The sequence below is a fragment of the Oncorhynchus mykiss genome, chromosome 5, assembly GCF_057628025.1.
Source record: "Oncorhynchus mykiss isolate SJ-2025 chromosome 5, ASM5762802v1, whole genome shotgun sequence".
NCBI classification, from domain to species: domain Eukaryota; kingdom Metazoa; phylum Chordata; class Actinopteri; order Salmoniformes; family Salmonidae; genus Oncorhynchus; species Oncorhynchus mykiss.
Genome location: NC_143026.1, coordinates 39,973,983 through 40,043,771, shown reverse-complemented (window position 1 = coordinate 40,043,771; position 69,789 = coordinate 39,973,983). Strand labels below are relative to the sequence as shown.

Sequence of the window (69,789 nt, the reverse complement as noted above, 5' to 3'; positions counted from 1 at the left end):
CACTTGGTTTTAATTAGTGTTTAGGAATGGCTGCTTTCGACCCATTTAATAGGGAAAACAGTGGACTACATTTGTTTTTGGACAACTATGATTCATTTTTTTTTTTTTTTTTTAAAGGAGGCTTCTTCATGAAAATAAAGAGCTAAGATTGTTACCTTGATTAGCAAGGAGGAGTCTCCTTTTATGAATTGATGGTACAATTTCTGATACTATACATTGGAATGTATCCAAAGTGCACTGCACACTTGGAAGATGTCCCTCCGAATCCAGTATGAAATTATTCCATTTTGATTTCTGAGCTGAAAATAAAATGCACTGACATTGCTGTCTATGGATAAACCAATAATGCGTCAAAAGGCTTATAGTTCCATCACACATTTCACTTTTACGTGTGTTCTGTGCAGAATACATGTGGGAACAATCAAACTGTGTATGGGAATCCTTTCCTTATTTACGACTTGGCCAACACCAGCTAGTGCATACAAATGCATTTTCTTACACTGTATAGTACATCCACTCCCAATCAGGCCGTGGTAGACATGTAATGTTGCTCTTTTCATTTAGAAAATGGTTGATACCTTTAACCCTGACTCTCATCTCTTATCACCTGTCAATAATTGACCACGTTTCTTTAGAATAAAGTGGCATTCAATAACCCCATATATCTAGTCTCTATGGGGGCATTTTCACAATTCACTAACTGAAATATTCAATGATGGTCAAATATGAACATATCTGACCTTTGCGGAAGGGCTCAAGGACGACATCTGATTTAATGCAGAGTCTTTTCAGCACAGCTACTCCCTCTGGGCTCTTCAGGTTGATCGCCACCGAGCGCTTGCCTCGAGCCTGCGTGTCCATTGCCATTGCAACCTTGGTCCGGTCCACTCGGATCACCTTGGCGCCAAAGTCAGCCAGAATCATGCCGCAAAAGGGCGCTGGGGCCAGGCCCGCAAGTTCGATGACACGCACACCAGCAAGCGCCATGAATGGAACCACTGTTGAAAGATGGGTGTTCTAATGTATTTTATGTGATGTAATGAACATGGTATTCAGTGTGCGGTTAGCCTATCATAACAATTAAATCATTTGAACACCTTTATTAACTATATATATTATTTACATTTTGTTACATGCTACTGTGCAGTCAATATAGATTGATAAAGGGTTTTGTACAATATACATCTATTCAATGACTGCCGCGGGCAACTTACAATGAATATGGGTCATAGTTCACTTGGCAGGGTTGCTTCCATCACTATCTAAGCTAAGTTCTCTTTTGGCATGCTATGTAGATAAATAGCGAACACGCAGTACATGTGCCAATGTTTGAAATATTAAATTCTAGTGTTTGGGCATAACTCTATTTCATAGAAACTCAGAAACACCTACCTTTACTGGACGACAACAACAAAACTCAACCAAATATTTCTGACTACGGATACTTCCTGGTGACGTCCAACTCCTGGTGGTGCATGGGAATTGACGTCTTTAAATAATCACTAAGCGTGGAGAACTCGTATTGGACAGTCATTGGTGGAGAATAGAAGGCATTGCATCAGCGTCTTTTTGTAGGTACTAACTGAGGCCATAGTCTGATTAATCCAGCTGTAATACACAATTAATTGGTATACAACATGAAACGAATGCTTGCAAAATCGTGTAAATGTTCCTTACAAACCAGAACGTTGAATACAATTACATTTGAACTTACTTTACTGGTATGCTGTGCGGTATGTCCTTCAGCTGAAATTTGGGACAAAATATCTACAAGAATGTATTGTTTATCCAAAGAGGAAGAGGCGAAGTGAGAGGTTGTACTCCGCCAAAAATCTGTCCAAGAAAATAAGTTTTTGTATGGAGGTCAATGAGTGTCGAATTTGGTCAACAACATTTTTTATTGCTCAATCGCTATTTGGGGCTTATTTGACGTTTTGTAATAATTAGGTTATTACAAATCCACTGATATAAGTGGACGAAATTGGCAGTAAAATGTTACTGTTTTAAAGCTAATTTCCTGCCATTCTATGTATTTTGACATAGACCAAATACATAAGACAAATATTAGTTAAACAAAATTTGGATCAGTAAATTAACATTTTCAATATACACTGAGTATATAAAACATTAAGAACACCTGCTCTTTCCAGGACATAGAATGATCAGGTGAATCCAGGTGAAAGCTAGGGTGGGGAAGGTGTTCCTAATGTTTGGTATACTCAGCAAAGGTGTCAGCTAGAGATGGCTGGGACTTGCATGGATTTGTAGTCTTGCATGAAGTCTACTTTGTTGCTGATTAGCATGTTCGAATCTAAGAGTAAATAGAGCTGAATATATTGATAAAAGTCACTTTGTCCGAGAGAGATTTACACGGTTATGAAAATGTAACCCCAGGGTAAGCCTACACAAAACACAGCCCTTATTTGAAGTGTTTCTCAAATCCAGAGTGAATAACATGAATGTTGGAAAAAGGATTGGAACCATTTCCTTGTTTGACCGCTAGGTTTTATGGGTATTATGATGTGTCCACTGTTTGGCTCAATTATAGCATCTGTGACAGCTTAGGCAGCAACATTGAAACTATCTCCATTTTAAAGTAGTCCATTTTCTTCTTCATTGGCTGATTGCTACCAACAGGAATCCTCACCCAGTTGACTACTTTAAAATGGTGGACGCCCTCAACAGAGCTGCCAACTCTCATGCATTGGCCATGAGACATTTGATTCTCTTCTGACGCTCACACGCCACACCTCTTATATCTAGTCCATTGTATAGCCAGTGCGTTACATTTTCAACTGTGCTCCAAATCGTTTTGAAATCGGAGCATCTGAACCTGCAATTTAACATCACGAGCGGAAACCTCTATCATTGACCTGTCCTGCCACAGCACTGTGAACCGCGATACATTGAAGCATAAGACGTTTTAAAGAAACACCCCTCAAGATTAGAGTGGAGCTGAATGGAGAGAGAGAACTCTGCTGAGTTATAAAACTGTAAAAAGTGCAGCATGGTAGCGCTGTATTATGTACAATGTTGCCAACAAAATTAGGTTGATGTTACTCCCGTCCCTATTGCAGAATACAGGCTTTTGACAGCATGTACACCAGTCGATTTAATCCACACTTGCATTAGTCCCCTCGTTTGGTGATTGGCATTTAGGCTGTGACAATGAAAAGGCAACAGACAGACCTACAGTATGTTTTATCAGGGAAGTTTGGTAGGGTAACCTGACGAGTAATCGCAAAAATAATTTTGTCAAACAGATTGTGAACCCAAAAGTGTACATTTGATTCTAGAGGGGTGTACGGACCGATGCCGGAGATGAGAAACAGGTACAGGGAGTCAAACATTTAATCAGGAACAGACATGAAACAAGACAGGAACAGTGTCAGCACACGATGTATGACAATCAATGCTGAAGTATGGAACATAGCGGGGAACCAGACAGATATAGGGGAGATAATGACAGAGGTGATTGAGTCCGGGTGAGTCCAATAATCACTGATGCGCGTGACAGGGGGAAGGCAGGTGTGAGTAATGATGGTGGCAGGAGTGTGTAATGCTGGGGAGGCTTGTGCCTTCGAGCGCCAGGGAGGGGGAGCGGGGAAGATAAATATTAAAATAATTTGGTTATGGTGTAGGGGAAAATGTATGTCAACTTGTCTTAGGGAGATTTTATTATCTATTTACTTTATTTAGCCTGATCAGTGGAACAATTCTCATTCTTAACAGTGGGCTAAAATATAGGGTAATTACTGTGCTTATACCAAGAACACTACTGTTATTCCCCACACTTCTATTATTCCACTTCTTCCCAATTTTGCCAGTGTAATCACATATTTTAAATCTGATATGCCCATTTGTGTCTTTGAAAATTAATTAAATGAGGCCATGTATTGTTGAAGCCACCCATGGACAGTTTTAAATAACTCATACAAATAAGCATTGGATATTTAACGTCCGTCGTTAAACGTTAAATGTTCCACCAAAAAACAATAAACAACTCAACGAACGTAAAGCTAGGAGTGCAACACACAAAGACAAGATCCCACAACAGAAGGTGGGAAAAAAGGCTGCCTAAGTATGATCCCCAATCAGAGACAACGATAGACAGCTGCCTCTGATTGGGAACCATACTCGGCCAACAAAGAAATATAAACATAGATTTTCCACCCTAGTCACACCCTGACCTACCAAATAGAGATTTTAAAGGATCTCTAAGGTCAGGGCGGGACAGTACCCCCCCCCCCCCCCCCCCCCCAAAGTTGCGGACTCCCGGCCGCAAACCTGAACCTATAGGGGAGGGTCCGGGTGGGCATCTACCCTCGGTGGCGGCTCCGGTTCGGGACGTAGCCCCCGCTCCCTAAGCTGATCCCTCCGCTTCTGTGGAACTGGACTGTGGATTGTCGCCGGAGGCTCTGAACTGGGAACCACTGCCGGAGGCTCCGGACTGCAGATCATCGCCGGAGGCTTGGGACTGGAAACCCCCGCTGGAGGCTCCGGACTGCAGCTCATCGCTGAAGACTCCGGACTGCGGAACGTCGCTGGAGGCTCCGGACTGCGGACCATCGCTGGAGGCTCCGCACTGAAGACCATCGCTGGAGGCTCCGGACTGGAGACCGTCGCTGGATGCTCCGGACTGGGAACCATCACTGCAGGCTACGGACTGGGGACCGTCGCTGCAGGCTCCTTACCATGGATCATCAATACAGGCTCCGGGCCATGGATCATCACTGGTGGCTTCGTGCCATGGATTACCACTACAGGCTCCGGGCCATGGATCGTCACTGGAGGCTTCATGCCATGGATCCTCACTGGAGGCTCCGGGCCATGGATTATCACTGGAGGCTTCATGCCATGGATCATCACTACAGGCTCCGGGCCATGGATCATCACTGGAGGCTTTGTACGTGGAGCCGGAACAGGTCTCACAGGACTGAGGAGACGTATTGGAAGCCTGGTGCATGGAGCTGCCACAACGCGTCCTGGCTGGATACCCACTTTACCTCGGTGAGTGTGGAGAGCTGGCACTGGACGCACTGGGCTATGAAGGCGTACTGGAGTCAGAGTGCGTAGTTCCGGCACAGGATATGCTGGGCCGTCGGAGGTGCACTGGAGGTCTGGAGTGTAGAGCTGGCACAACGTGTCCTGGCTGAATCACCCCTGTAGCACGGCAAGTGCGGGGAGCTGGCACAGGCCGCACTGGGTTGGCGAGTGCTGGCGAACTGTGGGATACCGTGCATAGAGCTGGCGCAGGATATCCTGGGCCGAAGAGACGCACCGGAGGCCAGGAGTGCTGAGCCAGTGTAACGGATGTGAAACGGCTAGCTAGTCAGCGGTGGTGCGCGCTAAATAGCGTTTCAATCGGTGACGTCACTTGCTCTGAGACCTTGAAGTAGTGGTTCCCCTTGTTCTGCAAGGGCCGTGGCTTTTGTCGAGCGAAGCACACAGCCAAGATAACGCAGGAGTGGCATCGGGAATAGTCTCTGAATGTCCTTGAGTGGCCCAGCCAGAGCCCGGACTTGAACCCAATCGAGCATCGCTGGAGAGACCTGAAAATATCTGTGCAGCAACACTCCCCATCCAACCTGACAGAGCTTGAGAGGATCTGCAGAGAAGAATGGGAGAAACTCCCCAAATACAGGTGTGCCAAGCTTGTAGCGTCATACCCAAGAAGACTCGAGGCTGTAATAGCTGCCTACGGTGCTTCAACCAAGTACTGAGTAAAGGGTCTGAATACTTATGTAAATGTTATATTTTCAGGATTTTTATTTTTAATAAATTAGCAAACATTTCTAAAAACCTACTTTTGCTTTGTCATTATGGGGCTTTGTATGTAGATTTATGAGGGGGAAAAAACAGATCAGGGCTTTACATAAGGACAATTCAGAGTATGCTATTCTGTTCTTCTGAAATAGATTCTTCTGAGCAACATTTTCTTCATATCGTGTGTCTTTAGACCTGTCTCAAATAAATAATGGATTTATTTGGACTTAAATGGATTTATCAGACTTTTTAAACTGTAGATGTTCCAAAAGTCTGCATCAGTGGCTTGTAGGGTATGCATGGAAGCCAGGAGATGCTAAATGTTTTTATGTTAATTAATGGTCAATTACCATGAGACCGGCAGATATTTGCTTGACAATCACATGCTGACCATTTCATGACCGCCACAGCCCTATGCGTGGTACAGTTTACTTATACGTTTTAAACTACATTCTTTGTCCTCCATCCACTTTCATGGGATTTACCTCAACTTTCTAAAGGACCCATTGTGACATGACTTCCAACATTCTATTCTATTAGCTGTAAACAACAATGTTTTACATAAATCAGCTACAATGACCACTTTCCCAACAAGTTAGACAAAAAGTATGACATCTTGGTGCCTCCTTTGCCCTGGGCTAACGGAGATTTTAGCCCAGGGCTAAGCGAGTGTTTACACTTGCACATTAGAAAGTGGGCTAGCACCAACCTTAGCCCAGGGCGACTCTGCTCCAGAGCAGGATTAGCACTGACTTTTTAGCCCCAGAACACGGTGCCAAAATAGCCAATGAGAAACGGGTCAAGAACAACAACTAGAATGTTCTATGTCCAATCACAAAAGTTGCACGGTCAATTAATTTACATACACTCATGATGCCTGTAACGTGTTCTGCATGTTAGTAACACTTTCATCCTTCCATCTGAGGACAAAAAACATACTTTCATCTGTGCAAAAAACAAAAATGACTGCTATGCAGACTGGATAAAGTCTTCTCACTTAGCCAACTAAAGGTACAAACTACACAGCTTGAAGAGCAGAATAGTCTCCATTTTCATCTGTTTTCATAGCTTTTCTATTGACATTTAATTGGATATATCCATAATAATATTGATGCATTATTTACCTGGATCAGAAAAGTTGTTTGTGCACAGCATTCTCTGTAGGGGCAAGATAGAATTTCAAAAGTGGAACACTGTTTCAAAGGCCAGACAGGCAGACAGTAAGGTTTGTACAAGCCATCACTATTGGAAATCAAATGCTCGGCTAGAAGCAAGATTAAATAATGTGTTAATATATGTAAATAAGGTATTTACGTTTTTATTTGTAATACATTTGCAAAAATGTCTAAACACCTGTTTTCACTTTGTCATTATGGGGTGTTGTGTGTGCATTGATGAGGAAAACATGTAATTGAATCAATTCTGGAATAAGGCTGTAACGTAACAAAATGTGGAAAAAGTGAAGGGGTCTGAATACTTTCTGAATACACTATAAATAAGCATCTCTAAAACAGTGTACAAGAATAATTTTCAAAAGACACTCAATTGAATGATCTAGGCAGGATGTCCTTGAATTAAGCATTCTGTTGATGGTTATGAAGGGCTTCTAAAGCCTCAGAGAGAGACCACAATGTTTTGTATTTCTGTATTAAAAAAAATCAGTTATCAGCATAGTTGCAGAGATAAACATCCTGACGAGTGTGTTGGGTTTTCATGGAGCAACTCTGTGCTCATCTGAGAACCTGCAGCTGTGAGCCATTAAAATCAAACGGGGGCTTATACGTAGCAGGCTTAATTTGGCTGGCTTTTTTCTTTAGGTCTTGGTTTGAAAAAGAAACAGATGAAAAGAAACGGCCAGGGCTGTCATTTCCCTAATGATGTAATGAGAGCAGGAGGGAGTGAAACGGAACTTCAGGGTCACTAAAGACATGCACTACTGCAGGGATGTAACTTCATTCAAAGACTAACCCAATGTCATTACTTTGCGAAATGTATGCATGCTGTGTATAGACGTGACAGCTTCCCAATATGTTTCCATGTGTTATATACACTGAGTGTACAAAACATCATCATAATATTGAGTTGCACCCACTTTTTGCCCCCAGAACAGCCTCAATTCGTCTGGGCATGTACTCTACCAGGTTTCAAAGCATTCCACAGGGATTCTGGCCAATGTTGACTCCAATGCTTCCCACAGTTGTGTCAAGTCGGCTGGATGTTCTTTGTGTGGTGGACTTTTCTTGATACACGGGAAACTGTTAAGGTTGAAAAACCCAGCAACGTTGTCGTTCTTGACCCAAACCGGTGCTCCTGGCACCCGTTCAAAGGCATTTAAATATTTTGTCTTGCACTTTCACCCTCTGAATGGCACACACACACAATCCATGTCTCAATTGTCTCCTCGCCTTTATCTACACTGCTTGAAGTGGATTTAACAGGTGAATAATAAGGGGTGGCATTTCCCAAAATAATAAACACCCTGTCACGCCCTGACCTTAGAGATCCTTTATTCTCTATTTTTGGTTAGGTCGGGTTGTGACTAGGGTGGGCATTCTAGTTTTGTTATTTCTATGTTGACCTGGTATGGTTCCCAATCAGAGGCAGCTGTCTATCCTTGTCTCTGATTGGAGATCATATTTAGGCAGCCTTTTCCCACCTGTTTGTTGTGGGATCTTGTTTATGTATTGTTGCATGTGAGCAGTGCATAGCTTCACATTCGTTTCTTTCTTCTGTATTGTGTTGGTGAGTTTCATAAATTAAACACGTGGAATTCTACGCACGCTGCGCCTTGGTCCGTTTATTACAACAACAATCGTGACGGAAGATCCCACCACCCCAGGACCAAGCAGCGTGCCCAGGAGGAGCAGGTATCCTGGGCTTGGGAGGAGATTCAGGAGTTAAGGACATCCTGGACTTGAGAGGAAGTAAAGGCAGAAGACGAAAGCCTGTCATGGAAGCGGCCACGATGTAGGCCCAAGAAACAGCCTAAAAAAAAAATTGTGAGGGGTACAAGGGGTGGTCAGCGGAGTCGGGGTGTGAACCAGAGCCAGTCTGGGAAAGGAAGGTGAACTTGGAGGGGAGTGAAGGGAGTGAATCAGAGACAGTGAGCTGATGGGGAAATTGGAGGAGAGAGTTATGAGAGAGCTGTTGTGTTGGTGCATGAGGCACGACATCCGCCCTAAGGAGCATGTCCTCAGTTTAATGCCACCTGAGTCAGCTCTCCGTACTCGTCCTGAGGAGCGTGCTAGCCGTCTGGTGAAGACTGTACCGGCTCCACGCACCAGGTCTCCAGTACGCCTCCCCAGCCCTGCACGTCCTGTGCCAGCTCTCCGCACTTGCTTTGAGGAGCGTGTTATCGTTCCAGTACAATGTATGCCGGTTCTACGCACCGTGTCTCCAGTGCGCCTCCACATCCCGGTACGTCCTGTGCCAGCTCCCAGCACTTGCGTGTGAAAGTTGTCATCTGTCCAGGACACGTTGTGCCAGCTTTACGCTCCAGACCTCCAGTGCGCCTCCACAGCCCGGTACGTCCTGTGCCGGCTCTACGCTCCAGGCCTCCTGTGCGTCTCCCCAGCCTGGTACGTCCTGTGCTGGCTCCACGCACCCGGCCTCCAGTGCCTCTCCCCAGCCCGGTACGTCCTGTGCCAGCTCCACGCACCAGGCCTCCAGTGACGGTCTGCAGTCCAGAGCCACCAGCGACAGTCTGCAGTCCAAAGCCTCCAGCGACGGTTCCCAGTCCGGAGCCTCCAGCGACGGTTCCCAGTCTGGAGCCTCCAGCGACGGTCGGCAGTCCGGAGCCTCCAGCGACGGTCGGCAGTCCAGAGCCTCCAGCGACGGTCGGCAGTCCAGAGCCTCCAGCGACGGTCTGCAGTCCGGAGCCTCCAGCGACGGTTCCCAGTCCGGAGCCTCCAGCGACGGTTCCCAGTCTGGAGCCTCCAGTGATAATCCATGGCCCGGAGCCTCCAGTGATGATCCATGGCCCGGAGCCTCCAATGATGATTCATGACCCGGAGCCTCCAGTGATGATCCATGGCCCAGAATCTCCTGCGAGGGTTCCTAGTCCAGAGCCTCCTGCGAGGGTTCCCAGTCCGGAGCCTCCTGCGAGGGTTCCCAGTCCTGAGCCTCCTGCGAGGGTTCCCAGTCCAGAGCCTCTTGCGAGGGTTCCCAGTCCAGCGGCTTCAGCGAGGGTTCCCGGTCCAGAGTCCCAGGCGATGATCCACGGTCCAGAGCTTCCGGCGACGATCCATGATCCGGTTCCTCCGGCGACGATCCATGGTCCGGAGCTTCAGGCGACGATCCCCGCACCAGAGTCGCCACCGTAGCGGGCGGATCCGCTAGATGTCCACCCGGACCCTACCCTATAGAGTCAGGTTTTGCGGCCGGAGTCCGCACCTTTTGGGGGGTTACTGTCACGCCCTGATCTTAGAGATCCTTTATTCTCTATTTTTGGTTAGGCCGGGGTGTGACTAGGGTGGGTATTCTAGTTTTGTTATTTCTATGTTGGCCTGGTATGGTTCCCAATCAGGGGCAGCTGTCTATAGTTGTTTCTGATTGGGGATCATATTTAGGCAGCCTTTTTTTCCCACCTGTTTTTTGTGGGATCTTGTTTATGTATTGTTGCTTGTGAGCAGTGCATAGCTTCACGTTCGTTTCTTTCTTCTGTATTGTTTTGGTGAGTTTCGTAAATTAAACAGGTGAAATTCTACGCACGCTGCGCCTTGGTCCGTTTATTACAACAACGATTGTGACACACCCTCTCTATCTCTGGTTGATAAAATCTGACATTTTAGTCGATAGGTATATTTGCTCCAGAACTCGATAAGCATACAGTAGCTGTCAAATGCAATACTCTTTGATTGGTTATGAGACAATGACCAGCCACTGGCATTAAACAAACCATGTGTGTCCATGTATGCTGATGATTCAACCATATACACATCAACAACCACAGCTTATGAAGCCACTGAAACCCTTAACAAAGAGTTGCAGTCTGTTTTGCAATGGGTGGCCAGTAATAACTGGTCCTGAACATCTCTAAAAGTAAGAGCATTGTATTTGGTACAAATCATTCCCTAAGGTCTAGACCTCAGCTGAATCTGGTAATGAATGGTGTGGCTGTTGAACAAGTTGAGGAGACTAACTTGGCGTTACCTTAGATTGTTAACTGTCATGGTCAAAACATATAGATTCAATGGTTGTGAAGATGGGGAGAGGTCTAGCTGTAATAAAGAGATGGTCTGCTTTTTTGACACCACACTCCAAAAAGCAAGTTCTTCAGGCTCTAGTTTTGTCTAATCCTGATTATTGTCCAGTCGTGTGGTCCAGTGCTGCAAGGAAATACCTAGTAAAGCTGTAGCTGGCCCAGAACAGAGCATCACATTTAGCTCTTAATTGTAATCAGAGGGCTGATATAAACACTATGCATGCCGGTCTCTCTTGGCTAAGAGTTGAGGAGAGACTGACTGCATCACTTCTTCTTTTTATGAGAAACGTGTTGAAAATCCCAAATTGTTTGCATAGTCAACTTACACACAGCTCTGACACACACACTTCTCCCACCAGACATGCCGACAGGGGTCTTTTCATAGTCCTCAAATCCAGAACAAATTCAGTGTTATATAGAGCCCTTATTGCATGGAACAAGCAACATCTCGCGGCACAACGCCTCTCCCCTATTTGACCTAGATAGTTTGTGTGTGTATTGATATGTAGGCTACGTGTGCCTTCTTAAAAATGAATTGTAGTTTTATCCTTGAGCTGTTTGTTCTTGTCTAATGATGTTCTGTATTATGTCATTCTGTATTATGTTTCATGTTTTGTGTGGACCCCAGGAAGAGTAGCTGCTGCTTCTGCAACAGCTAATGGGGATCCTAATAAAATACCAATACCAAAAATACATCAGGACCCATTTACCCAGAGCAACAAAATAGTGTCTGAAAACAGCTTGTGAATTTAACAGACTTGGTGTTGTTACTAGACCACCAGTTAAAATAATATAGCTAGAATTCAATCAAAAGCACAGTATTGGCATTCTTTTTACCAGGTAAGTTGACTGAGAACACATTTTCATTTACAGCAACAACCTGGGGAACAGTTACAGGAATGAGCCAATTGTAAGCTGGGGATGATTAGGTAACCATGATGGTATGAGGGCCAGATTGGGAATTTAGCCAGGTCACCATGGTTAACACCACTACAATAAAGTGCCATGGGATCTGATCTTTAGTGACCACAGGGAGTCAAGACACCCATTTAAAGTCCCATCCAAAAGACAGCATCTTACATAGGGAAATGTCACCAATCACTGCCCTGAGGCATTGGGATGTAATTTTAGACCGGAGGAAAAGGTGCTTCCTACTGGCCCTCCAACACCACTTCCAGCAGCATCTGGTCTCCATTCTAGGGACCAACCAGGACCAAACCTGCTTAGCTTCAGAAGCAAGACAGCAGTGGGATGCAAGGTGGTATGCTGCTGGCCACACACAAATTTGATTGAATACAAAGTCCTGGTTTGTTGGATTGATATAGGCAAATCTTTCACTTGCATACATAGAATGGGATTTCTATCAGATTGGCTACTTGAGGAGAGCACAGGACTTTGAACTTTGAACAAATCACATATTGTATTACAGAATGGAGTCTGAAGTAGTGTCCAGTGATGCATTCTGATTATGGTAAGGTTTACAGAGATTGTCCTGGGCTTTGCTAAACGAGTGGTGATTCTGGTCCGTTTCTGTAGAGATCTGAGGCACACTCAGATGCATAAACAGTAGAGCGCATCCCCACTTTGAGGTTATTTTTAGGCCTACAATGTTAACAAACTCCTCATTGGGCCAGTAACCGAAAGATAGAAAACATGAAACATCTACCGATGTGCCCTTGATCAAGGCACTTAACTCTAGTAGCTCCTGTAAATCACTCTGGACAAGAGTGTCTGCTAAATGACTAAAATGTACTTATTAAATTGGTAAAGAGAAACTGGCACATAATTTTTGGGTCAGTGGCAAGTAGCCTAGCACATAAAAGTGATGGGCCAGTAACCGGAAGGTTGCTGGTTTGAATCCCTGAGCCAAATACATGAAGAATCTGTTGATTGATAAGTGTCTGCTAAATAACATGTTCAAAATTAAAAAGTGTCTGCTAAATAGCTAAAATGTAGATGTAAACTCCTCCAGTAAGCTGATAAGCATATCACTGCACCTGCTAAACTGTGTGTGTGACCAATAGCATTGGCCAGCGTTAGGAAGAGTGTTGGTGGTTCCAAACTTCTTCCATTTATGAATGATGGAGGCCACTGTGTTCTTGGGGACCTTCAATGCTGCAGAAATGTGTTGGTCCCCTTCCCCAGATCTGTGCCTTGACACAATCCTGTCTCGGAGCGCTACGGACAATTTCTTCGACCTCATGGCTTGGTATTTGCTCTGACATGCACTGTCAGTGTGGTACCTTATTGTAGACAGGTGTGTGTCTTTCCAAATCATATCCAATCAGTTGAATTTATCATAGGTGGTCTCCAATCAAGTTGTAGAAACAGCTCAAGGATGATCAATGGAAATAGGATGCACCTGAGCTCAATTTCGAGTTGCATAGCAAATGGTCTGAATACTAGATTTATGAGGATTATATTTTCTTCTCCATTTTCTAAAAAGGCTGTAACATTACAAAATGTGGAAAAAGTCAAGGAGTCTGAATACTTTCTGAGTGCACTGTATATAGGGCAGCAGCCTCGAAGGTGCAGGGTTAAGTAACCGGGTGGTAGCCGGCTAGTGATGGCTATTTAACAGTCTGATGGCCTTGAGATAGAATGTGTTTTTCAGTCTCTTGGTCCCAGCTTTGATGCACCTGTACTGACCTCGCCTTCTGGATGACAGCGGGGTGAACAGGCAGTGGCTCGGGTGGTTGGTGTCCTTGATGATCTTTTTGACCTTCCTGTGACATCGGGTGCTGTAGGTGTCCCGGTGATGCACTGTCAGCTGTGGGATACAGCCCGATAGGATGCTCTCAGTTGTGCATCTGTAAAAGTTTGTGAGTGTCTTAGGGACCAAGCCGAATTAGAATACAATATTTGACAAACGTTCTTGTTTTTTCGAAGCACCGCTACACTTGTGAACCCTGTGATTTACTTTGCTCAAAGTTTACAAGAAATAAAGCAAGAGGATAACAAGTTATGCACAGAAAAGACTGAGGTCATGGAAAGAAACAAAGAAAGACAAGAGGTACATTGAGGCGATGCAGACAGTACAGTTTGTGTGAGCGTTCAATAACCATGAGAACTGCAGGGATGCATTGCTATGGATTAATTGAGGATCACCCCTGCTGTTCAATGTCCACTAGCTCTATATGGCTGAAGAGTTTTTCCCATAAAAAAAGGTGTTCAGAGATCAATTGTCTGCCTGTCCCTCTCTGCACTATCTTTGTCATTGTTCAAGTTAGCAGGCATGCTATGAACCAGATCAATGGTGAGCATCCGGGGTCGAAGGACAAGGATAAAATACTAGAGGCATTGATGGAGGAAGAAGTTAAACATGATTTACAATCATTTATGTGCATTAGGTAAATCTGTTCTGAAGATTCAGCACATTATCTTGTTTTATAAAATATCACTTGAGTGTTTGTGGGGTACGTCCTCTAATACTTGTTCATCAACTCAGGCGCAACTCGAATGTGTTCTAAATTATACATAGTCTGATGTGATGATAGATGTACATTGTTAATACTTCCAATCTAAACTTTAGTTTCACAAGGGAGTAACTGCACAATAGTTCCAGCAGACTTCTTTAATGAACTACCCCAGGTTAATGTCAAATGAACAGGTGGATGTACTACCGTTACCAGTCCATGGCCACTGACCCTGATGAGAAAGACCCAGTGTACTCTCTATTGCTGAAAGAACAACCTGTTCCTAAGGCAGGATTTACACGTGGTCCATAGCTAGGGGTAAAACTGTCTCTCTGTGAAGACTTAAGGATGGATCTGAAGTGTCGACCTTGAACAATGTATTTGAAGTGAATAATGTATTTTGTCATTTTGGAGTCATTTTCTTATTGTAAATAAGAATCTAATATGTTTCGGAACACTTAATGTGGATGCAACCATGATTATGGATGAGCATGAATGAATCGTGAATAATGATGAGTGAGAAAGTTACAGATGCACAAAGATCATGCCCCCAAAACATGCTAACCTCTCACCATTACCAATAACAGGGGAGATTAGGATTTTCTTGTTGGTATGGTATTTATATGACAAGAAAATAGAAGTCTTTGGCCACACACACCAGCTGTGGGTTTGGCCTTCGAAAGAACAATGCATATGCAGAAAAACCCAGTTGCCAAAAACCTGGATACCTCTGCCAGGAGGCTGAAACTTGGCCGCAAGTGAATCTTTCAGGAAGACAATAACCACAACGCACGCATCAAAATCACAAATGTCAAATCACAAATCATTGCCATATGAATCCAAAAAACTGTGAAAGTTGTGCCCTTGGAACAAAAAAAAGAACTGCTAACTGGGAAAAGGACAGACATTGGTGCCAGTAACAACAAGCCATTTTCACAGGATGAACCATCCCTGACCCACTGAGGCAAGATATGCAGGTCATAGATCAGCCTGTTCAGCCATCTCTGGACCCATGGCCAGCGAGACCCACACCACAACCAAGACCTGTGACACCTGGAGGGAAATCATACTGTGTGTGTGTTTGTGTGTGTGCGTCTGTGTGTGTGTGTGTGTGTGTGTGTGTGTGTGTGTGTGTGTGTGTGTGTACAGTGCCTTGCGAAAGTATTCGGCCCCCTTGAACTTTGCGACCTTTTGCCACATTTCAGGCTTCAAACATAAAGATATAAAACTGTATTTTTTTGTGAAGAATCAACAACAAGTGGGACACAATCATGAAGTGGAACGACATTTATTGGATATTTCAAACTTTTTTAACAATTCAAAAACTGAAAAATTGGGCGTGCAAAATTATTCAGCCCCTTTACTTTCAGTGCAGCAAACTCTCTCCAGAAGTTCAGTGAGGATCTCTGAATGATCCAATGTTGACCTAAATGACTAATGATGATAAATACAATCCACCTGTGTGTAATCAAGTCTCCGTATAAATGCATCTGCACTGTGATAGTCTCAGAGGTCTGTTAAAAGCGCAGAGAGCATCATGAAGAACAAGGAACACACCAGGCAGGTCTGAGATACTGTTGTGAAGAAGTTTAAAGCCGGATTTGGATACAAAAGGATTTCCCAAGCTTTAAACATCCCAAGGAGCACTGTGCAAGCGATTATATTGAAATGGAAGGAGTATCAGACCACTGCAAATCTACCAAGACCTGGCCGTCCCTCTAAACTTTCAGCTCATACAAGGAGAAGACTGATCAGAGATGCAGCCAAGAGGCCCATGATCACTCTGGATGAACTGCAGAGATCTACAGCTGAGGTGGGAGACTCTGTCCATAGGACAACAATCAGTCGTATATTGCACAAATCTGGCCTTTATGGAAGAGTGGCAAGAAGAAAGCCATTTCTTAAAGATATCCATAAAAAGTGTTGTTTAAAGTTTGCACCAAGCCACCTGGGAGACACACCAAACATGTGGAAGAAGGTGCTCTGGTCAGATGAAACCAAAATTGAACTTTTTGGCAACAATGCAAAACGTTATGTTTGGCGTAAAAGCAACACAGCTGAACACACCATCCCCACTGTCAAACATGGTGGTGGCAGCATCATGGTTTGGGCCTGCTTTTCTTCAGCAGGGACAGGGAAGATGGTTAAAATTGATGGGAAGATGGATGGAGCCAAATACAGGACCATTCTGGAAGAAAACCTGATGGAGTCTGCAAAAGACCTGAGACTGGGACGGAGATTTGTCTTCCAACAAGACAATGATCCAAAACATAAAGCAAAATCTACAATGGAATGGTTCAAAAATAAACATATCCAGGTGTTAGAATGGCCAAGTCAAAGTCCAGACCTGAATCCAATCGAGAATCTGTGGAAATAACTGAAAACTGCTGTTCACAAATGCTCTCCATCCAACCAACTGAGCTCGAGCTGTTTTGCAAGGAGGAATGGGAAAACATTTCAGTCTCTCGATGTGCAAAGCTGATAGAGACATACCCCAAGCGACTTACAGCTGTAATCGCAGCAAAAGGTGGCGCTACAAAGTATTAACTTAAGGGGGCTGAATAATTTTGCACTGCCAATTTTTCAGTTTTTGATTTGTTAAAAAAGTTTGAAATATCCAATAAATGTCGTTCCACTTCATGATTGTGTCCCACTTGTTGTTGATTCTTCACAAAAAAATACAGTTTTATATCTTTATGTTTGAAGCCTGAAATGTGGCAAAAGGTCGCAAAGTTCAAGGGGGCCGAATACTTTCGCAAGGCACTGTATGTGTGTGTGTGTGTGTGTGTGTCTGTGTGTGTGTGTGTGTGAAATAGAAATAGACGTGGCGTAGGCTGCTGAGGGTCTGCCGAGGAAACCTAGGAAATGTGTGCGACGGGACCTTCTCAAATATACTGAACACAAATATAAACGCAACATGCAACAAATTTACAGTTCATAGATGGAAAACAGTCAATTGAAATAAATTCATTAGGCCTTAAACTATGGATTTCACATGACTGGGCAGGGGTGCAGCCAAGGGTGGGTCTGGGAGGGCATAGCCCCACCCACTTGTGAGCCAGGCCTACCCACTGGGGAGCCAGGCCCAGCCAATCAGAATGAGTTTTTCAACCAAAAAAGGCTTTATTCAGACGATCACTCAGGTGAAAAAGCCGTATATGGAGGTCCTGGGCTGGAGTGGTTACACGTGGTCTGCATTTGTGAGGCTGGTTGGACGTACGTTGGAGGCGGCTTATGGTAGAGAAATTAACATTAAAATCTCTGTTAACAGCTCTGTTGGACATTCCTGCAGTCTGCATGCCAAATGCACGCTCCCTCAAAACTTGAGACATCTGTGGCATTGTATTGTGTGACAAAACTGCACATTTATTGTCCCCAGCACAAGGTGCACCTCTGAAATGATCATGCTGTTTCATCAGCTTCTTGATATGCCACACCTGTCAGGTGGATGGATTATCATGGCAAAGGAGAAATGCTCACTAACAGGGATGTAAATACATTTGTTCACAACATTTGAGAGAAATAAGCTTTTTGTGTGTCTGGAACATTTCTGGGATCTTTTATATCAGCTCATGAAACATGGGACCGACACTTGACACGTTGGGTTTCTATTTTTCTTCAGTATACTATTTAAGTATGGCTTATCCACTGACATCATGGTTCAATACATAATGTACTCAGACTATTGATTTTATCCTGGCTAGTGGCTTCATTGATTGTGCTTGTTTTCTGTGACATTGCAATAATTGGCCAATGTTAAGGCACACTGAGGATCTTGCACAGGAGGCAATGATATGCTGCGCCCCTGTGGAAAATAAGAGGACTACACGACACCGATACAGTGTGCTCATTGTTCACAAAAGTATTTTCTTAAAGTCACATTTGAGACGTCTGGCCACCAGAGGGCACTCATGTACAGTCATTGCTCATGAGTCCTGATTAAAAGAGTGTCCTAATGGAGTGTGTGTAATAGTCTCACAAGGTTGTGCAAATGGAGTGTCACAAGGTAGTGTAGTGCAAGTCATTAAAATGGATCAGGCCTCTCCCGGGATGCATCTTTAAAAGGACATAAAACACAGTAAAGACAACACAATCCCATTTCAAAGCAAAGTGGCACTCCTGGGACATGCATTTACGTGCACAAAGTGCATTCATTAATCCAAACCTGAGACAAGGACGGAGGAGCAGGGAGAACTGGTAATGACATGAGTCTTGAAACAGGTAAACACCACCAACCATATGCCAGTTATTTAACTCCCCATTACACCGTCAAAAGAGTCGTTGAAAACCGCAGAGGAAATGATTATACATATTAGCTACATTTCTTTAAATGTAACCACATTGTTTGATGGGGATTGCTCATCATTTTGTATGTAAACGAGTCGAGCTTCCGCCAGCATCAGGTTTAAAACCCCAGCCAGCTGGACGTAAAACCACTGGATGAGAAGGCAGCAGTAGCAAATCATGCCATTCCATCTAAGAGACGGTGCCAGGTGATCACAGGAAAGGGACATCCTGAGCTCCATCTGCCAGACATGGACTACCACGTCTTCTGTGACAGATGCAGCCCTTTGAAGTTGCTGTCAACAGATGGAAGGTGCACTGGACTGGAGACTTATAAATGGAGAGGAATTACGCACATCCAGGCATAAAGCTAATATATATTACATGGCACAGTCATGCAATGAGAGGAAATGTTTTGAGTTTATTTTATTTTTACAGGGACAGTGCACATTAATCAACGTTTCAGTAAAAGTGCCGGTTTTAGCCAGCCGGCAAATTTTCAACCGCAGTCCCTGGGTCTGCTTACTATTTGCTGCTACTGACTAACAAGACTCATAAATAATACATCTCTAGTCTATATAATGGTATGGGGTATTCAGCTCCTACCCTACGAGTTCTGGAGTCTACTGGTTTTCTGTCCTACCTGATTGGCCCGTGTAGCTCAGTTGGTAGAGCATAGCCAGGGTTGTGATTTCAATTCCCATGGGGGACCAGTACAATATAAGTATTAAAATGTATGTACTCACTACTGTAAGTCACTCTGGATAAGAGCATCTCCTAAATGACTGGTGTCCCAGATCTATGTCATTTTCAGCAAAAAATTGAAAAAAGGGTACGACCTTTCAGTATATAGTCATTAAACAATACTGCCTGCACATGAATTACATGAATGAAGATAGAAAGTGTAAGGAGCACCGAGAACACTGATATCCGTTTCTCAGCAGATGTCTTCAAAACCTTGTAATGCAGTGTCATGTTAGTACACTAGATGGCAGTATGTAGTATTGGAAATGTAAAAGAGTTGCAAAGTTCTGAATATACAGTTGATGTCGGAAGTTTACATACACCTCAGCCAACTACATTTAAACTCAGTTTTTCACAATTCCTAGTAATTCATTTCATTTAATCCTAGTAAAAATTCCCTGTCTTAGGTCAGTTAGGATCACCACTTTATTTTAAGAATGTGAAATGTCAGAATAATAGTAGAGAGAATTATTTATTTCAGCTTTGATTTCTTTCATCACGTTCCCAGTGGGTCAGAAGTTTACATACACTCAATTAGTATTTGGTAGCATTGCCTTTAAATTGTTTAACTTGAGTCAAACGTTTCAGGTAGCCTTCCACAAGCTTCCCACAAAAAGTTGGGTGAATTTTGGCCCATTCCTTCTGACAAAGCTGGTGTAATTAAGTCAAGTTTGTAAGCCTCCTTGCTCGCACACGCTTTTTCAGTTCTGCCCATACATTTTCTATATGTTTGAGGTCAGGACTTTGTGATGGCCACTCTAATACCTTGACTTTGTAAGCCTTAACTATTTTGCCACAACTTTGGAAGTATGCTTGGGGTCATTTGGAAGACCCATTTGTGACCAGGCTTTAACTTCCTGACTGATGTCTTGAGATGTTGCTTCAATATATCCACATAATTTTCCATCCTCATGATGCTGATCTATTTTGTGAAGTGCACCAGTCCCTCCTGCAGCAAAGCACCCCCACAACATGATGTTGCCACCCCCGTGCTTCACGGTTGGGATGGTATTCTTCGGCTTGCAAGCCTCCCCCTTTTTCCTCCAAATATAACGATGGTCATTATGGCCAAACAGTTCTATTTTTGTTTCATCAGACCAAAGGACATTTCTCCAAAAAGTACGATCTTTGTCCCCATGTGCAGTCGCAAAACCGTAGTCTGGCTTTTTTATGGCGGTTTTGGAGCAGTGGCTTCTTCCTTGCTGAGCGGCCTTTCAGGTTATGTCGATTTTGAACTCGTTTTACAGTGGATATAGATACTTTTGTACCTTATACTTTGCTGTTGTTCTGGGATTGATTTGCACTTTTCGCACCAAAGTACGTACATCTCTAGGAGACAAAACGCGTCTCCTTCCTGAGCGGTATGACGGCTGCGTGGTCCCATGGTGTTTATACTTATATTGTTTGTAAAGATGAACGTGGTACCTTCAGGCGTTTGGAAATTGCTCCTAAGGATGAACCAGACTTGTGGAGGTCTTACATTTCTTTTCTGAGGTCTTAGGCCTTGAAATACATCTACAGGTACACCTCCAATTTGCTCAAATTATGACAATTAGCATATCAGAAGCTTCTAAAGCCATGACATCATTTTCTGGAATTTTCCAAGCTGTTTAAAGGCACAGTGAACTTAGTGTATGTAAACTTCTGACCCACTGGAATTATGATATAGTGAATTATAAGTGAAATAATCTGTCTGTAAACAATTGTTGGAAAAATTACTTGAGTCATGTACAAAGTAGATGTCCTAACCGACTTGCCAACACTATAGTTTGTTTGTTAACAAGACATTTGTGGAGTGGTTAAAAAAAAAGTTAATGATTCCAACCTAAGTGTATGTAAACTTCCGACTTCAACTGTAGATGGAGGAGTGTAAGATGAAAGATGGTATCTTATGGCATATACTGTATGTAACCACTTCCCAATGAGTTAGTGGTGTAACAGACAGGCAGAGGAAGAGACAATTACACCTCAGGACTATCATGCTAAGACCACTTAATAGAAATGTGAATACTATAAACAAAAAAGGTTTATAACACTGGTCAGGGGTCACAGTGGCCATACAGGGTAAATGGAGATATTTAGTTGCCGTTTGTATTTACCTGGCCACTGACTAAGATCAATAAATGGTGGATGATGTGATATAATTTATTAGTCAAGTTTCTTATCTGCTTCTTCCTGAGACACACCCATTATTGTATAGAAAGCGTCCCACATTTCACAGCTGCCATTTCACAGAACCCTTTGAACAATGCCGCAATGTCAGGAGATAAAGTTCACCTTGTGCTCGTAACAACCAAACCAGGAGAGAGAGGTTGTTTGTCCATTAAAGAAGAGTACTGTAGGCTACTTAAGGCTTCCACGTTTCTATTATCCTGTCAGGTGTATGTTCTGTATTGTTTGAGACTTTGTTGTGTTTAAAAATAACAAATTATTGTAATCTGTGATAACAAAATGAGTAAATGGGAGTTCCATGTCCAAACAAGTGAAACAAATCCTGTACAGTTCAAGTACTCTACTGCAGTAAGTCTTAAAACCTATTGATTTGTTGGGATTGAACAGTATTACAACGTGGCTCTGCTGTAATCCCGAGAGCCCAGCCATGGAGCAGTCCTCAGTCACATGACCCTTCCCATGTGGCTGCTGGATTCCTATCGTTCTGTGATCACATACTTACACTAGGCCAGGGGAAACTATTTATAGACAGGGTGAAACCAGAGGTCTATCCAACAGCATACTTTGTTCTGCTCTGCCTAGTTTTAGTTGGCATGGGAGGGAACTTGCCGACTGGGCCGGCCGAAACTTCAGAGGACTTAGAAACCCTTCCAGACACAGCAGGGTTCTTATCTGATATCTTTATCAGCTGAGGGACAGTAGGAAAGTGGTGAGAACTGGGCCAGTCGAGGCAGAGAAAAGAAATGGTGGCAGCACAACAGCACCTACACAAAGGAAAGTGCAATCAAGTCGGTGGGATGGTACCGTATTACACTAGGGTGTCAGGACCAGGGTGTCAGGACCAGGGTGTCAGGACCAGTGTGTCAGGACCAGGGTGTCAGGACCAGGGTGTCAGGACCAGGGTGTCAGGAGGAAGAAACTCTACCGAGGCACATCATGGGATATACAGAACTTTATAGGTCGCAGGCTTGTTGTTCAGAGCTCCTTTGACTATTCAAAAAATCATCATCATTGACTCACACACATGGACTTTAGAACCATATTCGTCAACGTCTCCCAAAATAACATGATAAAATAACATATCTGCACAAATAAATGTTTTAATGAAAATGTTGAACTTTTGCATAGCTGAAGAAGCGAAGGGCTGCATCCACGCTGTGAAACTCTGGGATGCTGAGAAAACCCCAAAATCTTCTTCAACAGTGGACTACTTTACAGCTGCACAAATGAACACACAGGCAAGGTTGTTCTGGTAGCAAGGAGACTACACGTCTCGAAATATAAAGATCAAACGCGCTCACTACAAGTTATCGTTGTATCCTTCTCACCCACATTTGGGCACCCTCCAACTTAAGTCAGTAACATCAGCCCTGGCCCATAGAAGGAGTCTCTGCATTGATTACATGTAACAATATACAGTATGTATATACATCAGTTGCTGGAAACTATTAGAGCTTAATAACAATATTAACATCATTATAATAGCATGTGTTCAAGGAATGTCAAATGGACCACAGTGTGTTACATAAGGTGACATCAAGGTCGGCAGGTAGCCTAGCAGTTAAGAGTGTTGGGCCAGTAACCGAAAGGTCACTGGTTCAAATCCCCGAGCCAACTAGGTGAACAATCTGCTGATATGCTCTTGAGCAAGGCACTTAACCCTAATTGCTCCAGGGATTCTGTCAATAATGGTGGATCCCTGGCTGTGACCCCACTCTCAGGGGGAGTGGGATATGCAAAAAAATATATATAAAAAAATCAAATAAATGTGTACAATAGAGCAAATGTAAGCACCCAGCTAATTATTATATTGATCATTTACCTGCATTAGACATAGTATAATCCGTCCCACATACATGCCATGTGTCATCATTATAACAAGCCACATCCACGAGTAAGCATACCTGGACTTTTAGCTTGAATACATGTTAATCATTAAATCTATGCCCAAATAAGAGGTGGTTACAGTCCATAAAAAGGCCTACTCCTTCAGAGCTCAGTGTCCATGATACATAAACTTTAAAAAAGGTTTAACTCTAACTTACTGTGATTTGATGACCGTTCACATTTTGTTTGCATAAATGAGTCTATAAAGGGCAACTTCATCACATTATCACATTTACAGAACGCACAGGGAGATACTGCTTTGAGTTGATCGATCTCTGTGGATTCATGGTGACAGTCTCTGCACAGAACAGAGTCCATACTGTCCATATTGTAGACTATGGTCGGCAGTGAAAAGCAGCTGGAGAGTACAGGCTTGTGTATCTCCTCAGTGACGTTAAAGCACCCTCTCTTTCCAACGTTCACTCATAACCAAGGCCATCATCCCGTCCGGCAGGAGAACACCATTTATAGACCCCGTCGCTGGAAGATAAAAAGCGAGTTGTTACTGTAGAAGTGAAATTTGTTTTTGCCACACAATTACAGAGCAGCTTTTGTATAAGCACTGAATAAGCAGTTAAAAGAGAGATGGATAGCATGTTTAAAATGACCCCAGATTCCTTGTCAGACCCAGCCTCTGAACACCACTTTAACAGCTCCACATCCATCACTATGCCCCGAGTCTTCTTAGGTCCGTGTGTGTTCATATTACCTTTTGTAGGGGCAGGCAGCCAGGAAGGCATAGTGAGGAACCAGCTGCACGTCTGCTTTGATCTGACTGTTACAGCCAAATTCAGATACTAAGTCACCCTGCAACGAGCCTGGCCCACACAGAAAATGGACTATATAGGGTGTGGAAACATTGTGTAATGTTCTCCCTCTCTGTCTGTGTAATATGTATCAATGTGTTCAAGGATGGGCTTAGGCAGTGCCAAGCACCAGGCTTTATTCCCCTTCAGGGCCTCCCTTCAGTTGTGAGCTGAATTAGAATGTGATGCTTGGCTTGATCCAACTGGGGAATATCACCTTCCAACAGCAATAAGAGGAGTCTAGTCAGTTTTTGAATTGTCTTTTACCACTGGAATCACTGGAATCAGAACAGCTGGAGATGCTGTGTGTCTTGGCACAACAAGAGAACAAACTAAGGATAATGATGTTAAAGGGGCATCAAAGGTCAGAAAAACGTCCAAGATGTCTTGGAAACTCAGAGATACAGTACATACCGCATCATATTGCATTGATGTTTGAGGTTTCTACTGAATCTGAGGATGCTTCATGCGTTCCATTTGTGTTCATCATAATCATATTGAGCTTCTCTGTTCCATTCCTCGTCTCCTCTTTTCTTCTCCTCTTCCGCCTGCAAAGTTTATGTCGACTGAGACAGAAAAAGAATATTAGAAAGTAACCCATTCCAATTTGTGATGACATCATTTACTTATGTGATGGCATCATCTGTCCTGACTCTCACATGAGCTATTCACCAAAAACATTCTCGCAGTATCACAGAGTTTAGTTATGTACGGTATTTTCTTTAAGCACACAAGACTCTTTTGTTAAACTGATACAACACCTGGCACTCTGTCTCTCTTTTGGGTAAAAAAAAAATGAGAGGGGAGAACAGGGCAGATACATACAGCTTGATGGAAAACCAAAGGTAACATGGCCACAAGCGCTTCATTAAAACTTGGCCATTCATGGGATACACACAGATTCCTTACATCCCATCCCAGGGCTAGTATGACTGGCTGTGAGGTGATGAAGCTGTATGTCCACCTTTTCCACTCTCTCTCTCACACACACACACACACACACACACACACACACACACTCCCTCGGACAGGAAGGTCGCAACATAAAGTAAATCTGTCTGTTTAGCTACTTAACAAATGTGTATTTTACTCACTGTGCACAGATGCAGATGAATATGATGAGCAGTATGAGGAAGACCAACGCTGCTATCACACAGGCTATGATGATCTGCCTCTGGTCTCCTATACGCCAGGCCAAATCAACATACTCACACCTGGACCCAATGTACCCTTTTTCACATCTGAGACAGAGCAAACACACAATTCACCTGCTGCGATTAAAATGTGGACAACAAGTTTGCTTTATTGTTCCTAAGAAAAACAACAAAATAACTTGAAGCGCCTGGGCTATGAGAAAACAAGCAGATGCTGGTCTGTCAGATCAGCTATTCGAGCTGTTCCTAATGAACTGGTCCCGCTGATTGTGATTCTGAGATGCTTGATGAAATGCAGTCAGACCATATGACACCAATCATACATCTGTCTGCCTTTGTTGTTTTTAGTTTAAGTGCATGTGTTCTGTGCAGGGTCACAGTAAACAAGGTCAGCACATTCAGTAGGGTCAACGAGGGATTTCAGTGTTACTTGTCAGACATGAAAGTAAAAACAGAACCTTCATACTTGTAATAATAACGGGGAAATATTCTGCTACAGTTATCAAAATAGATACAAATTAAACATGTTTTCACTGCAGTGAATGTTGAGTACGCAGCATGTTCTTGGCTTGAGACCTTCTGCCTTGGATGTGTACAGATAAATGATTGGGGCCCACAGTAAGGGTCGGGTGAGTTGATTTACCTGCACGAAGGAGTGTTCTGTTCCTTCACAAAGCGGCACGACCCATGGATACAGTAATTCCTGAACTCCTTTGGACATTTGGTGAAATGGCCGCTCCATTTGGCTTGAGTTGCAGTTTCTATTGAGTCTACGGCAAGCGCAAAGAGACAAATACAGGGGAAAGGGGGATTATAAAGTCACTATTTTGATATATAATATCCTTCTGACAAAAAAGATTGCATTGAAAAGGTGATGTAGAATAAGATACAAGTTTGAAGTGAGAGGCCCCTTTCAAACTTGTCATGAGGTCCCTGTTTTCCCTTAGTAACCTGACTCCGGGGGGCCAGTGTGACTTGTCATATAAATAGGCTCCTGGCATCATGATCTGAGGAAGGACCAGGAACTGAACTGACCAATGGGGCAAGACTGGTGTGATTGAGGATAATAATGTGTCAATTACAGATTTATAACTAATGAAATTCTGTCAAAGTAAAAAGAAACTGATATCCTCCTCAGCCTAATTTGATAGGCTGTGTAGAAACACACAAACAGAACATTCTGACCACTATAGTAAAGAGAATGGAAACCTTATTTCACTATTTTATTCTCCTCTATTCCCTTCCAGTGAGTCATTGGGTGGGTAAAAGAATAATGAGGCTTAGTTAACATGACAGAGAGGGAGAAAGCCCCAATTGTAGTGTGAAACATGAGAGCATGCCTCTGACCTAAATATTGAATAGGTGCAGATCTGGTTACAAAGGAACAGCAGGTGTAAATTGATCTAGGTATTTAACTGAGTAGCTGTATGTGCAGCCAGTCATCACACCATATTTCCCAGGAATAAGTATGGTGCAGAGGTCTAAGGCATTGTATCTCAGTGCTAGAGGTTTCACTACCGACCCTGGTTCGATTCCAGGCTGTATCACAACCAGCTGGGATTGCGAGTCCCATAGGGCAGCGCACAATTGGCCCAGTGTCATCGGGTTAGGGTTTGGCCGGGGTAGACTGTCATTGTAAACAATAATTTTTTTCTTAACTGACTTGCCTAGTTAAATAAAGGTGAAATACAAAACATTTAACAAATGTAAACTGAACATAAGAAGAATAGCACACTGCAGACAGGTAATCAGGAACGACCCCCACCTCCCCTTGATAAAATAAACTTCACTGTATCACTCCATGTGGGTAAATACAATGGTACGATCAGTAGTTGATTAGAACTCTTAGTTGTGAGGATTATCATCAAACAGCAATTGACAAATCCTGAATAGTGGAGGCCCTAACCGAGGCTGCTTCAATTGACACCTGATGTCAGCCTGCCGTCTATAGAGAGCACATCTAATTAGCAGTGAGGAACCGAACCCAGTGCACATCTAATTAGCAGTGAGGAACCGAACCCAGTGCACATCTAATTAGCAGTGAGGAACCGAACCCAGTGCACATACACAGCTGGTGCTACATTTCACAATACCACTCACAGGAAAGGTAATGACTGCACGGTCAATGACTGCACGGTCACTGGTGGCAAGAAGGCTTTCATTTGCACTATGGTCTCTGTTGGGGCTGGTACATGACACCTCCTCCTGATACTAAAGGGCTGGGTGGAGAAGCATTTGATATTCCAACTGTTTGAATGAACCACTGTGTGAATGACGCAGTCCTGGAGTATGGCCTTCAAATTTAACGACAGAGCAGGAATACTGAGTATAAGAATGTTTTTCAAGTGCACTTAGTCTCTTTACAAAATGTACCGTGTATGTAATCACAAACACCTTCCTATTCTAATCCAACAGGTTGCTTCTAAACCTGAGTAACTCAAACACGTTAACACATGTGCATGTCAGATGGTAAGAAACACTTTTATGTATGCCTTCTTCAAACTTCAAACAAACTTTCATGGCATGATTATCCCTCCATAAGTTTATGTTTCTCGGGGGGGGGGGGGGACAATATACCTGTGAAGTTGTTTGTGTTGCCTTGGTGATAGCGGGACACATTCTTGTTGGCCGGCTCCTCAGTTGCATTCCATTCAGCCAGAGAACATTTGCATAGGGCCAAAGCTACAACCAGAAAACAAACAGAGCTGATCTCAAAATGCCCAAACATCAAGTCAAATCCATACAATTAAATTATTTTAGAATCTGAAAGTTAAGGACAGAGCAAAGGTTGTGGAACTTAATGTTTGGCAGTAATTTGACAGTAATACCCCCAGCTTGGGTTTTGGGGTTTCTGGGATTCCCAACACTGTGATAACCTTACTAAAGGTAGTCTTGCATTCAATCCAACAACACTGTTAGTGTTTCAGAATATTCAGGACAACAAAATCCTGCCATGATACAAATGTGGGTAATGGGGAATAAAGCTACTGTATCTATGAAGCAAATAGATGTGATTATCGATAGTCTATGTTATTGGTTTGGATATTGTTGGCATGTGCATTGGGGAACTCTATTTGCTAATAGAGGGCTATGGAGTGGTGGATCATTTGTTGATCATCTGTCACACCAGCATGCTAATTGCTGCTGTCAATCACAGTATAGACAGGCACATAAGATGATTTATATTTTAGTCATTTAGCAGACGTTAGCAGAGTGACATTTTCTTTATACTAGTCCCCCATGGGAATCGCACCTATAACCCCGGCGTTGCAAAAGCCATGCTCTACCAACTGTGCTACACGGGACTACATTACATATCCCAAAGTTATAGTTTGAATAAACGAAAACTAGTGAGGTAATATAAGAAAGACATTTGTAATAATACCTGAAAGATATAAATATCAAAGGAAATACAATCTTGAGATAGATGTTGTAAAACAGTACTAAGTCAGTTATTAACCAGATTATAGGCAATTATATTCCAATACAATCAGTAAATAAAGTTAGTGTGAGTTTGAAGAGTTATTCAACTGGAACACAGAACGGTGCCTCTTACCTGTGACTATTCCGACATACAGTTTGCATGCCTTTGCCATGTCCGTGAGCAACGAATATACTATTCCGGGTGGATAAATAGGTAAACGTAGATTTCGTTTCTTATATAAAATCCGGTCAACAAGTTCACTATTATATCCTCTGTTTAGTAGGATACCCTGCTTCCCGACTCACGAATAATGTGGTTCCTAAATGCGTGATCGCGTACCGGTGAACTACAAGGGCAAGAGATACTGCGCAGGCTAGAGGTTTGAATGGGTGAAATGGAACCTGAACATAATAGTGCCACGCCCACCTAATCATGTATGTGCGAGTGCACTCTACCAGTGCAGTTTCATTATGGCATGCAGCTCAAACTGGAGATTGGCTACTAGGCTATCAATTAAGGTGCAATCCGTTTGATGTGCGCATAACCTAATGCAACAAGTTATTAATATACTGTCATTAAAACACATGACAGTTCTTTAGAACATAATTTGAAGATATGATGCATCTTTATCAAGATGGTTGTCCTGTTAGCAAAAACGTAAACAATTGAAGAATATTTCAAGGTGCATCCCATGATATTTGCATATACAAATATAGCACTTGCATATATTTGCATAATGCACATTTTATGGATTTTTAACTAAAATATTAATCGTTTTACCTGCATCAGCACATTTTAGTGACCTCTACTGTGAACTGTTGGTAAACGGCAGACGGCGCCGGCTAATGAGACTGTGGGCTAGAACGGTGGTCAGAGAGTTTGTTTGTGTTTATTGGCGTGCAGGCCTCACTATTCAGGCAATGTGAGTCTGCCCAGGTCTACCTATGTGTGCTCTTTCTCACTTTCAGCCCACTCTCTATCGAGGCCTACTCAGTGCACAATGAGCCCTCTGCTAAAATGTGAACTCAGGAATAGTTCGTCTATGGACATCAGCGCTGCAATGCCAGGCAATATGTAGTGGATATAGGAAATCCTATACTGGGGTAAAAGTAATGTATCCAGCGAAGGCACAATTCCAGATGTAGCTGGTTCCTTGATAGCGGAAGCCTTGCCAATAACTATCCAAGAGGTTGATCAAAAGTGTCAAAGCACATTGCCTGTCATTTGTCCCATTACCCACGATAATGGTATGTTGATAACTAGGTCATCTCAAATGGTAGTAGGCAAAAAGAATGCAGTGACTGTCAGCCTCCTGACAGTTTGCCTGCTGTGGAGTAGCAGCCTATTCACAGACAAAGTTGTAGCACCACATGGTGGCCACGTTGTGCTGTTGCTGCGGTTTTTTTCATGAAAGTAGTATTTACCCACTATGTTCCCATATGGATGATACTGTATGGGCCATCTCAAATATCTCATCTTCTGAGTTGCACAAAGCAATCATACATTCAATCTTCATTCTACTAATACGACAGCGAAAGTTCTCATTGTAGGTCCTGCTCATTGACTCGTACAAAATGTACAGTACCATTGGATAATTCATTTTAAATGATGTCACACCCCATGATCATTTCACACCCCATATACATCCCATATGAAGCACTACAATAAAGAATGAAAGGAGTAGAGCAGCCCTTTCCCCTGTGGGGCCTGCTACACGGCAGCAGTCATCCCTAAACCAGTTTTGGGGTTTCTGTTTTACAGACAGATGTTGTATTTAAGCTGTCTCCTCTCATCACTTAGGCCCATTCACTGGAGTAACAGCATCACTTCTGCAGAGACAAAAATGTTGAGTGTGTCAAGACTGTTGTTTGAGTGGCTTCTGTTATTGCACATTTTAATTGTTTGTGGAAAAGTAAGACAATTGTACATAATTAAAAACAATGACATTTGTATTACAACTTAAAGCATACATAGAAGAAATGCTGAGGGTTTATTTTGCTTGTGTGCCCTATTAATACATGGTAATGAACACTTAACAAAACTAAACAAATACCTCTCTTTAGGCCAGCAGAAAGACCAAGAAGAAGGAATTGGATGCCATGAGAGCCCAGAGAGCATCCTCCAATGTCTTCTCCATGTTCAAGCAGACACAGATCCAGGAGTTTAAAGAATTGAGCTCACACATGATAACAAATATCATGTGGTTCATCATGTCATGTTATGAGGAAGCACAACAATGTTCCCAACCATAGTGAGTAAGGACAAATATGGTATTGTTTTTCATAAAAAATTCTGTAAGCCTTTTCTTTCCCTGGGCTAGGTGTTCACACTTACCGACCAGGACAGAGATGGGTTTATTGACAAAGAAGATCTGAAGGATACCTATGAATCTCCTGGTCGGTATTTCAATGATACACTATTTCAATTGCCAAACGTATGTGGACACACCTTCAAATTAGTGGGTTTGGATGTTTCAGCCACACCAGTTTCTGACAGGTGTATAAAATCGAGCACACAGCCATAGACTAACATTGGCAGTAGAATGGCCTATACTGAAGAGCTCAGTGACTTTCGTCAAATGCCCTGCTAGAGCTGCCCCGGTCAACTGTAAGTGCTGTTATTGTGAAGTGGAAATGTCTAGCCGCAAAGTGGTAGGCCATACAAGCTCACAGAACGGGAGCACCAAGTGCTGAAAAATCATCTGCCCTCAGTTGCAACACTCACTACCAAGTTCCAAAGTGCCTCTGGAAGCAACGTCAGCACAATAACTGTTCACCGGGAGCTTCATGAAATGGGTTTCCATGGCTGAGCAGCCGCAAACAAGCCTAAGATCACCATGCGCAATGCCAAGCGTCGGCTGGAGTAGTGTAAAGCTCGCCAACATTGGACTCTCAATTAGTGGAAAGGTGTTCTCTGGAGTGATAAATCAGGCTTCACAATCTGGCAGTCCGACAGATGAATCTGGGTTTGGCAGATGCCAGGAGAACACTACCTGCCGCAATGCTTAGTGCCAACTGTAAAGTTTGGTGGGGGAAGAATAATGGTCTGGGGTTGTTTTTCATGGTTCGGCCTAGGGCCCTTAGTTCCAGTGAAGGGAAATCTTAACGCTACAGCATACATTCTAGATGACTCTGTGCTTCTAATTTTGTGGCAACAGTTTGGGGAAGGCCCTTTCCTGTTTTGAGCATGACAATGCCCCAGTGCACAAAGTGAGGTCCATACAGAAATGGTTTGTCGAGATCAGTGTGGAAGAACTTGACTGGCCTGCACAGAGCCCTGATCTCAACCCCATTGAACACCTTTGGGATGAAATGGTACGCCGACTGCAAGCCAGGCCTAATCGCTCAGCATCAGTGCCCGACCTTACTAATGCTCACTTACTGTAAAACAGCTAATGGTTGTTTGAATGGTGGTGATGCTTGATATCTCAACTATCCTCCAGGTAAGCTGAATGTGAAGAACAATGAGCTAGAAGACATGCTCAAAGAGGCTTGTAGTCCCATCAACTTCACCATGTTCCTCAACCTGTTTGGAGAGAAGCTGCATGGAACAGATCCAGAAGAGATCATTCTCAACAAATTCCGAATGTTCAATCCTGACACTAAGGGTTATGTACACATAGTGTAAAGTAGTTAAGTAAACATACATTAAAGTACTACTTAAGTAGTTTTTGGGGGTATCTGTACTTTACTATTTAAATTTCACTACTTTTACTTCACCACATTCCTAAAGAAAATTGTTTACTTTTTACTCAATATATTTTCTTTGACAGCCAAAAGTACGTGTTACATTTTGAATAATTAGCAGGACAGGAAAATAGTCAAATTCACGCACGTATCAACCGAACATCCCTGGTCATCCCTACTGCCTCTGATCTGGCGGACTCACTAAACACACATACTGAATTTGCAAATTATGTCTGAGTGTTGGAGCGTGCCCCTGGATTTCTGTAAATTTTAAAAACAAGAAAATGGTGCCAACTGGTTTGCGTAAGATAAGGAATTTGAAATGATTTACACTTTTAATTTGACTTTTGATACTTATGTATATTTTAGCAATTACAGTTACTTTTGGGCGGCCATTTCTGAGATACTGGATCTGGCACCGACAATCATACAATGCTCAAAGTCACTTAAGTCACTAGTTTGGACCATTCTAACGTTCAACGGAACAGTAACTGACTGCTTTTTTTGGAAAATCAGATTCATTAGCAGCTCAGGTACAGTTGAAGTCAGAAGTTTACATACACCTTAGCCAAATACATTTAAACTCTGTTTTTCACAATTCCTGACATTTAGTCCTAGTAAAAATTCCCTGTCTTAGGTCAGTTAGGATCACCACTTTATTTTAAGAATGTGAAATGTCAGAATAATAGTAGAGAGAATGATTTATTTCAGCTTTTATTTCTTTCATCACATTCCCAGTTGGTTGGAAGTTTAAATACACTCAATTAGTATTTGGTAGCATTGCCTTAAAATGGATTAACTTGGGTTAAAAGTTTCAGGTAGCCTTCCACAAGCTTCCCACAATAAGTTGGGTGAATTTTGGCCCAGTCATCCTGACAGAGCTGGTGGAACTGAGTCAGGTTTCAGTTCTGCCCACACATTTTCTATAGGATGAGGTCAGGGCTTTGTGATGCCCACTCCAATACCTTGACTTTGATGTCCTTAAGCCATTTACCACAATTTTGGAAGTATGCTTAGGGTCATTGTCCATTTGGAAGACACATTTGCGACCAAGCTTTAACTTCCTGACTGATGTCTTGAAATGTTGCTTCAATATATCCACATAATTTTCCTTCCTCATGATAACATGTACAGTGGGGCAAAAAAGTATTTAGTCAGCCACCAATTGTGCAAGTTCTCCCACTTAAAAAGATGAGAGGCCTGTAATTTTCATCATAGGTACACTTCAACTATGACATACAAAATGAGAAAAAAAATCCAGAAAATCACATTGTAGGATTTTTAATGAATTTATTTGCAAATTATGGTGGAAAATAAGTATTTGGTCATCTACAAACAAGCAAGATTTCTAGCTCTCACAGACCTGTAACTTCTTCTTTAAGAGGCTACTCTGTCCTCCATTAATTACCTGTATTAATGGCACCTGTTTGAACTTGTTATCAGTATAAAAGACACCTGTCCACAACCTCAAACAGTCACACTCCAAACTCCACTATGGCCAAGACCAAAGAGCTGTCAAAGGACACCTGTGGTGCAACGTGGCATTGGTGGATGGAGCGAGACATGATGGGCTGGCCAGTCCATAGTATCAATGCCTTCCTCTTGCAGGAACTGCTGACACACTCCAGCCACATGAGGTCTAGCATTGTCTTGCATTAGGAGGAACCCAGGGCCAACCGCACCAGCATATGGTCTCACAAGGGGTCTGAGGATCTCATCTCGGTACCTAATGGCAGTCAGGCTACCTCTGGCGAGCACATGGAGGGCTGAGCGGCCCCCCAAAGAAATGCCACCCCACACCATGACTGACCCACCACCAAACCGGTCATGCTGGAGAATGTTGCAGACAGCAGAACGTTCTCCACGGCGTCTCCAGACTCTGTCACGTGTTCAGTGTGAACCTGCTCTCATCTGTGAAGAGCACAGGGCGCCAGTGGCGAATTTGCCAATCTTGGTGTTCTCTGGCAAATGCCAAACGTCCTACACGGTGTTGGGCTGTAAGCACAACCCCCACCTGTGGACGTCGGGCCCTCATACCACCCTCATGGAGTCTGTTTCTGACCGTTTGAGCAGACACATGCACATTTGTGGCCTGCTGGAGGTCATTTCGCAGGGCTCTGGCAGTGCTCCTCCTTGCACAAAGGCGGAGGTAGCGGTCCTGCTGCTGGGTTGTTGCCCTCCTACAGGCCGTAGGAGGGCAACAACCCAGCAGCAGGACCGCTACCTCCTCCACGTCTCCTGATGTACTGGCCTGTCTCCTGGTAGCACCTCCATGCTCTGGACACTACGCTGACAGACACAGCAAACCTTCTTGCCACAGCTCACATTGATGTTCCATCCTGGATGAGCTGCACTACCTGAGCCACTTGTGCGGGTTGTAGACTCAGTCTCATGCTACCACTAGAGTGAAAGCACCGCCAGCATTCAAAAGTGACCAAAACATCAGCCAGGAAGCATAGGAACTGAGAAGTGGTCTGTGGTCTCCACCTACAGAACCACTGCTTTATTGGGGGTGTCTTGCTAATTGCCTATAATTTCCACCTGTTGTCTATTCCATTTGTACAACAGCATGTGAAATTTATTGTCAATCAGTGTTGCTTCCTAAGTGGACAGTTTGATTTCACAGAAGTGTGATTGACTTGGAGTTACATTGTGTTGTTTAAGTGTTCCCTTTATTTTTTGGAGCAGTGTATATACTTTTGTATCTGTTTCCTCCAGCATCTTCACAAGGTCCTTTGCTGTTGTTCTGGGATTGATTTGCACTTTTTGCACCAAAGTACGTACATCTCTAGGAGACAGAACTCGTCTCCTTCCTGAGCGGTATGACGGCTGCGTGGTCCCATGGTGTTTATACTTGCATACTAATGCTCCCAAGGATGAACCAGACTTGTGGAGGTCTACAATTTGTTTTCTGAGGTCTTGGCTGATTTCTTTTGATTTTCCCATGATGTCAAGCAAAGAGGCACTGAGTTTGAAGGTAGGCCTTACATCCACAGGTACAACTCCAATTGACTCAAATTATATCAATTAGCCTATCAGAAGCTTCTAAAGCCATGACATCATTTTCTGGAATTTTCCAAGCTGTTTAAAGGCACAGTCAACTTAGTGTATGTAAACTTTTGACCCACTGGAATTGTGACACAGTGAATTATAAGTGAAATAATCGGTCTGTAAACAATTGTTGGAAAAATTACTTGTGTCATGCACAAAGTAGATGCCCTAAACGACTTGTCAAAACTATAGTTTGTTAGCAAGAAATTTGTGGAGTGGTTGAAAAACAAGTTTTAATGACTCAAACCTAAGTGTATGTAAACTTCCGACTTCAACTGTATCTAAGAGATGGAAACCCGGATACTGTACAGACATTTGTCTGCAAACCTTTCAGGTTAAACAGATGTTCCAATCGCCTACCTTCGACCCAGCAGGAAACCTGGACTACAAATCCCTCTGTTACATCATCACACGCGGAGAGGAACAGGAGGAGTAAAGGATCTATGTTAGTGCTGTCAACATCAGACAGGTGCTGATGGTGCTACTGGTTGATCTGTGTTTGAAATGTGAATAACACGCTGCATTGCTGCCTCTCTCGGATTCAGCCGAAGTTAAATATGTATATATTGAGAATATAAAACCCCAAAATATAAACCATGTAAAGCATTACATGTTTTGAATTCATTACTGTATTTATTTTCTCATCCAAATTATGTTGTACAAATATATCACACACAAAAAGTTTAGAAAAGACTTGTATCCCAGTGTACCAAAATAGAAAATTGCACAATTCAACTACTTAACATTACTGAGTAGAAAATCAAGTAACCAGAACGTAAACAAGTTGAGTTAAGTCTAACGTTTTTGGCATCAAATATGAAACATAATTTACGTACAACAAGTATTGCATTTAAGTGACACAGACTGAAACGGTATGAGTCCTCTGAAATTTTAAAACCCTACTCACAATGTACTAAGACTATTTATACAGGTTGAAAAATATACAAAAATGTAATACATGTAGATGAATAGTTATTTCCAAAGACGATCGAATCCTTTCACCACATTTAGTGGTTTACATTCTTTGGCAAAGTCATACAGCTGTGTTTAGTGCAATAGTCAAGTACAGTATTTCCTTCTCTTAGTTTAGACAGTGAGTTTACCTCCATCTTCTCAAGTCCTCCTCTCCAATTGGGGTCATCGGCAGGCCAGCGCCTGGGCCTCGCTGAGGACATAGAAGGCAAAGGAATAACCAGGGAGTCTGAGATGTTCTCCTGCAGGAAGAGGAGTGCCCTGGAGCGATGGAAGTGTTCTTTCATCCACCATCTTCAACACCTCTCCGTTGAGTTTCACAGACCTGGAGATCACAGCACACTGTTAAGTCTCCTTTCTATTTTTAGTAGTATGGCATCCTTTACACTGACAATATTACAAAGCAAGACAAAAGCAAACACTTCCTTGAACTGTAATAATGAAAAGCGACAAACTTAAGGTTAGTGGCCCCATTGATGGGAATAAAGGTTACTGGTAGCCTACTTGGAGTAGAGTCCCTCCTCGCCAGGCTGTTCAGACTGTAGAACGAAGGCCTCGCCGGTACTGTTAGAGATTGTAACAGGCACAGAGATCCTCGCAGGGCCCTTACTCAGGTTCAGAGCAAACAATGTGACTGCTCCACTTTTGTAGCTTGTGCTGTAGAAGAGAGAACATCGAGGAACAGTCAGGATGGTTGTCGCACATACAAACACAAGTTGTGGCTTCATTTTAAATACAGCTGGATTGTGGAATACCTTTTCTTGTTAGTGCAGTGCAGGTAGACCCGTACTCTTTTCGTCTTTCCCAAAATGGAAAAGGCTTCTATACTCAGCACCTCTGGTCCAACAAGCCTCTTGTACAGAACTGATAGCCAGTAATCCTGCCAAAGTGATACAGCCATAAACTAGATAAATGACTATACAGTCAGGTCCAAAATTATTGTCACCTTTGATAAAGATAAGCAAAAAAGACTATCAACATTTTGCAATGGCCATCTCAGTCTCCGGACTTGAACCCCATTGAAAACCTATGGTTTGAATTGAAGAGGAGAGTCCATCAGTGCAGACTAAGGATATCTAGGATCTGGAAAGATTCTGTATGGAAGAATGGTCAAAAGTCCTTCCCAATGGGTTCTCCAATCTCATAAAAGATTTTAGAAAACGGCTCAGTGCCGTTATCCTTGCAAGGGAAAGGTTCCGGATTATTGAAAACAGGGGTGCCAATAATTAAAACAAATATTTTATAGATTTTTTTATTACTTGTTAAAAACACACATACACATATATACATATACATATATATACATATATACATATATTTCTCTGAGAAAAATATTCACAAATTTAGCATACAATATAGCTGTATTTGTATTATTTATTTGATAAGGCCTTTTTTGCTCATCTTTATCAAGGGTGCCAATAATTATGGACCTGACTGTATATAGAAATGGGACAATTCATAGTATAGACAAACTATTGTCACAATCAACAAATACTTGGATCAATTATGTTTTTTCAGGAATTCAGAATACAGAGGAGAATAAACAGGAATTGCTCTTACAGGAAGTGGATCCAGGTTCTCATCTACCAGGTGGTAAGTCCCAGATCCAATCAAAACCTGTCTGATGAGAACATCCAATCCGAGCTTCGCACCCAGGCCCAGTTTATCCAGCCACCTGTAATCATTAAACATTTATTTTACACCACACACAGTACTTTAATACATTATAACGTTTTTATTGCAAAGAATGAGATTCTGACACATATCATCTGATTTAGATACACGCAACCTTATTCAATGAGAATGCAATATGTAATCCTTCGTAAGAACCTACTGCCCTCACACTTGATTAAGTCAATGTTGGATACATCATGTGGCATTCCTTTCATTTTTTTTGCATGTGAGACTACTATTGTAAGTCTTCCTGGAACAGGGCATGGTTGAAAGGCTGATCATGAGGCTCACAGGTGACCTGTAAATTCAATGAAAACCACATGTTCTGGAATAGCAGAGATTCCCTTCCATGAGAGTAGACTAACAACACAATTGACTCAACTACCGCCAATGTAATGAGGCTGTAGGTCTGTAGTCTCTCTTCCCACAGTGGAGCACCATGAGTCTGGCAAGCGAGACCAGCCTGACTGTTACAACCTCCAGAGTAATCCAGATGAAAATGATCAGATGCTATCAGGGTGTGATACTGACTGGGTCTATCTATATCCTGATCAACACCAACATACACACACTCACATGAATCCAGCGACAAATGTGTCAGACAGGCCCTTAGCCCCGCCTCCATAGGCAGAACTAGTCTCTCCAAGCCACACCTTCTTCCCAGGGGAGGTCAGCTCAATGGTCTGCGGACACACGAAACAGAAGACCCATTTAAAGTCCTTACTGAACTGCAATACATTCATAGTACATTTATAAACATGTACATGTGTTAACTTTTTCTTCATTACCTCCATGACTTCATGTGTTTTTAAGGCCAACGTGTTTAGCACCTCAGGGTCTAGGAAATCTTCTAGAGACGTGTCTCTTCCATTGACATAATAACTAACAGAAGGGCAGAGCAATCAAGGATGAGTAGAACTTCATATCAAACACAACAGAATCACTAAGAATAAAATCACATTTTCAGATTATATGGTGTGTAGACCATTTCTCTCATCTGACACACACACACCACCGGGGGGGAGGCAGGGAATGGTTGAATCAACGTTGTTTCCACATCATTTATTAGTATTTTTTTATTGTTATTTAGTTTGACCTTTTTTCACCCCAATTTCAATCTTGTCTCATCGCTGCAACTCCCCAGCAGGCTCGGGAGGCGAAGGTCGAGTCATACGTCCCCCAAAACATGACCCGTCAAACCGCGCTTCTTAACACCTGCCCGCTTAACCTGGAAGCCAGGCGCACCAATGTGTCAGAGGAAACACCGTTCAACTGAAGACCGAAGTCAGCCTGCAGGCGCCCGGCCCGCTACAAGGAGTCGCTAGAGCACGATGAGCCAAGTAAAGCCCCCCCCCCCCCCCCCCGGCCAAACCCTCCCCTAATCCAGACGACGCTGGGCCTGTTGTGCGCCGCCCTGTGGGACTCCCAATCACGGACGGTTCTGATACACCCTGGGACCGAACCCGGGTCTGTAGTGATGCCTCTATCCCTGCGATGCAGTGCCTTAGACCGCTATGCCACTCGGGAGGCCATTTCCACATCCTTTCAACACCAAAGAAAAAAATAGTATGACATTGAATCAACGTGGGAAACTGATAGATATGTTTTTTTAAGTCATCAACATAAATGCATTTTAAAAAAAATGTAATGCAGCTTTTAACCTAAATCCAATGACATGGTGAAATGTTTTGATGATTTCACGTTGAATTTACGTTAGTCGATAACCAAAGATAAATTGAAACTAGACATTGAACTGACGTCTGTGCCCAGTGGGATGTGAAGTCTAGTCAGTGCAAGCAATTACAAACAGTTATGTTAAGTTCCTCTTACCCCTTGTGGCAAACCCACTTACCCAACATCACAGGCACAATCATAAACTATTTCTGTGTTTGTTCAGTCTCTGTGTTTGCGTCAAAGTCAAAGGCACCAACACGACATCTGACCTTAGCATTCCGGCCGCGTTCCTAGGAAACTAAAAACTATGCAGTATTTAGTTTTTTTACGTGTTATTTCTTACATTGGTACCCCAGGTAATCTTAGGTTTTATTACATACAGTCGGGAGGAACTACTGGATGTAAGAGTAACGCCAACTGACCATCATTATGACCAGGAATACGACTTTCCCGAAGCGGATCCTCTGTTTTGCCTACCACCCAGGACAGTGGATCAGATCCCAGCCAATGAACCAAAATAACGATGCCGTAAAAGGGGCAGACGAAGCGGTCTTCTGGTCAGGCTCCAGAGACGGGCACATCGCACAACGCTCCCGAGCATACTACTCGCCAATGTCCAGTCTCTTGATACCAAGGTTGATGAAATCCGAGCAAGGGTAGCATTCCAGAGAGACATAAGAGACTGTAACGTTCTTTGCTTCACGGAAACATGGCTCACTCGAGACACGCTATCGGAGTCGGTACAGCCACCTGGTTGCTTCACGCATCGCGCCGACAGAAACAAGCATCTTTCTGGTAAGAAGAGGGGCAGGCAGGTATGCCTTATGATTAACGAGACGTGGTGTGATCATAACAACATACAGGAACTCAAGTCCTTCTGTTCACTTGACTTAGAATTCCTCACAATCAAATGTCGACCGCATTATCTACCAAGAGAATTCTCTTCGGTTATAAATCGCAGCCGCATATATTCTCCCCCAAGCAGACACATCGATGGCCCTGAACAAACTTTATTTGACTCTATGTAAACTGGAAACCACACATCCTGAGGCTGCATTCATTGCAGCTGGGGATTTTAACAAGGCTAATCTGAAAACAAGACTCCCTAAATCCTATCAGCATATCGATTGTGCTACCAGGGCTGGTAAAACCCTAGATCATTGTTATTCTAACTTCCGCGACACATAAGGCCCTCCCCCGCCCTCCTTCCGGAAAAGCTGACCACGACTCCATTTTGTTGCTCCCTGCCTATAGACAGAGACTAAAACAGGAAGCTCCCGCGCTCAGGTCTGTTCAACGCTGGTCCGAAAAATCTGATTCCACGCTTCAAGATTGCTTCGATCACGTGGATTGGGATATGTTCAGCATTGCGTCAAACAACAACATTGACGAATACACTGATTCGGTGAGCGAGTTTATTAGCAAGTGCATCGGCGATGCCGTACCCACAGCAACTATTAAAACATTCCCAAACCAGAAACCGTGGATTGATGGCAGCATTCGCGTGAAACTGAATGCGCGAACCACTGTTTTTAATCAGGTCAAGGTGACCGGAAACATGACCGAATACAAACAGTGTAGCTATTCCCTCCGGAAGGCAATCAAACAAGCTAAGTGTCAGTATAGAGACAAAGTAGAGTCGCAATTCAACGGCTCAGACACAAGAGGTATGTGGCAGGGTCTACAGTCAATCACAGATTACAAAAAGAAAACCAGCCCTGTCGTGGACCAGGATGTCTTAGTCCCAGACAGACTAAAATCAAATCAAAATCAAATCAAATTTATTTATATAGCCCTTCGTACATCAGCTGATATCTCAAAGTGCTGTACAGAAACCCAGCCTAAAACCCCAAACAGCAAGCAATGCAGGTGTAGAAGCACTAAACAACTTCTTTGCTCTCTTTGAGGACAATACAGTGCCACTGACACGGCCCACTACCAAAACCTATGGACTCTCCTTCACTGCAGCCGACATGAGTAAAACATTTAAACGTGTTAACCCTCGCAAGGCTGCAGGCCCAGACGACATCCCCAGCCGCGTCCTCAAAGCATGCGCAGACCAGCTGGCTGGTGTGTTTACGGACATATTCAATCAATCCTTATCCCAGGCTGCTGTTCCCACATGCTTCAAGAGGGCCACCATTGTTCCTGTTCCCAAGAAAGCTAAGGTAACTGAGCTAAACGACTACCGCCCAGTAGCACTCACTTCCGTCATCATGAAGTGCTTTGAGAGACTAGTCAAGGACCATATCACCTCCACCCTACCTGACACCCTAGACCCACTCCAATTTGCTTACCGCCCCAATAGGTCCACAGAAGACGCAATCGCAACCACACTGCACACTGCCCTAACCCATCTGGACAAGAGGAATACCTATGTGAAAATGCTGTTCATCGACTACAGCTCAGCATTTAACACCATAGTACCCTCCAAACTCATCATCAAGCTCGAGACCCTGGGTCTCGACCCCGCCCTGTGCAACTGGGTACTGGACTTCCTGACGGGCCGCCCCCAGGTGGTGAGGGTAGGTAACATCATCTACACCCCGCTGATCCTTAACACTGGGGCCCCACAAGGGTGCGTTCTGAGCCCTCTCCTGTACTCCCTGTTCACCCACGACTGCGTAGCCATGCACGTCTCCAACTCAATCATCAAGTTTGCAGATGACACTACAGTGGTAGGCTTGATTACCAACAACGATGAGATGGCCTACAGGGAGGAGGTGAGGGCCCTCGGAGTGTGGTGTCAGGAAAATAACCTCACACTCAACGTCAACAAAACAGATGATCGTAGACTTCCGGAAATAGCAGAGGGAGCACCCCCCTATCCATATCGACGGGACAGTAGTGGAGAGGGTATTAAGTTTTAAGTTCCTCGGCATACACATCACGGACAAGCTGAATTGGTCCACCCACACAGACAGCGTGGTGAAGAAGGCGCAACAGCGCCTCTTCAACCTAAAGAGGCTGAAGAAATTCAGCTTGTCACCAAAAGCACTCACAAACTTCTACAGATGCACAATCGAGAGCATCCTGTTGGGCTGTATCACTGCCTGGTACGGCAACTGCTTCGTCCACAACCGTAAGGCTCTCCAGAGGGTAGTGATGCACAACGCATCACCGGGAGTAAACTACCTGGCCTCCAGGACACCTACACCACCCGATGTCACAGGAAGGCCATAAAGATCATCAAGGACAACAACCACCCGAGCCACTGCCTTTTCACCCCGCTATCATCCAGAAGGTGAGGTCAGTACAGGTGCATCAAAGCAGGGACCGAGAGACTGAAAAACAGCTTCTATCTCAAGGCCATCAGACTGTTAAACAGCCACCACTAACATTGAGTGGCTGCTGCCAACATACTGACTCAACTCCAGCCACTTTAATAATGGAAAAATTGATGTCAAAAATGTATCACTAGCCACTTTAAACAATGCCACTTAATATAATGTTTACATACCCTACATTACTCATCTCATATGTATATACTGTACTCTATACCATCTACTGCATCTTGCCTATGCTGTTCTGTACCATCACTCATTCATATATCTTTATGTACATATTCTTCATCCCTTTACACTTGTGTGTATAAGGTAGTTGTTGTGAAATTGTTAGGTTAGATTACTCGTTGGTTATTACTGCATTGTCGGAACTAGAAGCACAAGCATTTCGCTACACTTGCATTAACATCTGCTAACCATGTGTATGTGACAAATAAAATTTGATTTGTATGCTACACAAGGGACAGTTCAACTTACTGGTGCCAGGTGCATGCATCAATTGCTTCTGCCCCACTCTCCAAGAACCTATGAAAAGTAAATGGGATACGATTGTTCAACATATCCCACGTGATTGGTGGTTATGTAAGAAGAATCTATTGATCTGACGTTAACCTGCCCTCAGACCACAGGAGACACAGTTGAGGGATGAGAGTTTGTCCCGTAGACTGTACAAACAAAGCAGTTTCCCAATAGGGGAAAGAGCCAGGATATGTTTGGAATACTTTTTGCCTTTTCGATAAGAGATGAATGAGTTGGAGTAACGATTAACAGTTAAAGGGATACTTCGGGATTTTGGTAATGAGGCCCTTTATCTCCTTCTCCAGATTCAGATGAACCCGTGGATACCTCATTGTCAAAATCCCAAAGTATCCCTTTAGGGTTTGAACCACAGCCATACTTGGGTATAGACATACAGTAGGTGGATATAAAGGAGAGAAGCAGTAACAAACTACAGCTGTGAAATGACAGAAAACACCTATGAACTATACAAACAAGAGGTTAGTCTCCCACTACAGTGGAAGTGATATTTAACCTTGATGAACGAAGGTATGCAGGTCACATGTCGTAATTCAATTGTAGAATCCTATTTTAATTCAATTCCTTTAGTAGTTTTCTAGTTAGCAACAACCTTTTGGTGTCAAGATGCTTCTTACATTGATTGAGGAGACTTCCAATACTATTTCTTTAGTTAGTACAACAGCCTGTCCATTAGGACTATATTGGGACTACTTTATATATAGGCTACATAAAGGGACAAACTCTCACCCCTCCAGTAAGTCTCTCCGGTGGTCCCGGGGTTGGCTAATGTCTGGTCCATAGAGTCCAGTGTTATGGTAAAGTTTGGATTCCTGCAGAATCTTGCGGAGTTGAACAAAATCTTGGCCGAGCTGATATCCATCCACCCTGATCCCTGCCTTCTTCTCATAGCTGTTGGGCTCTAAAGGGAGACAGGATTTTTGTTCTACCAACCTTACAATACCTAAATCATTTAGTTGAGAATTCCCTGTTTCAGTCATTAACACAATGAAAGATGGCTTAGTTAGTATAACACTGTAAATACTGGGGGCCTCAAAATTATTACCATTGCCCAGCTCCCAGGACATGCTGTACTGTTTAGATTCACAGTACCGTAGGAGGGTCCTGGCATTACTGCTGTCCCAGGAGTTCCCAGAGGTCCTGAGCAGCTCGTTGAGCCCAAAGATGAGGTCTAATCCAGAGCAGTTGGTAAAAGAGTAGAGCAGATCCACTGCACACTCTGTCAGGGGAAAAAATACATTTTAAACGTTGTATTCTTCTTTCTGTGAATTTGCTCAAGTGAAATGGGGTGGTTCCAAGATAACAGCTAAACAAAAGAGCCAGTGTGTTGTGAGCTAGACTGATGCTACCTTCATGACCACGGTTCATACCTGTGAACTTTACACTCCTATACTTCCTCTGCAAGTCCTCCTTGTCGAGAATTATTTCCTGTAGAGTCCATTCCTGCTTCAGCCTCTTTTCCAGTAGTGGAGGCAGCTCCAGCCTTTCACATATGTCATCTGACAGCAGATTAGCAAACAGGAACCAGACACCAAGTGGCTGTGAGTCACTCAGAAGCTGATGACCTAAGATCTACCTCAAACTAATGACATTGCTTGAGATCTGCCTGGTTTACTGCGTGCATTCAAGCTGACTCTTTGTGAATCAACGTACTGTTCTATCTCTCAATGCCAAACAGGAATCATGCTGAGGAGTCAAGTGACCACAGTCAAACCACACACATCAAAATAGCTGCTATTGAAATGTATAGATATGACATTATGCCTGACAATGTCTGTGGTGTAATGTGACTCACAGTTGAGATGAGTAACAATGTATGCCATATTTACCTGCATCAAACACAGAGTTTTTGTGATTCTCGTTTGAATGTAAAAATGTTGGGTTGAAGGTCATGAAATCTTGTCTTGTCCCTCCAAATCTCAGAAATGCTGGAGTCAAAGCTTTTGCCAATGTCCTCAGCTTTGGAGACCTTGTGGAATGAAATAATGTTTAGTTCAGTATTTATGGAGTTTCATAAGATTATGTAGCGCTGGTCTCTGAACTGTTTTTCTGTTAGGCTAAGGACAAAAACAACTTCGAGTAAGTAACTGAAAACAACAAAAAAATAAGACCCTGGCTGATTCGAATATAGTCGTCAAATTTTTTTTACTAATGGTAATAATTTGATAAAACTCACACAATTACAATTGTGCCAAAAACAGTGGTGGAAAAAGTAGAGAATTGTCATACTTGTGTAAAAGTAAATAATAGAAAAAGTGAAAGTGAAAGTCACCCAGCAAAATACTACTAAAAGTATTTGGTTTTAAATATACTTATGTATCAAAGGTAAATGCAACTGATAACATATACTCAAGTTTCAAAAGTAAAAGCATAATCATCATTTCACGTTTATATTAAGCAAAACAGACGTCACGATGTTCTTTATTTACGGATAGCCAGGGGCAGACATAACTTACAAACGAAGCGTTTGTGTGTGACCAGGGTTGTTCTCTTTATGAGTGCGTGAATCTGACCATTTTTCCTGTCCTGCTAAGCATTCTTTAGGAATGTAGAAGAGTAAAAGTTGTCAAAAACATACATAGTGAAGTACAGATACCCCTCAACTACTTAAGTAGTACTTTCAAGTATTTTACTTAAGTACTTTACACCACCGGCCAAAAATAGAAACGTTAATGCTTGCCTTACTCACGTTAAAAGGTACATGAACTTCTCTTCAGCGACTAGACTCGCGTCTATGGCAACAGACAAAAAACGTTCATTCACTTTCTTGAGTACTCGAGAGAGGTCAACATTCAGATTTACGGACTCAAAATTCCACTCATCCCTCGCAGACTCGGCACTTGCTACGACATAATATCCATACGATAGAATAGATATCATCACAAATGCTAAGATTGATATTCCTGACATAATGAAATGGCTAGACGCACAGTCGGCTCAACTCTAATTTATATCGCAATGTGTAGGAGGACAATTACAACCCAAATCTACTGGTGCTCGCATTCCCTCACTATCCCAATAAATGCGTCGATCGGTGTAAATCCATCATTGTCATTAGTAAATTGGTATGCAGTTATGGTCGGATTCAATTGTTGAGCGGAATCTGAGTTTTGCCTGGTCCAGAAAAGTCCTTGGTGTGATCCTCATCCAAACGAGAGAAAACAAAGCATTTTTTTCTATCGGCAGTGCATGCGAAACAACAAAGTACAAATGCAGAAGCTTGCGTGTGATAGGCTGCCACAATATAGCATCGTTAACTAGGCTTGGCCATGATCGTGTGGGGGCGGTCTCAACACAGAAGGCCGGGATGATTTTGAAATAAGAAATATATGTTATGTAATTTGAGATTTTTTATTTTTGCTTCGCTTGGGATTCTTATTGCGAAAAATACATTTCCATACTCACCTGCTTGTGAGAGATGTGTGATAAGTGAAGTGATGGAGAAGTAACCTACATGCTCAGTGTCGATTTTAGCACCAGTCCCAACACTTTTCCACCTGTCTATCAGCGGAGCCTTGTCTGGCAGTGAAACAGTTCATTCAGCCTCATTTACTGCCTTTAAAAAAACATGGCTGATATGGCTAGCTTACTTAAACAAATGTGGTTTGTAATGACAATTGAGATGTATAAACAATGGCATAAGGGGACGACGAACAGATAAGAAATCAGCCCTTGCCTTGACAGGAAGCCAGTGTAGGGACGATAGCACTGGAGTAATATGATCAGATTTTTTTGGTTCTAGTCAGGATTCTAGCAGCCGTATTTAGCACTAACTGAAGTTTATTTAGTGCTTTATCCTGGTAGCCGGAAAGTAAAGCATTGCAGTCGTCTAACCTAGATGTAACAAAAGCATGGATTAATTTTTCTGCATCATTTTTGGCCAGACAGTTTCTGATTTCTGCAATGTTACGTAGATGGAAAAAAGCTGTCCTTGAAACAGTCTTGATATGTTCATCAAAAGAGAGATCAGCATTCAGAGTAACACCGAGGTCCTTCACAGTTTTATTTGATACGACTGTACAACCATCCAGATTAATTGTCAGATTCAACAGAAGATCTCTTTGTTTCTATGGACCTAGAACAAGCATCTCTGTTTTGTCCGAGTTTAAAAGTAGAAAGTTTGCAGCCATCCACTTCCTTATGTCTGAAACACAGGCTTTTAGCGAGGGCAATTTTGGGGCTTCACCATGTTTCATTGAAATGTACAGCTGTGTGTCATCCGCATATCAGTGAAAGTTAACATTATGTTTTCAAATGACATCCCCAAGAGGTGAAATATATAGTGAGAACAATGGTGGTCATAAAATAAAACCTTTTTTTTTTTTTTTTTTTTTGAATTTTACCCCTTTTTTCTCCCCAATTTCGTGGTATCCAATTGTTGTAGTAGCTACTATCTTGTCTCATTGCTACAACTCCCGTACGGGCTCGGGAGAGACGAAGGCTGAATGTCATGCGTCCTCCGATACACAACCCAACCAGCCGTACTGCTTCTTAACATAGCCAGCCGCACCAATGTGTCGGAGGCTACACCGTGCACCTGGCAACCTTGGCTAGCGCGCACTGCGCCCGGCCCGCCACAGGAGTCGCTGGTGCGCGATGAGACAAGGAGATCCCTACCGACCAATCCCTCCCTAATGGAACCTTGAGGTACCCCGAAATTTACAGTTGATTTGTCAGAGGACAAATCATTCACAGAGACAAACTGATATCGTTCCGACAGATAAGATCTAAACCAGGCCAGCACTTGTCCGTGTAGACCAATTTGGGTTTCCAATCTCTCCAAAATAATTTGGTGATCGATGGTATCAAAAGCAGCACTAAGGTCTAGGAGCACGAGGACAGATGCAGAGCCTCGGTCTGACGCCATTAAAAGGTCATTTACCACCTTCACAAGTGCAATCTCAGTGCTATGATGGGGTCTAAAACCAGACTGAAGCATTTCGTGTACATTGTTTGTCTTCAGGAAGGCAGTGAGTTGCTTTAATTTTTTCAAAAGCTTTCTCTAAAATTTTGGAGAGGAATGGAAGGAATGGATATAGGCCAATAGTTTTTTTTATATTTTCTGGGTCAAGGTTTGGCTTTTTCAAGAGAGGCTTTATTACTGCCACTTTTAGTGAGTTTGGTACACATCCGGTGGATAGAGAGACGTTTATTATGTTCAACATAGGAGGGCCAAGCACAGGAAGCAGCTCTTTCAGTAGTTTAGTTGGAAAAGGGTCCAGTATGCAGTTTGAAGGTTTAGAGGCCATGATTATTTTCATCATTGTGTCAAGAGATATAGTACTAAAACACTTGAGTGTCTCTCTTGATCCTAGGTCCTGGCAGAGTTGTGCAGACTCAGGACAACTGAGCTTTGGAGGAATACGCAGATTTAAAGAGGAGACCGTAATTTGCTTTCTAATGATCATGATCTTTTCCTCAAAGAAGTTCATGAATTTATTACTGCTGAAGTGAAAGCCATCCTCACTTGGGGAATGCTGCTTTTTAGTTAGCTTTGCGACAGTATCAAAAATACATTTCGGATTGTTCTTATTTTCCTCAGTTAAGTTGGAAAAATAGGATGATCGGGCTCTTCGATACTGCACGGTACTGTCTTTCCAAGCTAGTTGGAAGACTTCCAGTTTGGTGTGGCGCCATTTCTGTTACAATTTTCTGGAAGCCCGCTTCAGAACTCGGGTATTTTCTGTATACCACGGAGCTAGTTTCTTATGACAAATGTTTTTAGGGGTGCAACTGCATCTAGGGTATTGCGCAAGGTTAAATTGAGTTCCTCAGTTAGGTGGTTAACTGATTTTTGTCCTCTGACGTCCCTGGGTAGGCAGAGGGAGTCTGGAAGGGCATCAAGGAATCTTTGTGTTGTCTATGAATTTATAGCACAATTTATGATGCTCCTTGGTTGGGGTCTGAGCAGATTATTTGTTGCAATTGCAAATGTAATAAAATGGTGGTCCGATAGTCCAGGATTATGAGGAAACACATTAAGATCCACAACATTTATTCCATGGGACAAAACTAGGTCCAGAGTATGACTGTGACAGTGTGTAGGTCCAGAGAAATGTTGGACGAAACCCACTGAGTCGATGATGGCTCCGAAAGCCTTTTGGAGTGGGTCTGTGGACTTTTCCATGTGAATATTAAAATCACCAAAAATTTGAATATTATCTGCTATGACTACAAGGTCCGATAGGAATTCAGGGAACTCAATGAGGAATGCAGTATATGGCCCAGGAGGCCTGTAAACAGTAGCTATAAAAAGTGATTGAGTAGGCTGCATAGATTTCATGACTAGAAGCTCAAAAGACGAAAAAGTCATTTGATGTCAGTGATCTTCAGGTTGGAGCTCTAGAAAGAGTCCCAAGTTCCCGACTTGCAATTCTGAGTTGGATGACCGTTCAAAACTTATTTTTCCAGTCGGAGTTCATTTTTTCCGCCAGAGTTCCCAGTTGTCTTGAACTCACTGAAGTCATATTTCATATTTCTGAGTTTCCAGTTGTTTTGAGCGCAGCAGGTCATGCTGGATTGACAGCATGGCCAATGTTGAATGTTTATCCTTTAAAGCTTGGAAAAGAGACCCTTAAACCCAGACTTGGGTCCACACACCCACTCCACTGAATACCAGGCTAGTGATTGCTTTTCAATGCTTGCAGTTAGCCACTGATTGCTTCCAAACCACTCATTGTTGAATTTGGAATTTCCAACTTGTTGTGTAATGTTTATGTCCAATGGCCAATGAGCACCGATACATTTTATTTATAATTTATCTTCATTATCTCTCTTCATATGACAAGGATTTGCCAGTAGATTGTCGACTTGATTTATGATGATGACTGCTAGCTAAGATTTTGAAAGTACGATGTTGACATGATCTGTCCAATCAAAGCTATTGTAGATATAACGTGATTTCACATAATTTTATCTCTGGTCAATGACCTTGAGCCTTCTTGGATGGGCACTTCTAATATAACTCCATGGCAGCATCCAAGGGGCTTGAATTTTCAAGATATATCCTTAGATTTTGCAGTGAAGTAGTGTCCCCATGAGCGACAGAACACTGAGCCAATCACAGCGGAACTAGAGAACATTACCAACCCCTACACTTCATATTTGTCGCTGGCTGCCCCAACACCACAGAAAGCACTGAAAAAGGCTGAAACACCTGCATTGGAGCTGCCTTACTCAAGAAATCAAAACAAAGAGGCCATGTTTGTATGCGGCTTTATTAACTAAATTATTTTATACATTGTTTGCAAACTGATATGTGACATGTATTAATGCCAAAATAACATGCAAAACAGGCTAAATAGGTGGGGCTCAAAACAGGTGGGTGTCTTCCCCACCTGCCCTGAATGACGACTTTCCACTGAACCTGTTGTAGAACTTGCCCCCGCTGCTGCTACTACTTGAAAAGATTAAACTATAGAAAATAACTTAATTGTAACCTGCTTCTTTATCATAGAACCAAGAGACGGTGAAGGTTATAGATAAGTCAAATTAGGGTTACAATAACTACTTTACTATGTCCCACTATTCACTGATATTGGGTCAAGCATTTGGAAGCCTGTCAAATTATTCACATGCTGTTATATAAAAGTGACCAATTAAATCACAGAGTGTGAATTATTTCATGATTTTGATGCTCACAGAAGCATTTTATTCATCTCTATGGGATAAAAAAAAAAAATTCCACATCCCAAAAATATATTTTATAATATCACTCCGACAAACAATGATACACCACTAAAAAGTATTAACACACCAAGCAAAATAAAAGTATTCTTCACACAATAAATCCACTGCAGCAACATTTTACAAAGAGAGGAGATCAAGAGGCATCATCAATAAGTCATCCATCTCCTCCTGAAGGGCATCAGCTTTCTCATTCAGCAGCATCTGAAAACAGATGCCCCATGAGGACAATGATCAAACAGAGTACAACTTCTGCAAATGCAAGTCACATCTCAATCCAATTTTCTACAACCCTTGTTTGTATTCAGGAAGGAAACAGCAGCACAACTGTACGTATACTAGGCATTTGACAACAGACATACTTTTGCCGAAGCAACAATCTGATTAGCTTGCTTCTTGAAGAGGTTCTCCACAGTCTTGGCGAGAACGTTTGGGTCAGCGTTGGCCAGATGAGCCAGTGTCTTATATCCAGCATTGTACAGCAGCTTGGCTCTTCTCTGTCAAAAGCAGATAAGGGGTTACAAGCATGCAAAAAACATCTGGAACAATGCCAGAAAACTTTGGCTAGGACAATAGCTCTTATGACTGGAAACCAAGATGTGGATATGTTTTTATGGACCTTTTGTTGCCAGGTAGGACATTATGATGCTATAATGCCTAAAAAATGAATTAAGATTTTTTTTTAAAAGTCTGACCTCCATGACTCCTGCTACCTCCATGAGAGGGATGAGCTCGGCCTGGACACAGTAGGTCAGCCTGCGGGTAAGCTCAGTCAGGAGAGCTTTGAAGGGCCAGAACTCTTCCAGCTCCTGATAACACAGAGAGAGGGCACAGTGAGATCACTGGGGTCAAAAGAGAAAGCAAAAGAACATACAACTTAGGAGCTATTCTCAGTAGTGGGCGGCAGGTAGTCTAGACGTTAAAAGCGTTGGGCCAGTAACCGAAAGGTTGCTGGTTCGAATCCCCGAGCCAACTAGGTGAAAAATCTGTCAATGCACCCTTGAGCAAGGCACTTAACCGTTAGTCAGGTAGTCACCGAGTTGTTCAGCCACGACTCGGTAAAATATAAGATATTACAGTTTTTAATGTCCCGTTGGTAGGATAATCTATGGTAGGCCATCGATTTTATTTTCCAATGATTGCACGTTGGCCAATAAAACTGACTGCAGTTTACTCGCTCGCCTATGAATTATCAGATGGCAGCCCGATCTCCGCCCCCTTTTCCTCCGTCTTTTCTTTACGCAAATGACGAGGATTTGGGCCTGTTCCCAGGAAAGCAGTATATCCTTACCGTCGGACACCTTAAAAAGGAAAATTATAGCAAGCAATAAAAACAAACGCAAACATAACTAACAAAATAGCACAGTTGGTTGGGAGCACGTAAAACGTCAGCCATCATCTCCGGCGCCATTCTACAATGGCGACTGCTCGTTCTCCGTCCGCAAGGCACTACAGAGGGTAGAGCGCACGGCCTAGTACATTACTAGGGCCAAGCTTTCTGCCATCCAGGACCTCTATACCAGGTGGTGTCAGAGGGAGGCCCTAAAAATGTTCAAACACTCCAGCCACCCTAGTCATAGACTGTTCTCTCTGCTACCGCACGGCAAGCGGTACCGGAGTGCCAAGTCTAGGTCCAAGAGGCTTCTAAATAGATTCTACCCCCAAGCCATAAGACTACTGAACATCAAGCTACTCTGTTATTATCCATGCATAAGTCACTTTAATAACTCTACCTACATGTACATATTACCTCGATAACCGGTGCCCCCGCACATTGACTCTGTACCGGTACCCCCCTGTATATAGCCTCGCTATTATTATTGTACTGCTGCTCTTTAATTGTTACTTTATTTCTTATGTTTTATGTATTTTTCTTAAAACTGCATTGTTGGTTAAGGGCTTGTAACTAGGCATTTCACTGTAAGGTCTACAGCTGTTGTATTCGGCGCATGTGACAAAGACAATTTGATTTGTAAGTCGGTCTGGATAACAGTGTTTGCTAAATGACTCAAATGTAAAAATGGAGGACTGAAGTAACAAAGCTTTTGTCTTTTCAGGGCACCTCTGTGAAACACTGCTAAGAGTCTAGGATATGGCTCTGTTTGGACGGGAACCAATAATATCATATATGACATCTATGCTGGCAGCTACCTCGGTGAAGTGCAGCACGCAGGAGCAGAATACTGAGGAAGAGCTGAGTAGTGTCTGGATGAAGCCCCGGCTGAGCTGGAACCTGTCAGCCACGCTCCACAGGTCAGTCTCCTTCAGCAGGGACTGCAGTACCAGGGCCAGGTACAGCCGACTCACCACCACCTGGTCAACATTCTGGGGGAACAGAGCATTTGGGAAGGACCAAGGAAGTATAATTATTCCTACTTCTATGGCAAGGACAGCACAGTACAACAGAATGGCACAGAACTGGCTCACTGCATTGTTGCTACATTTATTACATGAATGATCAGTTGTAGAGAGCAGATGTAGAGAGCAGATTTGAATTCACATCACAAGATACAGTGCCTTGCGAAAGTATTCGGCCCCCTTGAACTTTGCGACCTTTTGCCACATTTCAGGCTTCAAACATAAAGATATAAAACTGTATTTTTTTGTGAAGAATCAACAACAAGTGGGACACAATCATGAAGTGGAACGACATTTATTGGATATTTCATACTTTTTTAACAAATTTAAAAACTGAAAAATTGGGCGTGCAAAATTATTTAGCCCCCTTAAGTTAATAGCCACCTTTTGCTGCGATTACAGCTGTAAGTCGCTTGGGGTATGTCTCTATCAGTTTTGCACATCGAGAGACTGAAACTTTTTCCCATTCCTCCTTGCAAAACAGCTCGAGCTCAGTGAGGTTGGATGGAGAGCATTTGTGAACAGTTCTTTCCACAGATTCTCGATTTGATTCAGGTCTGGACTTTGACTTGGCCATTCTAACACCTGGATATGTTTATTTTTGAACCATTCCATTGTAGATTTTGCTTTATGTTTTGGATCATTGTCTTGTTGGAAGACAAATCTCCGTCCCAGTCTCAGGTCTTTTGCAGACTCCATCAGGTTTTCTTCCAGAATGGTCCTGTATTTGGCTCCATCCATCTTCCCATCAATTTTAACCATCTTCCCTGTCCCTGCTGAAGAAAAGCAGGCCCAAACCATGATGCTGCCACCACCATGTTTGACAGTGGGGATGGTGTGTTCAGCTGTGTTGCTTTTACGCCAAACATAACGTTTTGCATTGTTGCCAAAAAGTTCAATTTTGGTTTCATCTGACCAGAGCACCTTCTTCCACATGTTTGGTGTGTCTCCCAGGTGGCTTGTGGCAAACTTTAAACAACACTTTTTATGGATATCTTTAAGAAATGGCTTTCTTCTTGCCACTCTTCCATAAAGGCCAGATTTGTGCAATATACGACTGATTGTTGTCCTATGGACAGAGTCTCCCACCTCAGCTGTAGATCTCTGCAGTTCATCCAGAGTGATCATGGGCCTCTTGGCTGCATCTCTGATCAGTCTTCTCCTTGTATGAGCTGAAAGTTTAGAGGGACGGCCAGGTCTTGGTAGATTTGCAGTGGTCTGATACTCCTTCCATTTCAATATTATCGCTTGCACAGTGCTCCTTGGGATGTTTAAAGCTTGGGAAATATTTTTGTATCCAAATCCGGCTTTAAACTTCTTCACAACAGTATCTCGGACCTGCCTGGTGTGTTCCTTGTTCTTCATGATGCTCTCTGCGCTTTTAACGGACCTCTGAGACTATCACAGTGCAGGTGCATTTATACGAAGACTTGATTACACACAGGTGGATTGTATTTATCATCATTAGTCATTTAGGTCAACATTGGATCATTCAGAGATCCTCACTGAACTTCTGGAGAGAGTTTGCTGCACTGAAAGTAAAGGGGCTGAATAATTTTGCACGCCCAATTTTTCAGTTTTTGATTTGTTAAAAAAGTTTGAAATATCCAATAAATGTCGTTCCACTTCATGATTGTGTCCCACTTGTTGTTGATTCTTCACAAAAAAATACAGTTTTATATCTTTATGTTTGAAGCCTGAAATGTGGCAAAAGGTCAAAGTTCAAGGGGGCCGAATACTTTCGCAAGGCACTGTATTTAGGGTTCATTATCTTCATGACTTAAATTAGTTAAGTCTGCCTTCCATCTAGGGGTTAAAAGGAGAAAAAAAAGCTTAAAAAAAAACAGGATTAATCTAGAGATGAACATAATGTTATTTTTAAGCCAACGTACTCAAGAATAAACCCATAATACCTTAATCCAATGATAGTCTCTCAACCTAAGGAACTGTGAAAATATGACACTATTGATTTAACAGTACTTAAATCATGCCATGCTTCCTCAATACTCTTACCTTCTTGACATTCTGTCCAGCAGCCTTTCTAGCAACAAAACTTTCAGACACACCAACTGCTGCACACATCTTTTGCTCCGCAGCTGATAACATTGTGAACTGGAATTGATAAGCAAAACAAACTCTTACACAATAATTGTTGTACTAAATACTGCAGAAGACAAACTATTGCACAAAACAATATTATATATACAAAATGTACTTCATTATTAGATATTTTCATTAAACACACCAGAAATGCATAAAAACAAAATTGTTATTTGAGGTATTTTACCTACCAATCAACGTTTAATTAACAAAGACAACCAAGAAGTACACAAGACCTGGGCTCTAACCTGTCTGAAGTAGACCATCCAGTCAGGCTTACACTGGGAGACCATGTCATAGGGTGTGACCAGGTAGATGAGGTGGAGGAAACTGTTCAGCATCAGGCTCTCCAGGCCTTTAGACAGGTCTCTATACAGGAGGTCACAGTAGGTCAGATCCACTGATCCTGAGGAGGAGAGGTCAGATACACTGTAGCATTGACTCATAGAAAGAAAATGTCTCTGTAACAGGATTTAAATTGATTACTATGAACAATTTCCTTGTATGGTAATAGAAATGAAATTAACACCAGTTCTGGCGAGTTTGAGAGTAGTTCACCTTTGTAAGTAGCTCTTCCTAGCTTGGTGACTTGCAGGGACCCATCTTGTGGCTCTGTGGAAACGGTGACGAGGCCTTTCTCTTTAAGCAGCTCAACACACTCCTGTGTCACCTCCCACAGGCTCCTCTCCAAGCACACCTGTTTCTCCTGGACAGACAGCAACGTGCCACTCATGAAGTCCCTGATCTGCTCTAAGCTGTTCGTGATCTGAAGGGAGACAAAAGAAAACCGGCAAAAACAGGATCATCAATTTATTCATTAATATATTCTTGATTCCATTCCTTTACTTCGATTTGTGTGTATTAGGTATATGTTGTGAAATTGTTAAGATATTATTTGTTAGATATTACTGCACTGTCAGAGCTAGAAACACAACACCAGCGAAAACATCTGCTAAACACGTGTATGTGACCGATACCATTTGATAAGACAAAGTTCTTTGCTAAAAAGAGACATTTTAAAAAGGGAACTGGATTTTTCTGTCATTCGCTTAGGGATATTTTTCAGAAATACATTTAATCCAATGACGGATAGAATGAGACTCAGGACACCCTTTCCGTCGCTATGCATTAGATTGCTTATGCAGATTTCCATTGGCGCGGATAAAAGCTTCTTGACCTGAAAATACAAAAAGGTGGACAGGATCAATGGACAGGATCTGCTATAAAATGCCAGAGTGTGGAAACATAAAGGACCGGATGTCACTACATGCATAGGTTTACTGTTATGGTTGTAGCTGTTATTTACCAAGACTTTGTCTTTGTCCTGTAGAATGAGGATGCTCTCTCCATGAGTGTCTATCCCGGCCCGTCCAGCCCTCCCCACCATTTGCTTGTACTGGCTCCTCTTCAGGAAGTCTGCCGCCACGTACGGAGAACGCAGAATCACTCTGGTCCAAACACATTGATGGATCCAATCAAGTCTACAATAAATGTCACTATCTAACACAGAAATGCAACTTCTGTTCGGACAGGTTATGCTTCCTTGCTTTGACTTGCCTCCGAGCAGGTAGGTTGATCCCTGCAGCCAGCGTAGAAGTGCAGGTGAGGAGACAGAGAACCCCTGCAGAGTAGGCCTCCTCCACCAGCTTCCTCTCTTCACTGGTCAACCCACTGTGGTGGTAAGCCAGGCCGTACGGCACCGTCTTCTTGAGCACCGGACACAGGGAGCCATTCCCACTGCCCCTCAGCTCCCCCAGCAACACAGCCTTCTCTGCCTGCTTGTGTTGGATAAAGTCCCTGGAGAATTCAAGAAGAAGTGGCATGTTGTATCAATCACAATCCACACAATCACAACCACTGGACCGACTGACCATAATTTGGAGTACAGAGAAGAGAAATATAAAGATGTCTTTTTACTCTTTCAGGTACTTGCATATCATCCCAGCCACGTTCTCACAGTTCTTCTTGGTGGGACAGAAAACAAGGCAAGACTGGCTTGGAATGACCTCAGTCACCAAGGCAACAATATGATCCTGATCGATCTTCTGCATGGCACTGGAGTACTGGAAAACAAAAGAATTAGACAGGTGCTAAGACTTCAAATACAATGTGAGTCCACCTTCAAAAGCTGACTGCCTGGCACTGGAGTCCAGTATATCTTCAAATATATATATAGAAATGATGGCTCTTCAAATCAAATGGATGATTATACCTTAAAGTTCAGGACCCGAGAGAATCTGAAGCACTCCTCCTCCTTGGGGTCCACCTCGTATATGCTGTCCTTCAGTTTCACATACTCTTTCAGCTCAACCTGAAACACCATGGCTATCAGTGGCCAACCATCACAGAGACAATGGAGAACACAACACGCAGTGCAGCTTCTATTGGTTTTAACTAAGCTTTCAAGGAATACGTTGGCGATTTTCATGTTGTATATGGACTCTCACAAACAAGGAGGCATACCACAGAGGATCAAATAGCATTGCGTAGATCAAGCCTGTGGTTAGGGAATATCATACCGGTCTGAAGTCATTAGTGTAGCTCTCTGCCTTCAGAAACTTCTGTATATCTTGGAGATTGCCCAGAGTAGCACTCATTCCAATGATCTGAGTTGACTCTGTAAAGAAGAAAATCAGTTTCCCACACATTTTCAAAACATCTTCCTTCACCATGAATATGATGAGAGTAAAATAGCAGTCACACTTACTACTGATATAGAGCACTTTGGCTAGAGTCATCTCAATGATAGCTCCTCTGCTACCATCACCCAACATGTGGAGCTAATAAGAAGAGAAATGGAGTGGCATTAATAATTGGATACTACAGTACAATATAATTGATTGTGTCCAATACACAAGGCATCAACAGATACATTGTTTGGGTCTAGTGAGTGGCTATTCTATGTTTTGTAATGATAACATGTCAGATGTCAATGTAATAAGATATTTGCATACCTCATCCACAACCACCAGCCCCACATTGTCCAGTCTGTTGGTCTCTATGAGAGAGTTTACCAGGCCGTGTGCCTTCTCTATAGTGGCAATGTACAGGGACCTCTTGCCCCTTCCCTTCACTGGAGGGAACCTGCCCTTACTACCAGCATACTCCTCCACCATGAAGTCTAGCTCCAGGCCAAAACTGGCCAACCCTCGAACCTGGGAATGCATGCAAAACACAGTGCTCAGATTTGCCATTGACATACAAAAATGTTTAATTATAATTCCTTTGTACAGTTGGATGAAAGAGGAATTATATACATTTTGTAAACAAAACAATGACCACAATACCTTCTCCTGCACTAGAGATACGTAAGGCAGGATGAAAAGGGCATCCTTCTTTCTGCACAGAAGCTCTTTGAGGATAAGAATCTCAGCCACCAAAGTCTTCCCACCACTGGTGGGAAGAGAGTAGATGAGATTTCTCCTCTGCTGAACTGAATCCAGGTTTAGACAAGTTTTCTGCCATTCTGAAATATAAGAGAGCATTGTTATTGATGATACTCTAATATGAAGCAGGGCAAGAGCTCAAATTACTCACACTTAGCAAGACAACCAGACACTTTGAAAACATAGCCATGTTGAAGTTGATGCAAAACTAGTGAGGACATGCAATTAGACAGGGAAAATGAATAGAAATCCATTCACCATATAAATCTTTGATTCCTTTGAGATTGCATATCAGCTCCTTCACTTTGGTGGGAAGACCAAAGAAAGGCCCAAGGTCTGTTGTCGCCATGGAGACAGATTCCATAGCCTGCATGGCAACACTGATCTCCTCTGTAACTACGGCCTCCTTCTGCAATGCAGTCCGGGAGACACTAGAAGGAGTTGCTGCATTAGCCATCATAGCTCTCTTCAGATGATCGGACACGCTCTTCCTTGCCTTGGGGGCGATATGCCTCTCATTTCTATCTTCAGTGCTGACAGACTTCTCAGGATGTCTCATAGGCATGGAGGTTTTGTCCTCATCTGTACAGCAGTTCCTGTCTGCTGTTTGGGGATCTTGTAGAAAAGCGAGTTGTGAGCTTGGCATGTCTAGGAAAGCATCATCTGTGAAGCCCTCCAGGAATGATTCTGTCATTGATTGTTTCGGACAGTTGTCTGTTGAAGACTTCAGTGAAGTGAAGTCAGGGTTCCCAGCAAGCAGAATTACAGGGCATCTGCTGCTGGTTGTATGTTCAATGTCATGCTGTCTCATGTTCTGCCCCACTCTATCGAGCTTTGCCAGGAAAGAGCTGTCGCTTTCAATGCTGTCATAGTCCCCAAATAAGTCCTCAGGGTCACTGCAGTACTGCAAAAAAAAGCAACGTTAAGAAACAGTAAATGCACTTGTAACTCACTCAATATCATGTTGAAATTACAGTAAAATCATCAGACCACAAGAAGTGTATAATGCACCATTTTGATATTAGTTAGCTACCCACCTCACTGAACTTTGCATCCATGGATTGGTCCAAAGCTCTGGAAAGCTCTATCTGTCCCGTGTTGTCAGGACATTGTCGTCCAGAAGCACTGGTCCTTTTCCTTGCGGGCGTGAGATGACTTATTCGTCTATCCCTGGACCGCTTCCTCGAGGACTGTCGTTTTACTTTGATTTCGGCACTCATTGTCAAACCTGACTCTGTCGGACACCTCACTGACGTTAGCCTAAGTAAACACTAGTAGCATTCCAGCTATGTTGGCATGCTAGCGAGCTACTAGCTAAGTAACGTTAGTAAATACAATACAATCATGTTGGCTGACAGGGTGAGCTCCTCAATTCATTTGCTACTGAGTCAAATTGGCAAGCTATCTTGAAAAAAAAATAGATAGCTGACGTTAACGTTGGCTAACTTCACGCTAAATGTTAAGTGAGCAAACTCAACCGTTTTTCGTTAGCTGAAAGTAGCTAAATTGACTAGACATGGTTAAAACTAGGCTTACTATCAAATCGTCTTTAACAACCGAGAACTCAAAATATAAAATAGAGAATACATTTTCAAGCGTAACTAACCGGATACATACAATACAGACGACAACTATGAATTTGTAAACATGAGTCTAACGTATTAGCCAATCAGAGACGAGTAAAGATTGTAACTATATATTGAGTCGGGTGGAGAACGGAACTTTTTTCCGACCTATTGATACAATCAGTCTATATATGCCGTACTGTATTTGAATATTAGACTCATTATATTCTATGGGAGTTTTAGATTTGATATGTGGAAATTGTACAAACTATCACTTCGAAAATACATTAATTTGGGGAGGAACGTTTGATCATGGGCCAACATATAAACGTGAACAGGAAATTACGTCAAATAGACAGAGCTCAAATTTGGCTCTACAATTTCGATTTTTCAACGTTACTCGCTGGTCGACAGAGAGGGGTTTGCGCCTCTATGGGGTATTGTTTCGTGTTAATTATTCGCATGTGGAAAGTACAAGACAAACAGATGAGGAATGGAGGAGAAAAGAGAGTAGAGGTCTAAGAGAGTGAGGGAAGAGGGTGAGCTTGAATCGGACAAATTGCGGAAAAAAGGGATATTGTTTGTCAAAGAAGAATGGTAGATAGTGTAAGCAGAGGGAGCTGAAGACAGGAGTAATTGAAGTGAATTAGGGTGAAGTATCGGAGGTGGTAGGTGCGGTAAAGTTATCGGAGACCGAGGTATGCACGGAGGATCAGGATGAAGAAGAGTCTGACAGTGGGAGTGAAGTTTGTGGAAAAAGTGGACTCTTGCCTTTCGGCTGATCCAATTGCGGTTTCACGGTGGGTGAAAAAAAGAGTTGGGTCATGTGGAATCGGTGAGGGTAACTTGAAGTGGTCTAGTGATAATTGTTTGTGTTTCTGCTGAGGACGAATGCGCTCCAAGTAAAACGAATGGGGGTAAGTAAAGTGAAGTGTAAGTGTTTCGATCTCAAGAAAAAGGCACCAATGAAAGGAGGGGTAACTGGGGTAGCAGTAGATATAAACTTTGACCAGCTGAGGGCAAATATTCCCGGTGTATGTGATCTCGTCGTTTGAAGCGACGCAGACAGGGTGGGGAAACAAGAGTCATTGTCTGTTCTTTTGAGTTTTGAAGTAGAGTCTTTGCCTGACAAAGTGAAGTTAGGATATATAAGTTATCCTGTACGAGCGTATGTGCCGAGTACATTAAGATGTTACAGGTGTCAAGCTTATGGGCATGTGGCAACAGTGTGTGGGAGGGAGGGTCCAATGTGTGAGGAATGTGCAGAAGGGCATGAGACAAAGGAATGTGTAGTATTGGGGAAAGTCGTGGAATGTGTTAATTGTAGGGGTGCACATTGCGCTGGGGGTCAGACATGTACCGTGCGAGAGAGACAGTTTGAGGTTTCCAGGGTTAGAGTAGAGCAGAAGTTGTCATATGCTGAGGCAGTGAAGTAGAGGAAGATTGGTTAAGGGGGAGAGGTGGTGAGAGTAGTAGAGATATACCAGTACATAAGGATAGGCCAAAAAGTTAAATGTTTCAGTAAGATTGGATTTTAGCTTTTTATAGCAGTGGTTATTAATTATACTGCAGGGATGGATCGGAAGTCTCAGAAAATTGAGGTTGTGGTTGCAGCTGCTGAGAGGTATTTGGGTGTGTAAGAGTTACATGATGTGATAAGTAGTGATGTCCCATCCTTTCAGGGTGATGGCATGAGGTAGGAATAAATATATTTACATTTTGGAGTAGGGGGGTGTTAATTTTATATAATTTTGAAATTAGTGAGTATAGCGTTAGATGGTAAGGTATTTATTTAGTACATTATTTTCCACGTAAAGTATAAGGGAGTTGTACTCCAGTCTAGTAGATGGCGGTAATGCAACAAATTGTATGTCAACCGCTGTTAAATCTCATAGAAGAAGATTACGTCAAATAACATCCGGATCTTTCCTTCGCAGGTCAAAAATGTTTGCTGTCCGAAGCTTTCGATCTTTACAATTCACATTTTCACAGCTTGGAGGCACACGTAAGAATGATGTTCAATGTTTTGAATTAATTGCATTGCTAGTGATACAAGCATGATTATACTGACGTTTATAATCACTATGATAACCTATTAGCTAAATGGATAGCTAATGTTAGCTAGCGTTAGTTAACCTCTAGCTATGCCATCCATCATTAACTAGCCAACCACATGTGTCGTTTATCTATCTAGCCGACCAGAGCAACCTCTATATTTTTTGTGAGTTAATGTCTGCTTTACTTTTTATCACAGAACAATGTCTCAGAAGTCTGTCAGGCTCGTCTAATGTAGTCCAGAAGAACGATGACATGGTAAGCCATTTTAAAGCCACCTGTTAACGTTAGCTAGCTACATTTCGAAGAGTGCACTAGTAAAACGTTATCAATAGACTAAATGGATCCAGGATTACGTTTTTAAATGCAAATAGAACTTGATTTATATTTACCGTTAGTGCTCAGGGATAGCTCTCGAGAACGGTATACCCAGGTTTAGAGACTCAATGAACTGCAAATACCGACATTCTGTTGTAACGTTTACGAACGTTAGTAATCCTTGCGATGTGTTTTTGGAAACGATTAGAAGTGTGCTATCACATCAGCGAGAAATCATGTTTCAATTACAAAATATACACTTACTGTAGGCAGTTTAGCCTAGTTGCATCCTTCAGAATGTTAAATAACACTGGGCAAACCGAGGTATGAAACTTCACTCCCCAGCCATGACTGTATAGTCGTGGCCAAAAGTTTTGAGAATGACACCAATATTAATTTCCACAAAGTTTGCTGCTTCAGTGTCTTTAGATATTTTTGTCAGATGTTACTATGGAATACTTAAGTATAAATACAAGCATTTCATAAGTGTCAAAGGCTTTTATTGACAACTACATGAAGTTGATGCAAAGAGTCAATATTTGCAGTGTTGACCCTTCTTTTTCAAGACCTCTGCAATCTGCCCTGGCATGCTGTCAATTAACTTCTGGGCCACATCCTGACTGATGGCAGCCCATTCTTGCATAATCAATGCTTGAAGTTTGTCAGAATTTGTGGGGTTTTGTTTGTCCACCCGCCTCTTGAGGATTGACCACAAGTTCTCAATGGGATTGATGGGGAGTTTCCTGGCCATGGACCCAAAATATTGATGTTTTGTTCCCAGAGCCACATAGTTATCACTTTTGCCTTATGGCACGGTGCTCCCATCATGCTGGAAAAGGCATTGTTCGTCACCAAACTGTATCTGGATTGTTGGGAGAAGTTGCTCTCGGAGGATGTGTTGGTACCATTCTTTATTCATGGCTGTGTTCTTAAGCAAAATTGTGAGTGAGCCCACTCCCTTAGCTGAGAAGCAACCCCACACATGAATGGTCTCAGTATGCATTACTGTTGACATGACACAGGACTGATGGAAGCGCTCACCTTGTCTTCTCCGGACAAGCTTTTTTCCGGATGCCCCAAACAATCGGATAGGGGATTCAACAGAGAAAATGACTTTACCCCAGTTCTCAGCAGTCCAATCCCTGTACCTTCGCAGAATATCAGTCGGTCCCTGATGTTTTTCCTGGCTTCTTTGTTGCCCTTGACACCAGACCATCCTCCAAAAGTCTTCGCCTCACTGTGCGTGCAGATGCACTCACACCTGCCTGCTGCTATTCCTGAGCAAGCTCTGTACTGGTGGTGCCCCGATCCCGCAGCTGAATCAACTTTAGGAGACGGTCCTGGAGCTTGCTGGACTTTCTTGGGTGCCCTGAAGCCTTCTTCACAACAATTGAACTGCTCTCCTTGAAGTTCTTGACGATCTGATAAATGGTTGATTTAGGTGCAATCTTACTGGCAGCAATATCTTTTCCTGTGAAGCCCTTTTTGTGCGAAGCAATGATGACTGCACCCGTTTCCTTGCAGGTAACCATGGTTGACAGAGGAAGAACAATGATTCCAAGCACCACCCTCCTTTGAGCTTGAATAACAGACTGGAAGCTTCAAATCAGCATGACAGAGTGATCTCCAGCCTTGTCCTCGTCAACACTCACACCTGTGTTAACGAGAGAATCACTACCATGATGTCAGCTGGTTCTTTTGTGGCAGGGCTGAAATGCAGTGGAAATGTTTTTGGGGGTTTCAGGTCATTTGCATGGCAATGAGGGACTTTGCAATTAATTGCAATTCATCTGATCACTCTTCATAACATTCTGGAGTACATGCAAATTGCCATCATACAAACTGAGGCAGCAGACTTCGTGAAAATTAATATTTGTCTTTCTCAACTTTTGGCCACGACTGTATGGAAGCAACTTTGCTAAACTGCGATCAGAAAGTGTATCTTTTGTATTTGAGCAATTTATTTATCGCTTCTATGTATGTAAGTTATAAATGTTTCCAAAACTGTGTCGTGTGAGACGTATTTGCATTTAGAGCGCCAAAGCTCTGTCTGCACATTATGCCTGAGCTAATCATAATAGACATTGAATGACTCACTGCATCCATGCATTGGAGTCATGAGAAGGGCTAGCTCAAGGAGTAACATTCCTCCACATGTCAAGAGAATTATTACTTTTTTTTCAACTTGATTTGAAGCTATATGTCATTTGACTACAAGGTCTATGACAACTACATATGTTGTATGGATTTACGTAAATGTTTATCTCCCCAGCCTTTACAGATGGAGAATCCATACAAACAACCACAGAAGGGCTGCATTCTCTGTAACGTCACAGTGGACTTCAAGAATGTTCAGGTCTGTCATTAGACTATTGTATTAAGTGCTGTGATGCGCAAATATCCAATGTTTATTTATAATTTGCCTAATTTTTCTCCAAACTTCTTTCCAATAGCTGCTGTCCCAGTTTATATCCCCACACACAGGAAGAGTTTACGGCAGGCACATAACAGGTGAGAACTTGGTCAGGAAAAGTGCTGAAAATGTACACATCAGAGCAGAGGCTGTCGTATCAAGGTGTTTATTCTTTTCTAGGTCTATGTGGTAAGAAACAGCGGGAGATCGCCAAAGCCATAAAGAAAGCTCATTCGATGGGTATGCCCTCAAATCACTTATTATTATTATTATTATTATTGACTGTACACTCCAAACCAACTCATTCACTCAGAATCCCATTCTGAATGATGTCTTTGCACTAAATTTGAAAACAATGTCCACAATAAAAATATGAAGGTATGGATTTATGGGACAGTAAAATTATTTCTACAAAATTGAGTGCAGAGACATGGGATTCTGATGTAATATGAGTTGGTTTGGAGTGTTTTCTTAAAATACTTTAGACACATTTTCATAATGCATTGTAGTCAATGGCAAGTGATGGTAATTTTCTCCGTAATGAAATAAAGTTGTGGGATCAACTACAAGCACAGAAAGAGTGAACAAGGCCACATGAGAAAATGTGTGAACAATATGATCAAATTGAGGTTGCTCTGTAATAGTTTCTCTTTGGAAACTTCAATGCACCATCTATTACTACTGACCAGAGGATTTGTAATACATTGTGTGCTACAGACTGGTCTGGCTCAAAATGACCATGTTTTGATCATCCAGTCCTTCCTATAATAAATACTGGTAATATTTTCCTCCACAGGATTCATGTCTGTAACCCACAAGGACCCACATTTTATGAAAGATCCAAACATCTGTGACATCCGGCACTTGGAGTAACTGTGTCCGCCTGTATTGTGGAGCTAGTCTAGCATAGACACTAATTGTGTATTAAAACATTTTTCAATGTGGAAGATTGCTTGTTAGTCTCGTCTTTGAGCCGTCATGCTTGGGTTGAGTTATGAAACCAATAATCATAACTCACTACATGTGAAAATAATTTAATGCAATTCTGTACAAGTTCAATTACAGCTTTAACTATTTTGTATACAGTACCAGTCAAGTTTGGACACCTACTCATTTGAGGGTTTTTCTTTATTTGCACTTTTCTACATTGTAGAATAATAGTGAAGACATCAACTAGAAATAGCACATGGAATCATGTGTTAACAAAAAAGTGTTAAATCAAACAATTTGATTCTTCAAAGTAGCCACCCTTTGCCTTGACAGCTTTGCGCACACTTGGCGTTCTCTCAACCTCCTTCACGAGGAATGCTTTTCCAACAGTCTTGAAGGAGTTCCCACATATGCTGAGCACTTGTTGGCTGCTTTTCCTTCACTCTGTGGTCCAAACCATCTCAATTGGGTTGAGGCCAGGTCATCTGATGTTGCACTCCATTGCTCTACTTGGTCAAATAGCCCTTACCCAGCCTGGAGGTGTGTTTTGCTTTATTGTCCTGTTGTAAAACAATGATTGTCCCACTAAGCACAAACCGGATGGGATGGTGTATCGCTGCGGTAGCCATGCTGGTTAACTGTGCCTTGAATTCTAAAATCGCCAGCAAAGCACCATCACACCTCCATGCTTCAAGTGGGATCCACATGCAGAGATCATCCGTTCACCTACTTTGCGTCTCACAACGTCACGGCGGTTGGAACCAACAATCTCAAATTTGGACTCTTCAGACCAAAGGACAGATTTCCACTAGTCTAATGTCCATTGCTCGTGTTTCTTGGCCTAAGCAAGTCTCCTTATTGGTGTCCTTTTAGTAGTGTTTTCTTTGCAGCAATCAACCATGAAGGCCTGATTCATGCAGTCTCCTCTGAACAGTTGATGTTGGTGTGTCTTACTTGAACTCTGAAGCATTTATTTGGGCTGCAATCTGCAGTGCAGTTAACTCTGAACTTATTCTCTGCAGCAGAGGTAACTCTGGGTCTTCCTGTGGCAGTCCTCGAGAGCCAGTTTCATCATAGTGCTTGGTTTTTGTGACTGCACTTGAAGAAATGTTCAAAGTTCTTAATTTTCTGCATTGACTGACCATGTCTTAAGGTAATGATGAACTGTTTCTCTTTGCTTATTTGAGCTGTTCTATTTGGTAAAAGACCAAGTCCATATTATGTCTCTTTTGTATACCACCCCTACCATCTCAACACAACTGATTGGCTCAAAGGCATTAAGGAAAGAAATTCCACAAATTAACTTAAAGGCACACCTGTTAATTTAAATGCATTCCAGGTGACTACCTCATGCAGCTGGTTGAGAGAATGCCAAGAGTGTGCATAGCTCAAGGCAAAGGGTGGCTACTTTGAATCTCAAAATATATTTTCATTAAACACTTTGGTTACATCATTCCATGTGTTATTTCATAGTTTTGATGGCTTCACTATTATTCTACGATGTAGAAAATCGTACAAATAAAACCCTGGAATGAGTAGGTGTCAACTTTTGACTGGTACTGTATATATCACTTTATTTCAAGGACAGTTCTTACATTTAAAATGTTACCCCCAAAATAAGCAAATTGAAGGCATTCCTAAATATACGTTTTCAGTAATTGAGAGGGGAATGTCACAGATTTTCCTATACTCCATACACTTTTATGCAAAGTAATAATTTGAGTGGTACATTTTTGTCCTCTGTTAGACATGTCTAAATTATTTCTGTTTTGATTGGCTGGTATCAAATCATCCTCAGTCTCTGACCCACTGACTGACAATGAAGACCCCTCTGTCTCCCCCAGCATGTTTTTCCTCCTCTTGGGCGTGTCAGATTCCCAAAGGGGACGTTTTCTCCAGGACATCCCTCCGCCTCTACCAAGCCTCCCCTTCCTGGCTTTGGGGACTGTATGAGTCAGGATCAAAGGCAGTGTTGTGGTGATGTCTATGCCATGGTCAGTGTTGCAGCAGAACTCAGGCACGGGGAACCCCTGGAAGGTAAGAGCCTGTGTTTGGAGTAGAGCTGCCCTAGGGAACAGTGTCTTAATGGCCTCACAGAGCAGTACATTCTCCTGAGACTAGGCTGGAATGGAGTCTCCATCTGCTGAGTTGGGGAACACAAAGTAAGTAAAACATGCTTAACACTCAAAAGTAAGATAAAATAACAAATCAAGAATTGATAAATAGAACAGCAGAAGTTGGTCATACTTTTTTTCTGCTCTTGTTTCCTCTCACTGACAGTCCTTAGAGATGAAACACGGTTGTAGTTGACTGATGAACAAGATGCAGACGGTCTCCAGTAGTCCTGCTGTTCCAACAAACCCAGGTTGCTGACCCGGACAGGAACGCTGCAGGATTGACTACTTAGACAGTGCAACACAGAGTTCAGACCTTAAAAACATACAATCACTCACTAAAGATCCCATGACAAAACACTAACAGTTTCATTAAAAACAGTGTGAAGGATATCACGATGTGAATGTACTGACCTGCAATGTGATCTGTAGACTGCATACTCCCAGTTTGTGAGTGGAGCCTGATGATGTGACCTCACTGGGTGTCAGTAGCAGAAACATCAGCTCCTGATTGGAGACTGCTCTTTTCAGGTTCTCATGGATTACTTGCTCTCTGAAGGTAATTTGTTGATCTGTGTATCTCTGCTGTTTATACCAACCAATCACATTCTCCTGGATAGGAAAGTCAAATAAAGTTGAAGTTGATAGTTGCCCTGGTAGCAGCATAGATAGAGCTCCTGTTCATTTGTACATATTTAATTTTTCAGAATCAAATTTTTTTTTTTATGACAATTACTTGTTATTGTATATCTGGTGGTTTTGAGCCACGGATTTGCACATTGTCTGACAGGTAAACTTTGTTTTTGGCTTGACTAGTTAGCTGGCTAATGTTTTTTTTAGAAACATTTATTTGGACACGTACAGTGCCTTCGGAAAGTATTCAGACCCCTAGACTTTTCCACATTTTGTTACGTTACAGCCTTATTCTAAAATTATTTTTTTAATTATTGATTTTTTAAAATCTCAGCAATCTACACACAATACCCTATAATGACAAAGTCAAAACAGGCTTAGAAATGTTCGCAAATGTATTACAAATAAAAAAACAGATACAAATTTGCAAAAATGTCAACTTGTTTTTGCGTTGTCATTATGCTGTATTGTGTTTAGATTGAGGGGGAAAAAACTAT

At 42.6% G+C, this 69,789-nt stretch overlaps 7 protein-coding genes across 13 annotated transcripts in view; 2 read left to right on the top strand and 5 right to left on the bottom strand.

Moving 5' to 3' along the window:
* Positions 1–1,450, bottom strand: part of amacr (alpha-methylacyl-CoA racemase) — a 70,590-nt gene extending 69,140 nt beyond the window's left edge. For 2 of the 4 annotated variants that reach the window (XM_021602820.3, XM_090236638.1), the window contains exons 1-2: positions 1,215–1,450; positions 741–998 (exon numbers count right to left, since the gene is read on the bottom strand). In XM_021602820.3, the coding sequence (XP_021458495.3) occupies positions 741–998; positions 1,215–1,230 (274 nt within the window). In that variant the 5' untranslated portion in view covers positions 1,231–1,450. The remainder of the gene's footprint in view (positions 1–740; positions 999–1,214) is intronic. The other 2 variants (XM_021602821.3, XM_090236639.1) reach the window with 1 other exon arrangement.
* Positions 1,451–22,669: 21,219 nt separating this feature from the next.
* On the bottom strand, positions 22,670–29,260 carry btc (betacellulin, epidermal growth factor family member). The gene is made up of 6 exons (XM_021602817.3): positions 28,989–29,260; positions 28,010–28,114; positions 26,076–26,202; positions 25,373–25,519; positions 24,693–24,844; positions 22,670–23,952 (listed from the first exon to the last, which is right to left on the bottom strand). Exons 1-5 carry the CDS (start codon positions 29,026–29,028, stop codon positions 24,697–24,699), a joined length of 567 nt encoding a protein of 188 aa, XP_021458492.1. The 5' UTR covers positions 29,029–29,260; the 3' UTR covers positions 22,670–23,952; positions 24,693–24,696.
* Positions 29,261–30,295: 1,035 nt separating this feature from the next.
* On the top strand, positions 30,296–36,029 carry LOC110522936 (myosin light chain 5-like). Its single transcript, XM_090236674.1, has 5 exons — positions 30,296–30,307; positions 30,920–31,025; positions 31,175–31,252; positions 32,299–32,468; positions 35,928–36,029. The coding sequence occupies exons 1-5, from the start codon at positions 30,296–30,298 to the stop codon at positions 36,027–36,029; spliced, it is 468 nt and encodes a 155-aa protein (XP_090092800.1).
* Positions 36,030–36,206: 177 nt separating this feature from the next.
* hpse (heparanase) lies at positions 36,207–47,023 on the bottom strand. 2 transcript variants are annotated; one of them, XM_021602816.3, is made up of 12 exons: positions 46,424–47,023; positions 45,564–45,703; positions 45,105–45,233; positions 44,780–44,953; positions 44,464–44,635; positions 43,675–43,722; positions 39,028–39,121; positions 38,816–38,922; positions 38,126–38,240; positions 37,321–37,445; positions 37,070–37,222; positions 36,207–36,890 (listed from the first exon to the last, which is right to left on the bottom strand). In XM_021602816.3, exons 1-12 carry the CDS (start codon positions 46,642–46,644, stop codon positions 36,731–36,733), a joined length of 1,638 nt encoding a protein of 545 aa, XP_021458491.3. In that variant the 5' UTR covers positions 46,645–47,023; the 3' UTR covers positions 36,207–36,730. The 2 variants fall into 2 exon arrangements, with proteins under 2 accessions (XP_021458491.3, XP_090092763.1); XM_090236637.1 differs by lacking the exon at positions 44,464–44,635 and having other exon boundaries at positions 46,424–46,962.
* Positions 47,024–50,933: 3,910 nt separating this feature from the next.
* helq (helicase, POLQ like) lies at positions 50,934–61,125 on the bottom strand. The gene is made up of 18 exons (XM_021602811.3): positions 60,302–61,125; positions 59,523–60,168; positions 59,166–59,344; positions 58,833–59,033; positions 58,586–58,658; positions 58,398–58,495; positions 58,091–58,189; positions 57,796–57,941; positions 57,436–57,675; positions 57,185–57,326; positions 56,951–57,055; positions 56,437–56,644; positions 56,127–56,284; positions 55,792–55,890; positions 53,572–53,745; positions 52,116–52,229; positions 51,783–51,917; positions 50,934–51,624 (listed from the first exon to the last, which is right to left on the bottom strand). Exons 1-18 carry the CDS (start codon positions 60,482–60,484, stop codon positions 51,541–51,543), a joined length of 3,084 nt encoding a protein of 1,027 aa, XP_021458486.3. The 5' UTR covers positions 60,485–61,125; the 3' UTR covers positions 50,934–51,540.
* Positions 61,126–61,187: 62 nt separating this feature from the next.
* Positions 61,188–66,562, top strand: mrps18c (mitochondrial ribosomal protein S18C). 3 transcript variants are annotated; one of them, XM_090236635.1, is made up of 7 exons: positions 61,188–61,266; positions 62,767–62,834; positions 63,084–63,142; positions 65,475–65,558; positions 65,656–65,713; positions 65,796–65,855; positions 66,412–66,562. In XM_090236635.1, exons 1-7 carry the CDS (start codon positions 61,262–61,264, stop codon positions 66,486–66,488), a joined length of 411 nt encoding a protein of 136 aa, XP_090092761.1. In that variant the 5' UTR covers positions 61,188–61,261; the 3' UTR covers positions 66,489–66,562. The 3 variants fall into 3 exon arrangements, with proteins under 3 accessions (XP_090092761.1, XP_021458489.1, XP_021458490.1); XM_021602814.3 differs by lacking the exon at positions 61,188–61,266 and adding an exon at positions 61,344–61,629; XM_021602815.3 differs by lacking the exon at positions 61,188–61,266 and adding an exon at positions 61,344–61,746.
* Positions 66,563–68,092: 1,530 nt separating this feature from the next.
* Positions 68,093–69,789, bottom strand: part of abraxas1 (abraxas 1, BRCA1 A complex subunit) — a 3,371-nt gene continuing 1,674 nt past the window's right edge. Inside the window, 4 exon segments of the mRNA XM_090236636.1 lie at positions 68,093–68,685; positions 68,793–68,947; positions 69,074–69,102; positions 69,104–69,271. Coding sequence (XP_090092762.1) covers positions 68,183–68,685; positions 68,793–68,947; positions 69,074–69,102; positions 69,104–69,271 — 855 coding nt within the window. The 3' untranslated portion in view covers positions 68,093–68,182.

Bases quoted from the DNA above. Each gene is read 5' to 3' on its own strand.
- btc (XM_021602817.3), bottom strand. From the start codon at position 29,028: ATGGCAAAGGCATGCAAACTGTATGTCGGAATAGTCACAG. The intron at 28,115-28,988 runs GTAAGAGGCACC...TTCTGGTTGTAG, and splicing joins GTATGTCGGAATAGTCACAG to CTTTGGCCCTATGCAAATGT. The intron at 25,520-26,075 runs GTAAATCAACTC...GCTCTGTCTCAG, and splicing joins CAGAACACTCCTTCGTGCAG to ATGTGAAAAAGGGTACATTG.
- LOC110522936 (XM_090236674.1), top strand. The intron at 31,253-32,298 runs GTCGGTATTTCA...ACTATCCTCCAG, and splicing joins GGATACCTATGAATCTCCTG to GTAAGCTGAATGTGAAGAAC. The intron at 32,469-35,927 runs GTACACATAGTG...CAAACCTTTCAG, and splicing joins ATCCTGACACTAAGGGTTAT to GTTAAACAGATGTTCCAATC.
- hpse (XM_021602816.3), bottom strand. From the start codon at position 46,644: ATGTCAGGAATATCAATCTTAGCATTTGTGATGATATCTATTCTATCG. The intron at 45,704-46,423 runs GTGAGTAAGGCA...TCATTCCACAAG, and splicing joins AAGTTCATGTACCTTTTAAC to GTCTCCAAAGCTGAGGACAT. The intron at 44,636-44,779 runs GTAATAATTTTG...GTCTCCCTTTAG, and splicing joins GTCCTGGGAGCTGGGCAATG to AGCCCAACAGCTATGAGAAG.
- helq (XM_021602811.3), bottom strand. From the start codon at position 60,484: ATGAGTGCCGAAATCAAAGTAAAACGACAGTCCTCGAGGAAGCGGTCC. The intron at 57,676-57,795 runs GTAAAAAGACAT...TGAATTCTCCAG, and splicing joins ATATGCAAGTACCTGAAAGA to GGACTTTATCCAACACAAGC. The intron at 53,746-55,791 runs GTAAGAGTATTG...CTGTTCCCCCAG, and splicing joins CTGGACAGAATGTCAAGAAG to AATGTTGACCAGGTGGTGGT.
- mrps18c (XM_021602814.3), top strand. From the start codon at position 61,547: ATGAAGAAGAGTCTGACAGTGGGAGTGAAGTTTGTGGAAAAAGTGGAC. The intron at 62,835-63,083 runs GTAAGAATGATG...TTTTTATCACAG, and splicing joins TTCACAGCTTGGAGGCACAC to AACAATGTCTCAGAAGTCTG. The intron at 65,714-65,795 runs GTGAGAACTTGG...ATTCTTTTCTAG, and splicing joins TTACGGCAGGCACATAACAG to GTCTATGTGGTAAGAAACAG.